The sequence below is a fragment of the Copadichromis virginalis genome, linkage group LG22 (genome assembly GCF_057382275.1).
Source record: "Copadichromis virginalis isolate Kocher_CV1m ecotype Utaka linkage group LG22, C_Virginalis_male_GT1.1, whole genome shotgun sequence".
Lineage (NCBI taxonomy): Eukaryota > Metazoa > Chordata > Actinopteri > Cichliformes > Cichlidae > Copadichromis > Copadichromis virginalis.
The window spans coordinates 32,283,853-32,354,391 of record NC_140638.1 but is presented as its reverse complement, the minus strand read 5'-3'; the positions used below and the strand labels follow the sequence as shown (position 1 = coordinate 32,354,391).

The window sequence follows — 70,539 nt, the reverse complement described above, 5'->3', positions numbered from 1 at the left end:
TTCAAAGCTGCACTGCACCAAACCTAAACGTTTCTGACTCTGTACTTTCCAAGGGTTAGCCTATTGTGTACTTCACTTATGTAAAATTGCTTTATTATTTCATAGCATTTAGAGTAGTTGACCAACCTGAATTGAAAATGAACTGTAGTTACTGTTTTCAAAGCTTGTGTTATCCAGGTTGACTGTTTTTAAGTGAAGTAAAAGTCTAAAAGTAAAAACTGTTCTGCTAGCTTTCTGTCCTCATGGCTTTGTGTTATTACAGTCTGACGATTGAAGGAGCAGTAGCATGCCGAGAGATCATCCAGCACTGCACTAAAGACAGCCAGTAAAGGTGATTTTAAAACGATTTGGCATCAAAATGTGGAATTGCAAGTTGTGTAGTTTTTCTACTGCCATAAAAGTCATGTTGTTGAAGCATTATCGGCTCAACCATGGTCAGTACTCCACAATTTCACCCTTACCCTGTCTCTACAACACATGCATGTGTACATTTAGTACATTTAATTCATTAAAGATACACATGTCAAGAATGCACACTCCCACACAAAGAAAAGACGGTTCTTATCTAGATTTGAATAAATATGGATTTTGTTGCCCTGTGTGTAATTTTAAGCAGCCATTTATTGAAAGCCAAATGTTTATCCATCTGAGGGGGCATTTAAAACGAAAAGAAACTGTTCCATGTCCTTTCAAGAACTGCAATTTTAAAACCAATGTATACTCAACCTTCAATGCCCACAAATGCAGAGACCACCAAAATTCAACAAGTTACAATGAAGGCATTGTGCAAAGTGTTATAAATGTAGAACAAAAAGATGACATGCAGCTTGATTCAATAGAGTCATCAGATGACAATCAAGTGGCATCCACCAGTGAAATCAGTGGAATTGAGGGTTTAGAAGAGCAGTTGCAATACAATCTGGCTGGATTTTTCTTGAAAATGCAGACCATTCTCCATGTGTCTCAGAGAGCAACACAGGAGATTATTGAGCATATTGATCAGTTGTTTTTGTTATCAGTACCTCTGGTTAGAAAATCAGTTGTAGATATACTGAAAAAGCACAACTGTACATATACGGACAAACTGGTGGATGAGATTTGTCAGGCAGTTTCTGATAGTAATGTTTTACATAAATGTGTCACATCTGAAGGACCACTATCTACAGCAAAGAGGAGGAAATCATATTACGAAGCAAATTTTCCATATGTCAAACCTGTGGAGTATTTAATTGAATCGTCAAAGCACACTTATATGTATGTGCCTATTCTCACATCTTTGCAATTGTTGTTGAAAAAAAATGATGTGCTTGAAGAAATTAAACAAGCACCCACACAGATTCCTGGACATTTCATGTCATTTTGTGATGGATCCTACTACCAGGAAAATGTTCTACTGTCACAAGAGGGACAGAAATTGTCAATAATACTTTACGTGGATGATTTTGAAATCGCAAACCCACTTGGTACCTCAAAGAAAATACATAAAGTTTTTGCAGTTTATTGGACACTGGCAAACTTTCCAGTTAAATCTCGTTCTGCTCTACACTGCACTCAGCTTGCTCTGCTGTGCAATTCCAATGATGTACGCCAGTTTGGGTATAAGGAAATGTTGTCACCACTCTTAAATGATCTGAAAACTCTTGAAGAAGTAGGTGTCTACATTGAGACTCTTGGTGAATGTCTTAAAGGCACTGTCTACTCTGTTGTGGCAGACAACCTTGCTGCCCATGGACTTGCTGGTTTCAATGAGTTTCAGGTCTACATATTTCTGTAGGTTTTGTCATGCCACCCAAACAGAAATGCAAACTGAAAATGCTGTTACAGGGAATTATGTAATGAGAACAAAAGATGCTCATGATAATCTTGTGCAAGAGCTTCAGAATGATGACATTGAGGAAAACTATGGTGTTAAAAACCCCTGTGTTCTTTCTGACCATCTCTCTTTCTTCCATCCTGTCACAGGCTTCCCACCTGACCTCCTACACGACCTGTTTGAAGGTGTCGTTCCAGTGGAGTTGGCACATTGTTTAAAAGGTTTGATTTCTAAGAGATATTTTACCTTAGAAGACTTAAACAGAGCAATTCTGCGCTTTCCCTACCAACATTCTGACAAAGTTGATCGCCCTCATCCAATACCCTCAAATTTTGCCAGGCGAGGGACCATTGGTGGGAACGGGCATGAAAATCATGCCCTTCTTAGACTGTTGCCTCTTCTCATTGGCTCCAAAGTTCCAGAAAGAGACACTTTTTGGGAAGTGCTAATGGATTTAAAGGACGTAGTTCAGCTTGCCATGTCTCATACTTTTAGTGACGAGACCATTCAGTACATGGCCTGTAAAATATTAGATCACAGACAACTCTTTCAGGAAGTGTTTCCTAATGTTCGATTCAGGCCAAAGCATCATTACATCGAGCATTACCCACACTTAATAAAGTGCTTTGGTCCCTTAGTTCATCTTTGGACAATGAGATTTGAGGGAAAGCATAAGGTTTTCAAAAAAATAGTTCATGACACTCACAACTACAAAAATGTACTAAAAACTTTGGCAGAGAGACATCAAAGCATGATGGCATTTTATTTGTCCTCATCAACGTTTTTCAAACCACCTGTGCAAACATCCAAAATGGAGTCTTTGTACATTTCATCATTACCTGCAGATACACAATTATTTATTTCAGGTATTGCTGACAGTGACACAATATATGCAACAAAAAAGGTTACAATTAATGGCACAAACTTTGCAATTGGCATGTTTGTATGCACAGGTGCTTATGCTGCATTGCCAGAGTTCAAAGAGATTCTTAATGTACTGCTCATCAGAAACAACATTTATTTTCTCTTGAAAGACTATGACACTTATTACGTTGAGCACTTGCGTTCATATGAAGTAGCAGAGAATCAACAGAGGGGTCTCCGTCACAGTGTAAAATCTCTGTGCCAACTGTCTGACCACATGCCGCATGTTGCTTACAAGATAGCAAATGAACTCATTCTAACAACAAACCATTTCATTCCAGTGTCTGACTAAAGAAACAGAACTGAGACATCAGCTGATTCCACCAATTTCTGAACCAATGCAAAGGTAATTCATCTATTCAGTTTTTTTGTATTCACATAAATGTTTTTATATTTTTGCACAATTAATATTTTGCAAATAACTGTAAACACAAACATGTATTAAAATGCCACTATAATATGTGAAACCTGTCTGTTACAGAAATAACAAATTCAGATGGAGGCAACAGGAATATTGAAGCTAAGGGTCATCCTTGATAAGGATAACGCTGAAAAACTTATTTTGCCATCTCGTCCAAACAGTGTGCAAGCCCTCATAGATGCGATCAAATCTAGGCTAAATTTTACTTTTGACTTTCGGCTTCAGTTTCATGACCCAGATTTTGATAATGCCTTGTGTAATTTGGTTAAAATAGAAGACCTGCCAGCTATAGCATCTGTTAAAGTTGTCAGGTTAGTTGAGCTTGACCGGATTTCAACGAGCACTGATGACACAATCCTTCAGACTGATAGCACTGATACCATAGATTCACCAGAGCGTATTAGTAGATGGCCAGAAGTTTTTATTGTTCCGCCATTTTCTTATGAAGTGGAACATGTATTAAGAGAGGGTAATGCAGCATTTGATAAAAATGGGAAAGTAATTACGCTGACACGAGATCAAAAACACAACATACTTGAGACAATGGGGGAAGAAATCTACAAACTAAAAGCATACCCTAGTACAACACAAATTGGCAAGGCTGCAGAAGCTTTAGTTAGAAAACATCCCTGTCTGAAAGAGAGGAATTCTGACACTGGGTGGGAAGGGTGGAAGAATAGCCTGAGATATAAAATGGGAAACCAAAGAAAGAAGTTGGCTAAAGCTGGCATCATGGATGTTGCTGTGAATGCTGGAAAGCGCAGCAGAACAAACCCAGATGGAGCTTCACCAAGGGCCAATATTAAAAGACCTAGGAGAGGTGAGGTCAACTTCCTTCCTTCTTATCCTTCTGGAGAAACAAGGGAGTCTCTGGAAACCAGAAGACTTGAGATGGTAGAGGAGTTCAAGAAGACCTCAGCAGAAAGAGACATCCCTCTCATTCATCAGCATATGATGCCCACTTTTGCCCTCCGGCGTGAAGAGATTGTCACCACTTCTCCTCCTGTATCAGAGCTCAAGGACAGATGGCCAGCACTCTTTCATGAGACACAGGTAAGTACAACTACATATATAACATTTGCTGTTCATATAGTATGCTGTGTTTTGCTTATAATATTTTTGGAATTCTCCTCAGCTCTACTTTGAATTTCATCGGATCACCAATCAGAATCTGCCACATGTGTTTTATGCTGCACTGGATGATTATGCTCCTCAGCTGATTGGACTTTACAAAAAGAGGAAAACTGGACGGGTCGGTGAAAGGATGGAGCAGCTTTTGTTGGCATATGGAAAACAGGTATTTAAAAATACTAATTATTATTCTGCTTGCTTGGCAGTTGCCATTGCTATGTTTATATATATATATATATATATATATTTTTTTTTTTTTTTTTTTAGGACAAAAACGACATCTATGCAACTAGAACAGCAGCTCTGGCCGGCCTACCAATGTACCTCAAGGAGGATTCTTCAGAGATTTTCAAAACATGCAAGGTACTTGGGTATTACAATAATTTGCACATTTGAATTTAAAAAAGGTTGAAAGGAGTTTATAAGTCATCTGGACTTGGGTTGAAAGTTGAAGACGTGAAGTTGAATGACTTATAAACTTCTTTCATCCTTGATTTGACTGGATGAATGAAAAATGAACCTTCACTGTCAATTTAAAACATGTTATGATATATAGAATTTGAAAAACTGAAGAAAAGTGCCTGACCATTTGTATTTATACTTTTAACAGAGGTATTACAGATGAATAATTGTGCACTGTGTATTATAGGAGGAAATTGAGTTCTATGAAGCCACAATTGCTCTGGTTGCTGATGTCGATGAAGAGGAGGTGCCTGGAGGAGTTCCTTTCTCACCACGCCAAGTGTTCATAGTACTTGAAGATCAGGTTGTTATGACTCATCACTCATGGACTGATGCCCTGGTGTGTTTGTTTGGGCTAATCTATGCTCTGCATCTGAGCTATCCTGAGAAGTGTACTGGCTTTTTTGAGTTCATTCAAGTAGTGTTGCTGAAGCTAGACGATGAGAGAAAGCAACTAAAACCAAAATTGCAGACACTAAAAAATGAGCTTGTGTAGATGATGTTTGTTTTTCACTGTCAGTATAGTCGTGCTTTTTCAGTTATCTGTGAATGGCTTCAATAGTTTTATTTGTTCAGGGTAATTAGCTTTCTAAAAAGCAATGTGGAGAAAGCTAAGAATAAGGAGACAATCCATATTTGACGTTTTGTTTGTGATTGAAAAAAAATCTTTACATAGTGTGTAATCTTAAGCTTATTTCTAAAAACACCTTTTAGTTACATGGAAATCTTTTGGAAGATAACTGATAATTAGTCAATATGTACAGTATACTTTCAAGCTTTATTTTTTAATTGTGTGATGAGTGCCAGTTCACTTGACTCGAGGTCTGGGCAAAACTGTTGAGAAGCCACAAATACCTTTGAGAATATTTTTTGTTAGTTCAGCTGTTTTCTATAGTTGCATTGCTGTAGTGCATCTGATTTCATTATTATACTAAATGTTACTTAAAATTGTGATTGTTATGGCTCTAATTGCCTCTAGACTATTGTTTTTTATATGATGTACACCTAAATGTGTGTTTTGTATATTTAATTGATTTTCAAAATGCTACAAAAAACATTCAAAATTCCCTAAAAGCGCAAGTTTTAAAATGCCTAATTATTTGTTTGTTTGATAATGGCTTTAGCAGTCATAGGTTATGACTCAAAGTATGGTTGTATTCATTCTGTATTTTCTCTGCAGTTAAAGTTAATAAAAACTGAATGGAAAGAACAATAGCTTGGTTTTGTGTTAATAGTACTTGAACCATTTGGTGCAATCGGTTTCCCCAAATGGATTAAGTTGTTTAAATACAACTATTTAAGTTAATTTAACTTAATTTGAATATGAGCATGTAACACTTTAAATAAGTTTGAATAAATACAGCATCTTAGTACAACAAATTTAATGGTTTAAGTTAAAACATACTAAAAACAATGAGTAAATAAACATAATGCATTTGAGTTACATTATCATATTTGCTTTGGGTTCTTGGGACTCTAATAAAGTACTTAAATAATCCAAAACTGTTTAAGTTATAAAACTTGAATCAATTGGTGCAATCGGTTTCCCCAAATCATTTGAGTTAACTTAACTGGTCAGGTTTTACAGTGTAGCATGCAAACAGTTAGAAAACTATACTAATCAGTTTTTGTTTATTAAGCCATGAAAGCCTTGTGTACTTACTAAGAGACAGTAAGAAAGTAAAAATTCCAATACAAACAACTTATGTCTATCATATTCTAGACACAGCATCAATTTAAATGGGTCTAATACTAAACTACAGAAAAAAGGCATCTTTATGAGTTTTAATTACCCAGATATTTGGTTAAAAGGGACCTATTAGTTCGGTGGCCCAAGCAGATCAAATGCACATGAGCAAAAAGAGAAAAATGCTGGAAAAATACACAAAACACAACAGAAGTTGAATAAAACAGAAGTGTTTTTGGAAATTCATCAACGTGATGGAACAACTGAAGTGACAGAGGCCAAAAGAATCAAAGGTTTGTACTGAGACATGCTTTCTGTCTCTGAAATCACTTTTGTTATGTTTTGTGAAGTTTTGGGATTTTTTTTTTTTTTTTTGAGTTGAGTTGAGCAGTGAGTACCCCACAGACCAGTTGTACCACATATTTTAACCCTGCCTCTAGCTGACAATATACTCTCTGCAGGTAAATGGGCACTCTGTAGCTACCAATGAACAGATGAGCTGCTAGGACAGCTGAACCATAATTTCCTCTTTAGCTGGATTTTGATAAATGTAACTGATAAGAGCAGTGGCGCACTCACCTGTGTGTGAAATAATTGAAACCTGGAGTATGGTGAACATTGATTTTTTGCTTTCCATGTCAACCAACCTTGGGCAGCTTTTGCCATACTACTGTGGCACATTTGTAGAAGACAATGCTAATGTGGCCAGCATTTTTATACAATTATTCTTATTCATTTTTCCCAATGGAGCTCTTGGCATCAAAGAGAAACAAAAACTCATGAAAGCTACTAACACGCTAATCTGTAAAATATTTACCTGGCAAACATTAGCATTAGAGGTGTTATTACCATGGGAATTAAACATGAAAAACCAGTGATTTAATATAATCTACTGTGACTTACATCCATTTCAATGACTACAGCACTACACAGCAGCCTCGGCTTATCAACACATTTTATGGCTAATTAAGGTTAGCTGACTAATGCTAGCAGCATTTGACTTTCAAGTCAAATGCTGTAGCCAAGAAAAGCTACATTCTGGTTGCTCCCTTGCCACAACCCTAATTAACCCTCAAACATAACACAAGAAACATAGCAAGTGTAGTTGGTGCACTGAATGCCACATATATCAGTCATATTTGTTACACTGCTTTTAGACAAGTTACCTGTTATAAAGTAAAATAAAATGACTGAAGATATTGACGTTAGCATTGTTAGCATTGTCACTGTGAACATGTTAGCATGTTTTACCTCAAACTGCGGCACTGCCAAGGAAACGCATAGAAAAGCTTTCCATTACCTCTAAAGGAGGTATCTTGGAGGTATCGAAAGATTTTTAAACAACATATTTTTAAAAATAGCTTAAAAATATGTTTAAATTCATAATAGAATGATATCATGGTATATGGTAAGATACACTAAGACAGGGTGAAGCCCCCCTCCCCCCCGCTGTCTTTACTTTGTGAATAATGATAGATGGCTCATGGGTCACATATCTTCGCAGATTAATTACACTTGAGATGCATGCACGTGCATGTACATACACTGTATCATTCTACCACACACACACAAAAACGCACACAAACAGTTGCAGAGTAATGTGAGTCCTCATTCATTTGCCCAAGTCGTTTAGGGTAATAGAGCTTAATGGAGTGTATTAACCCTGTCCAGCTTGCATTTCCCCTCCTCAGATGTGTGTGTGTGTGTGTTCACGCACATGCACAGGGAAAGGGGAAACCTGCCAACTGTTTATCTGCAAGAGACACACACACACACACTGGGGGAGTACAGATCTGGTTTCCCACTGTCACAGATGCTTACCCGCCTCTCCATTAGAGATGTGATTGGAGTGGACATAGAAAACCAGCAGCCTTGTTCCCATAGGGGCAATCTGAGGAAATTATTGCCCAGCTCCTCTCCGGGGAGTGTCAGCGCTCCAGAAAGAAGCACTTAATCGACTGCTATCACATGCGACTTTTCTGTTGGCTGCATTGCATAGCTTTTTGAGGCATTTGGTGTGGATTTATACTAGTGAAATGCGTTTGATGACACGTGATCAGTCATGGCACACAGTAAGGCTCTCACGGGAGCTGCTGAGCTCTCTAGATGTGGAATGCAGAGATCAGACAGTTAGCAGCATTTGCTGGGAAATAGATGATCAGTGGAAATGAAGATTGATGCCTTAGTTAATATCTTTTGTCTACCTTAATCCACATTTCTGTTTGATATATGGATAAAAACTTAAGATAGTGTCATTACTGAAGAAGACTATTTTTTTAATATTATCCTTACTGTATTTATTGTTTGGCCTCCTGCACTTTAGTAGCATGATATGCTAATTGGACAAAAATAATAATAATAAAAAAAATGGTGTGAGCTCAGCTGGGGTAGACGCTGCTGGTGGTCAAATTTCTTGGGAGGTCCATCCATGGATGTAACATGAAATCTGCAACCACACCCAAGTGAACAGCATGCAGACAAGTAGATCTACTGTGTCATCTTTAGTCACTCACACAGTTGTGGCTGACCTCCTCACCCTGGTCAATAACAACTGCAAACCGAGCCTGCTGCACCCTCAGGCTTACACCACCGCACACAAGCAAATACACACACACAGGCACCACCAGCATTGTCATAAGGGTGTAATTCTCTAGACTGCCAGAGGATGGCAGCTGAGGTCTAAGCTGTGGAACTGCAGAAGCCGAAACACCAGGGAAAATGTGAAATAGTGAATCTATTATCATGGTATTCCCCCTCATCCATGATTCTAAGGTGGACACATCAGTGCAGACTGATTACTCTGTGATGTTCTGTGATGTGATGATATAAATGCCACTTGTTTTGCACATATTCAACTCTGTATATTTTATATATTTTATTATTATTATTATTATTATTATTATTTTATTTTTTTACTATTTAATTTGTAAAAATGTATATACACACACACACACACACACACACACACACACAGACACACACACACACACACAGACGTAGGAAAATATTTAGTATACACATCCAGAAATGCATACACTATTATATATTGTACATATATTTATTAGTTTCAGGTTGGCCATTCTTGTATTTTGCTCGTTTGTGTTGTTGTGTTTGCACATCTCTGTTGCTTGTGGGGCTCGCACACAAGAATTTCACTCGCATGTGCTGTGCCAGTGTGCCTGCACATGTGATGTGACAATAAAAAGTGATTTGATTTGATTTGATTTCTGATTCATTCTGAAATTTAGCCTCGGTTATCTTGTTTACCATTGAAATAATAACCAATATCCCAGGTTCTGTGTAGCAGCTCAAAAATGCTTCTAATATTTTAATTATTCAAGGTTATCCCACTTTGGTTTGAACCAACCTAACACACAGCTGGATAAAAAATCACATGAAATGGCTTTCCTTCAAAAGAAAGAAAGAGAACCGAAATATTTAAACTGAAATATTTGATTTTTGCACAATTTTGATAAAGACTGTGAGATCTGTGGTAATACCAAATAATAATAATGAGAGAGTAAAGCCCGTCTTTAGAAAATACAAAGCTTATTTCAGATGATACTGTCGGTCACATATAGGTTGAGTAATTGTTTTGAGACCAGTAGGGAGATATAAATGAAGACAAACCAAAGCAGTCCACGAGAGATAATGGACAAATAAATACAGGATCAATGGGCGAGTTAAGGCAGGTTAAAGTGTTTGTTAAAGGCTCTATCGGTCCCTGTGGACTGAGGCTTGCGGAGTTGAATAATGTATGTCCGCTCCCGAAGTAATGAAGTGGAAGTGATAGGGAGGAATACGGCTGGCCTCCCAGGACTCAACGCAAACTGTACACACTCTTAAGAGCTTCCTGTAGCCTAAACCTGTCTCGCTCTCTGCCTGTGTCTGTCCGTGGCTACCTCTTAGACTCTCTCGCTCTCTCACAAACACACACACACACACACGCACGCACGCACACACACACACACACACACACACACACGCACATGCTGCACATTGGCTAAGAGGGTTAGCTTGTCTCTGTTCCTCTGTCTTACATCATTGATGAGGAAGGCCAGGGCATTTATAGTATCCCACTCAGAGTTCAGCAGCTCCAGATCTTCCACGAGCCTCTTATTAGACAGGAGCAGAGAAGCAGCACGCACAGATAGCATGGCTGCTACTCAGTGGTCAGACAGGTTACTTGGTGTTGGCAGCCTTGTTTGTGGATCAGATCGAGCCTGGCTTGCACTTGTACTTGGTTGGTGCCATCGTGCTTAACAAGAGGCAGCCTCTGTAGACCGTGTCTTGTGGTGGAAAAGAAAGGGCTATTTTCTTTCCTCATGATCCATTTATTGCTTATCCTCTTCTGTCCTCTTCTTCCTCCCTGAACATTCCTGCTTTTTTCTCAAAGAGCAGTAGCATGAATGTGAGGTGGAAACGTTACCTCATTTCACCCTGGTTTTCATTGGTCTTGCTGGTTTAACACTGCGAGACAAAGAAGTCTAACAGGAAAATTTATTTTATTTTTATTATGTTTTACTTAACCTTACAGTATCTCAAGTTTTCCTTTTTTAAAAGTGGTTCAGATAAAACATTCCATATGATACAAACAGTATGTAAAGCAGCAGTGGCCTTCTGTCAGGGCAAGCAAGGCAGCAGCATTTGCCCAGTAAAATCTAACACACACACACACACATGCACACACAATTGCACACACACATGCACACACACCTTTTTCTGAGCTCATTAAAAAATCACATGATGTATAATAAAACACTGCCCGTGTGAATTCTTTCATTGTGTTTTGTAGTTATTTTTACTCAATGATTTTTTTCCTTAGCACTTGCCATTGTTAGTTAATTGTGAATAAGCCAAGTAGTGCAGCAAGGTGAAGAAAAAAAAAAAAGACAGGCAGTTCAAAATCATTAAAAAGGTATGTTTAAGTCATTATCTCTTCTTGCCTTTCTGTAAAAGTCACTGATGTAAAGAAACATTCAATTTTTCTGTCAAACTTGTGAAAAAGGCGTTAAAATAAACAGCCTAACATTCAATGAGTTGTTTTTTTCCCTTAAATGTTAGCCTATTAACTAAAACAATTAAGCTGGTGAGCTTAGCCTAACAAAAACACTAGAATCTATAAAATGGGGAAACAGCTAACCTTGCTCTGTCCACAGCCCAGTGGTAAAAATGTACCTACAAGTACATTTCAAACTAGCTACTTAGCATGTTTACGTAGCAAATTGTTCATGTGGTCACTTACTCTCATTGTTTGGCCATGCAAGCATGACTGACATGTAGATGTACACTATAAAGACTCATATACAGCATTTTTATGTAACTTGGAGCTGATTAAAACAATTCGATTGGTTGCTAAAATTATTGTGCATTAACTGTTGATAACACAAAAAGGTAATTACACCAGGGCAATATTCTCTCTTCAGATTCTGCCAAATATGGCAAAACGGATTAAACAGCGCTTCACAGTCCAAACGGATACCGCGAAAGCAACCCGAGTGTTTCTGAAGGCAAGTCAGTCACCTGATACCAAACAGAGCAGCTTTTCAGTTATTAAATACAAAACGGAAGGCAGAGAGCTCCACAAACAACAAATACTCTGACAGAGCATCTCATGGGAGGAAACACAGTTTGTTGTGACGACCATGAGTTCTAGCGTTTAGGCATTCATTGGCTGCAAAGGATCCATGTATTAAAAATATGGAAACTCTAATCATTTTAAGTATAAATCTATTGAGTCTGCATTTCTGTCACATCTTTGATTTTTGGTAAAAATCCTTGATTATAAAAAGTGTGTGTGTACTTGCAGGATGTACTTAAAGGATATGATGAAATTATAGCTGCAGGTGGCAACTGGCACATTTTTGCATGCAATGTCTACACCATGTAACTTCGTTATTGTCATTTCATTGAAGTAAAAGAAACACAAAAACGGTTGGGATCAGTAATTTGTTTGTGATGCAGAAATTCACATAAACAAAGAGGAAAAAATATATATATTAAAAGAATATTTTGAGATAAACACAGAAAATTAATGATGAAAATTGGTGTGGCATTTACATGCATTTTCATGACCCTGCAAACTAATTATTTTAGTTTTCACTGTGGCGTAAAAAAAATGGATTAGAGGGATTCTGATTTCATTCTGGGACCTTCAGCACCAACCACTGAGAGCTAAAACCAAGTCGAAGGCTCAAAAGCATCTACATGTTAAACAGCGATTAAAATTGCATAGATTTCATACTTTAAGGTGGAAAATGTTCAAATGGGACGCGCTGTGATTGAAAGAAGTTGTGATTGTAGTTGTTTGGCCCTCCACTGCAAACACTTTGTGCTGTACTTAGCCCTCCTCCTCTCACATTAACATGCTTCTATCATTAACCCCCACGCCCCACCTACTGCATAATAGCTAGAGCTGCATGCAGGAGGGAGGAAATAAGAATGTTTCCTTTCTTTTTTTTTCCTGCGGAGCATCTTGAATGAATGATTGATGTGAGGGGAACGAGATCAGAAAGATATAATCACGGTCTAACGAACGCAGAGCCTTAAGAAATGTATACCACAGGAATGCCATGAATTTATAAACAGACCATATATTAATATATAAGTAGGTGTTTGAAATAACAGAATCTGTTGTGTCTATCTATCTATGTGCAGTTCATGCTTTATAATCATTATTTGTGGAATACTCTGGTACAGAGCTTTGAAAGTTTAATTCAGGCTCTGCAGAGTCTCTTCATTCAAATAAACGTACAAGTTATTTCCTCGTGTACCATCCCAAACAAACATTAAACACACCCGTGTTCATTGTCAGCGGATAAACAAATTGCCATTTTCCTTGAGTGACGTATGTTTTGTGTGAAGACGTGCAACGCCAGAGCAGGGAGATAACTTCATTTCCGAGCTTTGAGCATAGATGAGGGCGAGACAGTTAGTCCGTGTTCAGTATATGAGCACCTTTCATGGGACAAATGGAATGTCAATCAAGAGCCGGTACACAGATGCTTTCTCCCTTGTGGGGACTGAGATGCTTTCTGGTGATGCAGCTCTGTTGTTCCAGCCTTACTCTGGGTGCACTGGGAATATTTTGTCCTTTTACCCCTCCACATCCCCTCACTCCATTTCAGATCCCCTGACTATTAACGATTTCTTTAGCTCTCCAAGTTTGCCTCCTCTGGCTTTTCCTCTTCTCCACATCCATTTTTTCAAGTTGGATTTTTGCACGGAAAGTTTTTGTTTTTTTAAAACCTCTCCTTTCTCCCAGTGTTAGAGACTGTGGGAAAAGAAACAAAAAAGGTGAAAAACCTGAGATCGGCACTGAAGATCTTGACATTCAGAAAATATGTTCATATACAACCAATATGCACAACAAATATGTTTTAAAGGGAATCCAATTTCTTCTTCTTCTTAGATTTAGGCTGACATTTCTTGCAATCTGTATCTGAATCTGTGACCCTCATGATGCAACATTTTTCACCCTGATTTGCTAAGATATAATTTTCAGCATGCATAGAACAAATCTTCAAAGTAGCTCCAAGCAAACCATAAAGCTGCATGTGTACGTCCACAAGGAAGTAAAAATGAGACATAACTTTGTATGAAAAGCTACTTCTGTTATTGTTGCTATGAACTCTAGACCCAGTTTAAGCAAGGTGATATTCTGAATCATTTTTTTTTTAGAGAATGTCAATCTCCTAGCTTGAAAATGTCGCTATAAATTTTCAGTCTGGCTAAAAGCAATTAATGTGGGTAGAAGTAAAAATCTGTATTCAAAAAGTGGACATAAGTTCTGTGTCTGAAAACCAATGCAGTTGCTTTTACGTTGTACTCTTTCTGATGGCCAGAAGGGGGCGACACCTGTCACCACAAAATTCATCTATGTGAAAGCGACACCTAGCTATCTTGTTATGTAGCCTTCACAAACACTTTCCTGACCAGTTTGTGGACTCGTTCAATGCTAATTTGTACATTACAGTGAAAATCTTGAGCGTTCATGTGATGATAAATGGATTAGCACAGTTGTCTAACACAGCGGTCTCCAACCTTTTTTGCGCCACGGACCGGTTTATGCCCGACAATATTTTCACGGACCGGCCTTTAAGGTGTCGCGGATAAATACAACAAAATAAAACTAGTACCGGTACCGAAAAAAAGAAGATTTATTCATAACACACGTGAAAAGACCCAGGAAAACCGAGTTAACGATAAAAACGATAACAAAATAACACTGAAAACCCTGAAAACCATACATTTCACACCTGAGCCTCAACTCGCGCGGCCCGGTACCAAACGACTCACGGACCGGTACTGGTCCGAGGCCCGGGGGTTGGGGACCACTGGTCTAACACACCAGAGATCACTGGTTCAAGAATGGGAGGGGACACAAATCCCTGGAAAGGTTGTGTAAAGATTATCCTCTTATATAGGACTATGTGAGGAGGGTAGAGTGATATTTTTTCAGGCTGGTACTGATACTATTATTTGGTGATTTTAAAATTGAGTGTTCCGATATGTCAGCAAATATATTTATATTTTGTTGATGATGTTGCTGATGATCCTATATAAGCACCATTATATTTTTCTTTTCTTTCAGACACACAAAACATAAACCTAATAAACCCTAATATTTGTTATGTGTAGTTATCCATTTACTCACTCACCAGGTCAGATGGTTGTTGTGATTAAGGCGTTCCAAATACGTGTTGCTAACAGGGAAGATGAAGAGGTCATCTGGTGGCTGGAATATTCAACATCATCATTCCTAACACGGCTGAAGGGTGTTTCTTCCATCTCTTCTTTATGTTTTTAATTTTAATTTATCGGCTGACACAAATGCAGATACCAGTCGATTGGCAAATGTCCAATAATATCTGCTTGCCTATAAATTAGTCAGGTTCTGCAATTTTTAAAATAAAAATGTATTTATCAATTACATAAGAAGATATTATATGTGTGATGTCTGTAAAGTCCTAAAGTTGCAGAGATGGTTATACTGGTTGCATTTATTAAAGGTAGATTCAACATCAAATGTAAACCTGTCTCATATCACTGCATGATCATTTGCAACATTTTTTTTTAGAGAAACAAAAGAAGAAAACAGAAAACAAAGTCACCACTCTTTCTGCCCCTTCTCCTATCCTAATAATTTGCATACAGTCCCTAATATCTGTCCTCCTTTTCTTTCTTGTACATCAAAAACTTCTGTTCTGCCGGTGTGCCACAAATGTGTACCCAAATATTTTGGTACAATAAGCCTCTCTGTTATCCTCACAGCCCTTTCACACCTGCCCTTTTCCTCCTCCTCTATGATGAAAACCTTAAAGTGGGTTGAGAGAAAGAGAGAGGAAGGGGAAAAAACGTTTCCACTTCGTCGGGGCAGCTTAAGAGTTTGTTATTAAAAACATGACAACCCATTCAGCCACTAAAGGTGCTTACTCAAGGGAATGCATGGAATGTTTATTCTTTGATTAATTTGCTTGGAGGAGACCTGAAATTCCCCCACTCATGAATATATGGGTGACAGCGAGATTTCTCCGTGGTGACAAGTTATCTAAACAACAGGGCAAAACGATTATGCTAATATCAGGTTGTAGTCATCAATCATCGCGTGTCAATGTGGTGTCAACGCATCACGTTCCCGATCCCACCCCCTCTGGCCATGTGTGCCAGTGTAAATGCGTGCGTGGACGTGTGCAGCTGTGCGCCTGTGTTTATTGAGAGAGAGGAGAATTGATCACAACTCTCTTTACGCCTGGGGACTCTCGGGAGCATCGCTGCGCAGAGCTGTTCTCTTGGATAAGAGGCGAAAGGAAACTGGGAGGGAATTAATTAGGAGTGAGTTTCTTCATCTTGATATGAACACACACACACACACACACACACACACACACTCGCGCGGAGTCCAGGCTGACGTCAGACAGACGCGCCTTAAAAACCAAAGAGCGCATCACGGAGAGATGCGTGGTTTGATCACACACACAAACTGGCGTTGGATTGTAAGAGAGCAGGGACACTTTAAAGAGCAGGAGCAGTCTGGTGGATGAGGTGGAAACTGCGGGTGAAGCCGAGAAGTTACTTCGAAAGTCCGTCAGCGCTTGTGCGTAAAATGAAAGCGCTGCGTAAATGTCCGCGTGTCCACTTTTGGACGAGATGGTAGATGAAATTCTAATTAAAAACAAAAAAAGCTGCAAAGTTGACCGGAAAGTATCTCTGAACTAGTGTCAGGGCAAAATAATTTAAAATAATTTTTAAAAATCTGCGTTTGGTACGGATGCTGCTGGAAGTCGCTCCACATCTGCACTCCACTTATTTCCTCTTTGGTCACATTTGAACCATGGCTTACTCTCAGCTGGGATACTCCTACTCCACCACGCCACAGGTACGGGTAGTATATTGTTTTGTCTTTGATGTTATTGATGAGGGCCTGAGCTAAATAAGGAGGATAAATAGATTTTAACTGGTCAAAAAATAGTCCATCAACAAGTCCACAATGGAGAAAATGTGACAAAATCAGCACATCGGTGCTGTTTTATTCCAGCTTTTGTTTTGCTTTTGAGAAAATAACTGAGATTAAACATTTGCTCCTTTGTGAAAGTAAGGAGACATTTAAAGCGCCAGTGTACGTAAGAGAGTTTCTATACACACCAGATTCCCTTTCCTTTATGGATATCAGTGAGTTCGTTTCATACATTTTTCCTTAGTTTCTGATGACTTCAGGCTCCCTGGCCGGTTGCTTGGAGCCGGGAACCCCCCCGTCCCACCCGGTGCTGCGCTCACCGGGCCACCAGCTCACCCCAGGAGCAGGCATCGGAGTCTACAGCGGCCCTTATCCCAAGAGCCAGAGCTATTACAACACCTGCGCTACGGACGCCGCTCTCTATTCCAGAGTGAGTGTCACACTTCACTTCTAACTCTTTAATTCTCGGATTTCAAAGTGTTCACTTCCGGATTTTTTTTCTTATTCGTTTTGCCCTTACAGTAAAAACGTGTAAAGATTGTCTCTTGTGCAGGAACATTTCTGAAAACACATAAATAAATAAAAGTTTGTTTAACCTTGATTAGGCATTAATTTCTTCAATATTTTCAGGGGCCACTAGATCACAAAGAAGGAGCTGCATCTGTGCATGTGGGGACATCTCAGACTCCTGCCTATTATCCTTATGAATACACATTTGGACAATATCCTTATGACAGATATGGGTAAGTGAACAAGAATGTTTTCACTGCTCTTAAATTAAAACATATTTTTAACATGATAACTGTAAAATATCTGTGTCAGCATTATCATTTACTTCAGAATGATGGGAAAAACCTGTCTGTAGCAGGTTTATGGAGTCAGTGTTATACTATAATAAGATTTATTATATTTATAGTGTTTTATTGTAATTTACTCAAATTTAATTGTAATTTATAATACCACATTCTTACGAATATCTAGTTTTCTTTCCCTCTGTTTTTCACTTACTTTTGGTATGAGCTAACTGTTTATTTGATTCTCATCATCTGGCTCAGTTATTCCTGCTCAGACGGCGCTTCGCGTCGTAAAAACGCCACCCGAGAGACCACCAGCACCCTTAAGGCTTGGCTGCAGGAGCACCAGAAGAACCCCTACCCCACTAAGGGGGAGAAAATAATGCTTGCCATCATCACCAGAATGACGCTTACGCAAGTGGGTTCTTGTAAAATATTTGATGTTTATCGGGAAATTTTTGGGTTCTGTTGCATGATAATGTGTCTGATTTTCACCTTTTCCTAATTCCATACAAATAGTACATTTTCCCACATTTCGACTTTCCTTCTCCTCCTTTTCTAACTTTAAATTCGCTTCTGATTTCTCCTTCCTTCCCTCAGGTGTCTACGTGGTTTGCAAATGCACGCAGGAGATTGAAAAAGGAGAACAAGGTGACGTGGTCACCGCGGGCTTGTAAAAGCTCAGATGACCGAGGCTGTGAAGATGACAGTGATGAAGCTGAGAAGCCACTTAAAAGTGACAAGGAGCTTCCTGGTATGCAAGTCCTAAATCAGTCTGCCAGCAAAGTTTGCTTTGTTTCATGGTTTTCCGAGCTTTGACTGTTATGCACAGACTCTTTACTGTCGGTGTCGTTTGTTTTTTTCTCAGAGCAACAGTGCGCAGACCTGCAGAGTGATCTTGAGGACTTCGATCTGCTGGAGTCTGATGCTTCTGATTGTGATCCAAAGCCACAGTTTCTACCTGAGGACAATGAAGTGAACCCAAACACAGAGCTACCCCACGTGCATCTCGCACACAACCCAGATACACTGCACAGAAAAGAGAGACTGTCCCCTGACTGCCCCAAACTCACACCGGTCCAGCACCAAAGCAGCTCCTTCTATCTTAATGCAGACCTTCGAAGCACAGATGCCAAACCCAAAATCTGGTCCATCGCTCACACTGCTGTGTCTTTGGATGCCAGCTTGCAGTCTGAGTACCCGCCATGTATGCTGTCATCAACCGGTACTTCCTCGTCACCCGGGTATCCGACCAACATGGCACTCACCAAGACAGAAAGGCAACAGGAATCTCCAGTCGCCACACTCAGAGAATGGGTGGATGGCGTTTTCCACGGCCCTCCTTTCCAACAGCCCAAACCGGCTGAGGTATGGAAAGGCCTAAACGAAGCTACGATAGAGAGCAGAACACCTGGACAGTCCTTTGAAATTGGGCGGTCTGCTTCAGCTTTGTAGTTCATCAACAAGCCATCGTTGGGAGAGACTGACTTAAACTCGACTTAATGTGAAAGTCGATATTTTGACTGTGTGACTTGATCAGCTGACCGTTCACTAAGAGCCACTCCCTGTTTGCCTGTTGAAGTTTCCATTTTGTTTTAAGGCAGGACCGCCAGTTCTAGTTCAACAACTGTTTTTGTGGGCTTGAAGACAGTGGGTAAAAATGTCATGCTTAGAGTAAAATCTTAGTATCTTTACCAGCTCACAATCCAGACTGAGCCATGCTAACAAGCTTAAGTGAAAGCAGTGTCATCCCCCGTTGCACTGTTTTTCCTCGTTCAGAGAATGGTTTAAAAAAGACATTCCTTTTACTAAAGGCCCATGCACACTGCTTCAGGAAATCCAAAGCCCGGCAGACCCGCTCTGCATAGTCACAGTTGCTAAGCTATGATTGGAAAATAGTTTATTTTATTGAAGGAATTTAGTGAACGGTCAGTTATTGGTGTATGATCCTAATGTGGCAATTTGATATCCCCAATGCTCTCTTACAAGTTACAGACTGTTGCAAACTACATCAACGATCAACTGTCACGGCACACTTCTCTGCTCCAAGGCTGTATGATGCACACACATGAAAAAATACAGTGTTGTACACTTGCACGATAGCCTGCACATGCACTGAGTCACAGAAATAAAAGGCGTGTTACTTAGCATGGCAAAGTTCTCCGACTGTGCCCTTACATTAGCTGCCCACTGTCTGGAACCAATAGTAGAATCACGTTAGCTGATATAAATCCAGTTCAGGGGAAAGGGAATATACCTCGGCAGTTTTGGATGCGTGTGTGTGAGTGTGCCACAGACAGGGTATTTGTGTGTGTTTTGAAGGAAAGAAAGGGGGAATGTGAGTGGTATTCAGCCGTGACTAATGGAAACACACAGAGGAGGGTGCTGCTAAATTGTTAAATCGATGCCACTTCCACCTCGGCTCCAGATATAGCTGCAATCAGCGATGCGTCCCTTTTCATTAGACGGCTTTTGACTTTGTCAACCTGGGACTGCAAGAAAATCCACCACAAGCAAAATGCTTCATAAAAGCTCTTAAGTAATTTTAACTAAGTGTCACGTCTTTATCCCCTCTGGTGATTTCTTTTTCATGCAGGCAATAAATAGAAAAGATTGCTATAATAAACAGAAATCAGGCAGTTATCATTAGCCTAAATAACTTTTTTTTTTAAGAAAAAATGCGTTTTCATCAACTTTAATTATTAAAGGAACCTCCACAAATTTCACAAATAAAGCACAACAAGAAACAGTGAAGAGCTGTTGTCTTTTTCCTTCACCCCCCCAACAATATTTCTGCTCATCCTGTTTTCAATTTAGTAGCAGTGATAAAGTATTTATCAGAACAGAGGAGGGATCTGCCTGGGCTTTGTATGGAATTAACCATTTCAAATTAAATAATTCAGGATGAATTCAACCGAGAATTTCATTCTGTTTCTGCTTCATAAATAAGTAAGATCTAAGATGATAAATAATGACATCTGACGTTTTATTTCTGGAAAGTTTTCTTTCTCCTGCTTGCTGGCGACTGGGATCTTATTTTGGTAGGCTGCAGATATATCTTTCATATTTTCGCTCAAATTTTTACATTTTTCAGTCCAAATTTAATGAACCAGAACAGGTACAATTTTGTTTCTGGTTTAAAAACAATCTTGAGGCAGATTTGACTTCAAAAGAAGAAGTACTAGTGTTGTGAAGGACGCTGAATGACAGCCAGATAAGAGGTTGGCTTTGTGCTAAGTGGGGAAAGAGATATAAGGGTATACTTGCTCTCACCCTTAGCCGTTTGAGAAAAAACGTTTTTCCTCTGGTAGAGAGAACAGGGAGTACGGGGAGAGGAATATGCATTTTATCAAGTTGTGTCAATGTGACTTAGCTTTGGTTAGGAAAAGGTCCAGCTTCCCTTTATATGTTAATTGGCAATTGTTTTCAATACAGTGTTTGTGCCTGTGTTTTCATTATATAATTTCATGAATAATATGCAAACTTATTGTAAAATTCAGACAAGCAACAACACATTTATTGTCAACTAAGGGTCAGCAGCATGAAGCTGTGACCACAGTACTGACATGTACACTTAAAACTGACATGGCTAAAGGTTGCTTACTTACACATTCAATCACTGTGCAACATTAGCACTCAGTGGAAATTTACAGCCACCAGAAACTGAGCGCATTACTCATTTCCTATTGTGGTCTAAAATAACTGCTAAGAAAATGATTCATATTTTGCTGATAAACACTCCACTGTACTCGCTAGCTGGTTGCAAGTCTGCCTCACTAAAATTGGCTCATTTTTTTTCTTTGTTACTCAAAGTAGAACCAAAATAGTAGGTTAGAGCTATAATCTTAAAAACCAAAATCAAAGAGCTGGAAAACATTTCAAATAGTCCAGCTCTTGGAAAGTGAACAATCTATTGATTACATTAGCATAGCCTTAGTACAAAAAAAAAAAGACTTGAAGCCATCATACTTTGGTTTCTGGACTGCCTTTTTTAAGCCTTTGGTAATTTTGGTGTTACAATCCAGATTATTTCTTTTTCTAATTGTTTGGGGGGGGTCTTTTAATTTAAATACATTTTAACCCACATTTGGATGATAGAGTAGCTCTGGAGAGCTATTAGCTAACATTAGCTTGGTTAGCAAGGTACTACGGTAATTCAGTGCTAGCATATTGGATGGCAGTCTGATTTTGGCTAGCAGAAAACAGCTTTCAAACTGAATGAGGAACTGGAGAGACTGAACAACAAACATAGTGTGTCTTACGATGACTAAATGCTGAAGAAAAAACAACTGTCACTCAGATGCAGTTACAACTGATAAGATATAACTTTAAGCATAAAACAGGTTAGAGCAGGGGTGTCATACTCCAGTTCTCAAGGGCCAACATCCTGCTTGTTTTTGAGATATCCCTGCCCTACCAGCTGCTGAATCAGGTGTGCTGATCAGGTGTGCTTTGCCAATAAGAAGCTACAAGGGCAGTACAGTGGACCTCAAGGCCTGGAGTTCGACACCTGTGGGTTAGAGGACTGAACTGTGTAAATTCATCCCCCATACAATGGCCAGAAAGAACAAATTAGCTATTAGAAAAAGAATTAGCTATAGAGAACAAACTGTTTTTTGTACATGTAAGAAAAGTTTTAATGCGGTATATCTGAACATTTTAAAAAAGGAGTCTATGAGGACTGACTACAGACACCATAAAACACTGACGTATCTTCCAAGTTAGGAAAACGAAGCCAATGCAGAAGTACCTTAAACTGCATTCTCTCTTATAGCAATGGTCCTACAGAATCTATGGGGGAAAAAGCTTTCAGCCTTGACCTCGGTAAACACTTTCCTGCTGAGCTTATGGGCTCACTCTTTTTTGGTCAGATTTAATAATAGTAAAAATTAAAAATTAACATTCTGCAAATGGTAAATGGAATGGTACTTACCACCATATAGCACTCACCACTTATAGCACCTTTCTACTCAGTAGAACAGTCAGGCTTTCTAGGGAAACTCTCATTCACACAGTGACAAACATACTCATACTGTGCTTTTATATATTCCAAAGCACTTTCTAACATTTACTCCCGAAAAATGCATCAGGATCCAAACTAGAGGATTCGGGGATTCAGCCAACGACCTTCTGATTAGCAGACAAACAGCTCTGTTGATGTGTTCCAGATTGAGTTCCACGTGCCAAGTAAAAATTTTCATCTGGAACATTCAATGATATGGGATTTCCAGTTTGGAAAGGTGGAGCAGCCCCACCAACCTAAAGTTTACATTCCTAAACGGAGGCAGCGGATGCAAACAGTAGTAAAACTGTTGAACCTTTAATCTGTTGTGGATCTGTGACTTGTGCCACAGGCAGAGCATTGACTTGGCTCTATCCATGGATGTGCTGCAGCAGTCTTTTTAACCCCCACCCTCAAAAACATATTATTGTCTTTGCTAGTGATGCTTGAATTGGTCTACCTTGCTAAGAAGTAAAAAAGGTTTTTGTGCCTGCTCTGACACACTAACTCAGGAATGATGTCACTCCCGAGTCACCCGAGTAACAATCAGACAACATCTTACTCATACTATGTTTAAAAAAAATGGAGGATTATTTGTGATATGAAACTGAAACTTCTTTGGCTAACAACTTGTCAATGAGGGGGCTTCAGTCAGAAAAAGAGAAAAAAGAAAAAAACGCACTTTTTGAGGTTCCAAAAGGAAAGCAAGGTAGCTACATCAATCTTTTATGCTGTCTATTGGACTAATTTAATTTTTTAAGCCAGCCTCAAGTGGCTTTCCAAGGAACTGCAGTTATTTACACTTCCATGTTAGCTTCATTTAAATAAAAAAGAGGAAAAAAACTTCACTTATAGAATATGAACAAACAATACATGTCAATGAAATTTGGGCAAAACATTTGTATTGTTGTTAGCTAAAGCTAACTAAAGGTTATCAATGAATGCGAAGTTGACATTTTAAAAATCTCAGCTAGGTCAGCATGAACTTCAATAAGTTTGCTGTTAACCAGTGCTCATTTTGTTGACCAATATTTTTAAGTCACAGTTTTCATCAACAACCTTTTTTTCTGATAAAAGCAATTTTATAACTAACTAAAAACTAAGGTACAAGGCCAAAAAACTATGATTTAAAGATGTTGAAACTTGCAACAGCGATTAAAAATTAAATGAAGATATTCTGGAGAAATGAGATCCAATGAAGTTGTGTAGAAAAGTGGGACTAGTTTGTAAGTGATCCAGTCAGAAGGGGATGACGGGATCACTTTTTTGCAAAACGGTACAACCAGCTCCCTGTTTTGTAACCCACGTGGCACAACTCTCACCAGCAAAACCACATAAATCAGCTTTAGATTTAATCTTCTTTAATTTTATGGTAATGAAAAGAATTTAAACACCTAAATTATTACAAAAATGAAATGACATTTCAGTCAGAAGAATGACTGAAGATGAAGACTTCTTTTAATGGTTAAAGTATCAAATCAGACCAAAAGTTTTTTCAAATAAATGCTTTTGGGGAGGATATCGTGTGTAAACTTAACACTGAGTGAAATCCCAGTCAAAAATGTTAAAACTAGAAATGCAGCTAAAGTTTTGAGCATGAATCTTTTCCTCGTGACATTTCTCTTGTATCCCTTTTTTAACAGCCTGTTTTTTTCACGTTTCTCTTTTAACTACTCCAGCTATGTCGTGTCTCCTCTTACCTCCTTCCCCAACTTATTCCACCATTCTCCATATTCCCTCCTCCGTCTTCTCCCTCCCTCTGTCCCTCCACTTGTCTCACCTCTCCTATGTCTGCTGTCGACACAGTCGAACGACTCAACAGCCAGTCTGACACGCAGGCCTGCTCCCTGGGCCATATAATGTGATTAAGACTCAGTGTGTTGCTGCACAGGTCGGGGAATGTTAGACTCTCTGTTTACCTGTCTGTCTCACAGCACCGGGAGTTTTTTGGGCTCTTTGTGTCTCGAGGGATAGTTGACACAGAGACATGTGCGAAGGGCTTTTTTTGTGACCTTGGAAAGTAAGCTGCAAATGTTTTGCCCGAATTTCATCAACATGTATTGTTTGTTCGGATTCTGTTTCTTTTCTTCTTCCCTTCACAATCAGACCCTTTTTTCACAATCACTTTTATTTTTAAAATTTCAGGTGGAATGTCTGCACAGGAAGTATTGACAACTTTAAATTACTCCTCTCTGCACCTCTTGTCTGACACCTATTTCCTTTCAACACTATGTCTCTGGTGCGCACTCAAACACACACACGCAGCCATAGATATACACACACTTCTAAGTCGCTTGTGTCTTGTCACACACACTTTGGTTTTCCGGGGCTATCAAAGTGCTGAGTGCAAACTCTCTCCTCCAAAAACTGTCACATGTCGCCAGAGGTGTCTCGCTCCCTGCGGTAACCCTCTGAGCTCCTGGCACAAGAACAAGTCATTATTTCCATGGTAAAGGTCAGACGCTCTGTCACCTGACTCTAAAGTGGAGCTGAGTGGAGTCGCCCCGAGACAATGACCAAAGGTCAGTTTTCTGTTTTGACTCTCATACAGTAGGTGTAGATTTGAGGAGGACAGGCTGCTCCCAGATCTGCCTCTGAGCCCCTTTTGGTCACACTGGCTTCCAGACATGGAGGCTCAGATAATTGGCTGCAGGGAGCTCCTTAATGAGCCGCGGGGTCTGTAATGTGACACATCTTCAAGGAGAAATATTTTAATAGGGCAATTACAGCGATGAGGAGGATGTTTTGTGTGGAGTGAGTGATTGTTGTGGAAGGACGCCGTGCTAAGGAATTTTGTGGCATTTAACTCCATTATCTACTGTGAGGCTCGGTGGTGGGGACATTTTCACTGTGATTACAGTCTCATTTGAGCTTATCTTTGTCTGCATGGTCTGACCCGACACTGTAGGTCATAATATGCTTAAGGGTTTTATTTCCAATTACGATCTAATATTATGGAGAAGGAAAATAGGTAAGTGGATGTAGCGTTCAATCCCGCGCTGATTTGACAGTTGGAAACGGCACCCATGAATGAGCCAGTCTGCAAATTGGTTAAATCCACCTTTGCAATCTGGAGTTCCTTGATATATATATATATGTATGATGCTGAAGAATATTACATTATGCTGGAGCAGCACATTTAAAGGCGCTGAATAATGAAGCAGTGCAGTCAAACCCAGGACTAAAACACTGTGCGATTCACACGCTCAGTTTCATCTGAAGATTTTGCCCCCGGCAATGCCTCCAACCCATCCAAGCACCGCCTCTGAACCACTCAGACTTACCAACCGCAAGACCAACGAGTCAGCTCTCTGACACTGACCCGGCTCGCCTGCCTCATTTTAACAGTGCACCTCTCTCCCCTTCAATCATCCACTGTGGTCTTGACTACAGATGAGGTTAACTACAGCGTAAGCCTCACTTCCAGGAGTCACCAGGGCCAATTATATCAGCCTGACAACTCTTCCCAACCTGAGCTCCGTGGTGTGGAAAATGCAGTTCCACTGCCTGCATCACTGGGGACAGAACAGGGTAGTGCTGTCTGGAGCCCGAGCCAAGCGCAGGCCAATTTGGCATGCAGAGGTCTATGGAGAATAAGCCTGATGAAATATATATATGATCTTCTTCAAACATGTATTGTTCCACGCTGCTGTGTCCTATCAGACTGCCCCTCCACCCCCACCCAACAGTATCCTGGCAGAGCAAGACCTTCCAGCTTGGATCGTCGGGAGCCGACGGAGGAATGTTAAGGTCCTTTCAGCGCTCTTCATTGTAAACAACTGACAAAAGTCCTCTATCTATCATCTCTTTCATGTACTAAAGAAATAATCATAACTTTAAAGCAGATAACACTTTGGTGCACTACTTGTATTTTCATTGATTTTAATTACAAGTTTGCATCACCTTTCAATGCATTATATTAGAAAAAAATGAACTTTGCTGTGTCCAAAGAAGAAAATGTAAAACTTGTCTTATTTCCTGAAAGAAAGCCCTTCAGCCTGTCTCCAGCCTCAGAATAAACACATATGCAGGACTCTGCTGACCTCTGGCTGTCACAGGGTGGAACTGCACCCTATTAACCAAACGTACAGCAGCATCGGGGAATCTACAGTAAGAGCAGCAACTTATTCAGAGCTTCGCCTTCAAATCTACAAGAGCAATAATTAGAAACTGCCTGTACACATTTGACTGTCTACAAAACTTTGTGTAGTGCAGTCTTTGTCTTTATTCCAGGATGCTTAATTACAAAGAATGAACTCTCAGACAAGATATAATTTATTGAGCAATATGGCGATTTACACAGAGAAGCAAAGAGGAAATGTTTCAGTGATGATGCTTCTGCTTGAACTGCAGTCCACAGTAGCCGCACGTTCCCACTTTTGTGTCTTTATCCTGAAGACAAAAAACAAGAGCGTTTACAGTTTGGGAACATTACATCAAATAATCTTAGATTAAAACAACACTAAATAAAATTTTACAGATTATATGTGCAGAGTCAGGCTATAATCTCTCCTACTGTTCTACTCCAACCTACTGTTTGCCTAATGAAATCATAGAATTCGCTGAGTTTATCCATTTTAACAATGATGCCACACTGCTGGTAAAAGGTGGGGACATTATAAATCATTTGTATATTCTGCAAAGCAAAAAAAAAAAAAGGATCTTCATATTTTTCAAACCCTATTTAATATTTAACACACTACTGTACACATTCGGGAAGTGAAGAGAGCAGCTGTTCTAGTTTTGAAATCCTTGCTTGAAACAAGATTTCAGCTAAAGAGCCCTACTTTGTTTGTTTTTTTCGTTCAATCCATGCGGCATGTTAGTGGGGTTAGGTTAACTGGTGATTTTAAATTGGCCATAGGTGTGTGTGTGAGCACTAATGGTTGTCAGCCTCTTTGTGTGACCCCTGCAACAGACTGGTAACCTGTTCAGGGCGTACCCGCCGCTCTACTTGTAGCAGCTGGGATAGGATTCAGCCCCCCCCAACCAGGAAATGGGTAAGTGGAAGAAAGACTCAGAAAGCCATGCTGCTAGAATACATGTACACTTTGTCCTGCTTACAAGTCTGGATAGCATCAGTAGCTTATTTTTGTTTCCAGAGACGGAGCCATCTTTACTATTAGTTTATGGCCTCGTCCTGTGCCTACAGAAATGGCCAATCAGGTAAAAGCCATTGTGAGATAATGGTTTCTGGTTCTTACGCAACTTTCAAGTCTTTTGTTTGGCCTGTTTCAACTTTGTTCCAAAAAGAAAGAAAGAAAGAAAGAAAGAAAGAAAGAAAGAAAGAAAGAACATGAAAAATGAAATTGATCAATTTTATTTTCAGATAAAATCATATTTTTCCCAGGTTTGTATACCATCATGAATCAAATATTAAACCAAATATTAAACTGAATTTCATTTACATTTTATACAGCGTCCCAACATTTTGGGAAACGGGGTTTGACAGTCTTTTGGAGTCATCACTCAACCTCAGTGCTAAATAAACTTCATCGTTCCATCTGTCTATTTTCTTTTTCTTATCTAGTTCATGGTTTTGGTTGGCCTGGAGGCTGTCTTAGCTGTCCGAGGGTGAGAGGCGGCACAGAGGCATCAGGCAAACTCTACACAGAAAGGAGGATTCAGAGCTAGGAGCTTCTTGCTGTGAGGCGATGGTGCTAACCATCATGCTGCCAGCTTCATCAGTGCAACAGCACCTTTGTGTTTTCTGAGATCCCTCACTGCACAAAGCTGCTAGGTTTAGGAGATTCATGCCTATCCCAGCAATATGAATACCAAGCACTTGAAATAGTTTTATCTTAATGGTGTCTGCAGGGTCTTACCAAGTTGATGTAGACTTTGGGGTGTCCCAGCGCTCCTCCGCCCCCATCGCAAGATACCACTCTGACTTCGATGTCAGACACTGGCTCCTCTGCCACCAGGTTGATGGCAAAGTTCTTATTCACCTTTAAACAACAATACAAAGCAATTGTGTAAGTACTTTCCAAAACTCGGCGAGGAAGTCGCTAGGTGTGGTATGGGGACTCTGCACTGATGTGCATGTTTTCGTTGTTTTTTTTTAAAGTATTTTCCAAGTGCTACTTAAAACAGCTTTTCCAAACATCGTAGTTTTAGTTTGGATGCTTACATTAATTTACTTTGCACACAGAAACAATTATTTCGCAAAAAACAAAAACTGGCATTGACCTCTGTCTTCAGTGGGATTCAAATCAGGGCTTTGTGCAGGCCAGTCAATAACGTTCACTTTGGTATTTTGGGGGCAGTTCTTCACCAGGAGCAACATATGTTCTGACTCGTTGTCATGTTTGAAGACAAAGCGATGACCCACATCTGACCTAAGGACGTGCTTCCAGTAAGCATTAATCTTTCTCCAGGTTGTCTTTAGCATACTTCAGTCTGGTTTAAAGTTGTATCTTCTGAAAAACTGAAGTTTTTCTTGGTCTGCAACCTCACAGTCTATTCAGGATTCCAGTGCTTGTCTTCTTTGAGACTACAATTCTCAATTCTTGATTTGTTATTCACACAGTTTTGGCCTTGGATCTGAAAGACCTAGGCCCTAAACCCAGTTAGCAGGGGTTACACTAAGCTTAGCCAAATGAATAAATTGTTAAGTGCTTATTTCTTACCTCTTTCTGTTTGCCAACAAATCTGGCTTTCCTGTAATCATGCTCATCATACACCTAGGAGAAAAACACAAGTTACACGCAGCAGTTTACAGGCATCCTGTTATTTTGTTTATCTGTGATTTAACATTGTGGTCCTAATATGAGAACTGTTTTAAGAGCGGAACTAAATGAAACTTTTAGATTTATTGCATTATATTGCATATTGTGTATGCAATATAATCAGTGACCAGCATTCAAACATCAAACATCTTATAAGCAGAGTAATTTGGAGCTGCAGGCGTCAGTAACACTATGCTAAGGTTAGCTAACGTTGCTCCATGGGGTAAAATAACAGTAACAGAGAGGTAGTTTTCAGCTCACCTGTCCGGTGTGAGTGATGGGCTCGCCGGTAGTGGAAACATCTACACTATAACGGTGAGCAGGTACTGCAGAAAGCTTCAAAGGCGAAACGAGCAGCTTAACATTTTTACTGAAGGACAGAACTCTGCCCACTGTGGCCGCCATGTTTACAACAATCTGCTTTCCCAGACTGCCTCGCAAAGGACGCTAATACCGAGGTTAATTTCGCCCCGAGTCTGGCTTTTCAGGCTCAAACAAACTTTACCGGCGGCAAGCCTCAGCAAGGTGCCTTTCTTTATTTTGACATATATTATAAAATGTAAAATAGTTCAAATTTAAAAAAGACGGAATCCGAGACTGTTAGTATGGAGAAAGGGAAGTGTTCTCCCACAAAACTAGCGAGAGGAAACTGCCTGAAAGGCAAAAATAAGGGCCTCACTATCCTCCTTTACACCGGAAGCTGTTGTATGTACTTGAAGCAAGAAAGCAGTGTGGTTCTTGTTGTGGCGATTAACACGTACTTACAGGGGCATAAATGAATTCATGAATTCAACTTTCTAGTGATTTCTGAAAGGTTTGTTTGTGTTGTTTGACTTTGTAATGTTTTCTGCGCAAGCATTCACACAGTGTGAATGCTTATTCGGTCTAGTGCTAGCAGGTCAGCTCTGACATGCTCGTCTCCTTGGCCGTTACATAGTTCTGCTGTGTGGACACCGGGTGGTAATTTTTACATGTACAGAGTTTTTTTGTACAAGGAAGGTAGTAGCCTATAAATATATCATTTTTTAAAGGCCCATGGAAGATTTTATTAAATTGGTGTGTAGCTGGTTAATGTGTTACGTACTAGGCCTCATGAGTAGTGCTTATTCTGCAATATGTTGCTGACTGTATTTTAAAAAACATGTTAATATGATTACCTTTGTTAGCCCAGGCTAGTTTGTTCATCTCAAATAGTATTAGAACGTTATTTAAGGCGGTGTATTGTGCTTTTTGTTATTTCCTCTCATTTGTGTCATGTTGCAATGGGTGATGCTTGTGTTATAAAGGCCGAGGTTTCAAGTAAAGAAGTCGGCATATGTGCAAGAATTTACTCTGACCAAAAAACTCAAATTTGATACTTTTTTTTCTACTCTAAACATTGTATGATGTCAGTTAGGACAGGTATTCCAAATGTGGTCATGTCAGGCACGCAGCTCCACCTCATGTTAAAACTTTAGGTTTGTGAGGGGCAGCCAATTAGATGAGTGCGGGCTCAAAGGGAGGGGCGAGGGAGCCAAAACAGGATGTTTTAGACAGATGAGAAACTAAGGACCCCAGGATAGGTCCGTATGAATGAATGAATGTTTTGTGATTTTGTGTGACCGTTTGATTCCCAATGAAATGTCACCTTCCCAGACTAAGATGACCTCTCTGGATGCCCTGTTTCACCTGACCAAAAGATTTTGTTGCACTTATTTTAAACAGATGGTGAATCCACCCAATTAAGAACGTGGAGTTTCAGTAACTGTCACATTTTCAATAGTTTTTGCTTGAGGAATGGCTAATACTTGCCTAGTGAAAAAATTAAGTAATCTTTTCAGCTCTGCATCACAACGTGAGGAACTAAAAAATATCCTTTTTTGGAATTCTCTTTGCAGCTTTTCCGCCATGGCCCCCCTTCTGCTAAAGCATCTGGCTACCTCCTTAGCTAGGCAAGTGGCCCAGATGAGCCACTGGCGTCTGACCTTGTCCTCACCGGCAGCCTTTGTTCACAGATCTCTCTTTATGCTCACCGGCGGTTCTCGTGCATTTCTCCCATCATCGGCCAGCATCAGCTCCATCCAGCGCCCTTCTTCTGGCTTCCCGGCTCGTCGTGAAACCTCTCTGTTGGGACAGTGTTGGCATGTTCCCTGCGTTCAGCCCTCTGCAGGAATGAAAACCAAAACTGCCCTGAAGAGGCGCTGCAAGGACTGCTTCTTTGTTATAAGGAGGGGACGTTTGTTTGTGTTCTGCAAGACAAATCCAAGACACAAGCAGAGGCAGGGCTGAAGTGTTGTACGAGCGTGGGGGTGACTGCACCCAAGGCGTGGATATTTACGAAAACTGTGCTGAAGTAATAAATTGTTTGGGTGAAAAATACGTTGAAGTCTTCTCACCTCTCTACAGTTCCTCTCCTAACAACAAAAAAGACACATTTTTTACGCATACTGAGCAAAACTCATGAGCCGCCCTGTGTTTCTGCATGTTTTGATTCTAAAGCCAGGTGGGTTTTTTGGGGGGGTTGTTTTTTTTTGTTTGGGTTTTTTTTTGTCATTTACAAAGAAAATGTGATCTTGAGCGATCGTTATCAGACTTTCTGAAGGTCTTTCAAAAGTTTTTCTTTAGACAGTGGCCTTGTTTTTCACTTATTTTCAGTCCAGTTCTTGTACCTGACCATTTTCAGGTGAATTATTATTTTATTTTATTTGTTTAAACACTTAACACCGACCTATTCAACCATTAAAAATGCACAAGTGTTGCTTCTATAGCAGACAACTTAGCAAATAAACTGTAAACTGTGTCTTTAGGCACTTTGTTACTAGCAGCCTGTCTCAAAAGACATAATTACTTCTCACTTCTTTAGGGTAAGTGACTCAACTAAAGAAATGAGAAGTAATTATGTCTCAACTTGACTCAACTCATCTTGAGTCTATTAAAAAATGCCAACGATAACAAAGTTTTACAGGAGCAGAAAAGTATTTTTGCATCAACAAGGTCTGAAGCAGCGTGGGATCATCCTGATGGATGAACAGAACGAAACGTAGCCAACATCCAGAGCTTTAAACGTCCTTCAAGAACCCTGGAGAAATATTCCTAATGACTAAATAAAGGCATGACAAGAAAGCTGACCTAAAAGAGTTCAGGCTGTGTTGAAGAATAAACGTGGTCATGCCAAGTATTGATTTTAAAGCTTGTGAGAATTGAACAATGATATTGCCTTATATACTGTATTTACATTTATTTTTGAACCTATTTCCCATTTTTTTCCAAAGAAAATATAAATCAATGAGGGTTTGCTCAAGACATTTGCGCAGTACTATGGATAGATACATACATACTCAATGGCCACTTTATTAGGTAGAGTGATTCAGCTGTATGGTCAGAAAATCAGATAGCGGCAAGTAGTGATGTAGAGATTGTCAAGATGACCTGGTTCTTGGTCCCAGGCGGGTATTTCAGAAACTGCGGTCCACTAGCAATTTCCCTTACTAGGGTTCACAGAGAATGAAAAAAGACAAAATATCCAGTGAGCAGCAGGGTGAAAATGCTTTGCTGATGCCAGAGGTCAACAGAGAGGGTCAGACCTCTAATAGTAGGATAAAACACCCGTACAGGAGAGCATTTTTAAATACACAGTAAAGTCTGACCTTGAGCTAGATGGGCTACAGCAGCAGAAGCCCACATCAAGTGCCATTCCTCATCTAAGAACAGAAAACTGAGACTACAGTTCACATAGAATCATGAAAATGAGACAACAGAAGATTGTGTTGAAATGTTGCCAAGTCTGGTTAGTCTCCATTTCTTCTGCAACATTTGGATAGTGGGGTCAGAATTCAACATAAACAAAATAAAACTATGGCTCCACCCTGGTTCTGGCTGGCAGTGACGGTGTAAAGAGATGTTTTCTTGGACTCTTAAGTATAAATACCACAACCCACCTAGTGCAGTGCATTATGTAAAAATCATTAAAAATACAAACAAAAAGAAAAAAAAAACGGGAAGATCTGTGTACTAGGTTTTTCTATGCTCTTTAAAATCAGGACCCAAATGAACTGACCAAAACTTCCACCACCGTCTTCTTTTAAAAAATATCTAAAACAAAAACACAAAATGAACACTGCACAGCATACACTTACTGATAACATGGTTTATTTTTATGAATACAATTTAAAATCATCATTTATTTTTTAAATGCAATCGAATTAACCAGTTAACACCTACAGGGGCATTGAAAACCCATTTATGGTTACACTTACTGACATTTAGCACCCCCCAAAAGACAAATACAAATGTTTCAAAGGACTAAAATCCGTTACACACATCCCAGCCTTTACACATAAAATATAAAACAGTGCATCCGACAAACTGCAAGTGTTCAAAATCTCTGCCAAACAATGCTGGTTATTCAGCTGCGAGGGCTGTCCAGAGGTCGGAGCGCTGTGTGTGAGCAAGATGTAGATATTTCATGTATTTGTTTGGACAAATATGCAATATTTAAGGCACTTTTTTTTTTATGGCGGCCAATAACAGGAAGAAGATGGAGACTTTGATTTTCAATCAAAACTGTTTGTCTTGTTTTTAAATGGAAAAGTGTTTTTTTTTTTAAATCTGTCATTATGCAAATGTTCATGCCTTTTTTTCAAGCATTTTGATCAATCCTGTTAGATTATGACCAATCTACTGCAATGTCGCTCCTCTTATGACCTTTATGGTTGCTTCCAGCAGCATAACACACCATGTTACAAAGCTCAAATCATGTCAAACTGGTTTCTAGAACAGTGAGTTCAATGTACTCAAACAGCTTCGACAGTCACCAGATCTCAACCAACAGAGCACCTTTGGTGGAACTGAAGTTTCTAACAACATCAGGCTGAGTTCCATCATTCTTCCACAAGAGGGAGCCAAAGTGTGCATCATGGACGGTCGCTTTTCAAACTCCCTGTCACTTTTAAAACCAGTCATATTCAAAACTTTGGGCAAATTCTCAGCCACTGTATGTTTACTAAAGGTCAGAAAAAGGGCCATGAAACGCTCTGACTGACTGCAATACTCAGTCCCAAGTGCCGAAGAAACCAAACTGGTTGAAAGATGTTTGGCAACAAACACTGAGTGTACGCTGGCTTTGCTCGAATAAACTAAAGGTTAATATTTGCTGATGGAGGATCAGGGATTCGGAAAACGTGTGTACATGCACATATATTATTTGAACACTTCTAATTTCGCAAAAGCACGGCAGGAAGATTTGATCCAGTGTTTGGGACCGTCCAATTGCTTTCCACTGAAGCATTTGGTCAAAGAAACACAGATTAAATGTTTCCTTTGTTTCTGTGTGAGCTGTGGAAGGTTGTCAAATAGGTAAGTCTGAGTTCACCTGGCAGACTCAGCTAGTGATTTCTGTGGGTCAATAAACGAGTCTTAATGCAAAGCGTCAGCCACAGGATACAATGTAAATCAGCCATCTGTGGCTTTGAAGATCAACAGAGTCTGTTTACACGGGCATTTACTGGCATGTAGAAAATAAATGACAGCAGAAATGGATGGGTGGATCAAATAGAGACAGAGGAAACAGGACTTCAAACGCCTACTGGACTTCATTGAAGGCAAATCACCCGAAGCATCTCAGAGGCGCCTTCCACAGCTAGTGAGACCGTGCGGTGTGCGAGCATCAGCAAGTGACGGTTTCAAACGTCCCCACAGCAGGTTCAGGTTCTTAGAAAAGGATGATCTTGGATTTCTTTCGCTACTGTGATTATGATTATCAATTTGATTTTGATAACTGACCAAATAAATTAATATGCTACAATCACTTGCACATCACTTCATCTAGATCATACTACTCATTTCTTAGTTCTTTATTGAAGTAACAGCCGCTCGATTGCTGTAATCTGGCGAACATGTTGGTGGGCCTCAAAGAAGCAGTGGCTTTGATTCTTAATACTCCTCTAATCAAAATCATGTTGGTGTATTAGTTTTAGTAGAGGTAACGTGCAATATCTCTCGTTATATTGGTAAGGAGCCTTATGAAAGTGTTATATATGAAATAAAGAAATTACATGTTTTTGCAAGTATATTTATGACTCTTTGTGTTTGTTTCTACGATATAATCAATTCAGTCCTTTAAGTTAAATATCTTTATAGAACTATTTCGTCATATTTGTTGCAATTTATGCTGTCCTCTTAACGAGATCTCACGTTTTTTTTTAAATGTGAGACTGGTTTAAAGAAAAATACTGTTTTCATTCACGTGAGATATGCTTGGCAGATTATAGGCCTATTTACAACAGTTTAAATATTTATATATTATTTTTGCAATCACCGGAGGTTTTTTGGCCCAACTCAGAGTCTTCTGTTATAGATGACCGATTATAAGAAGGCAGATGTGTCAAATTTGATTGCCCTGCACTGTCGTTGCTTTCAAAGTAAAAGCTTCAACACGATGGTTTAAATAACAAGCTCGATGTGAGCTTCCAGCTTAAAAGACTAAAAAAAAAAGCAATGATTTTTTTCATGTGCGGTAAATAGCATGGTGTTCACCTCAGTTCGGTTTTATGAATTTTTTTTGTTCACTTTAGCGTCATTACAATGAGGAGGAATTGCGTTCGTTTTATTTTGAAACCCACAACGGGAACACAAACACAGTCGCTTCTTCCGGTTTCATCTAGCTGGCTTGATCTGAAGCATGAGGTGAGCGGCACACCTCTCCACCCAGTCAGCATCATCGGTGTCCGTGACAGACTGAGGGGGAAGACTTCTCCAGCAGAATAAAATCAGCGAAAGAGTAACAGGACACACTGAGGCACCATTTTTCTTTTATTATTTGCGGGTTAGGTCGTTCACCATGAAGCCTTCAAACAGTCGCCCTTCAGGAGGGGGTAAAAACCCCTTCGTGCACGAGCTCAAATTGACCATGACAGAAAAAATAAAGGTAAGACAGTAAAGATAATAACAAGTTATAAACTGTGTTTGTCTAAGATGATGTTAGATAGACATATTCCTCCGTCCTCCGACCACAATGTGCTGCTTGTTTAGTGACTTTCCTACTTTCCTAAACTTTACCGACGCTTTAATGACGCTGTTTTTTCATGACTCTTATTCGTTAATGTTGACTGGAATAAAAACGGACGAGGAAAACACAGAACACCGATAGGGTTTCAATAACCGACAGCAGTGTTATAATGCTGTGTGGCTGTCTAGGAAAAAAGTTGTTTCCTGGTTCAGGTCCGACACTCAGCTGAAATGACGACAAACAGGTTAAAAGGACAAAAACCGTGCGGTGACAAATCTAGTTTCTGTGCCCCTTTTTAAAAAGCAAAAGTTGTGTCATAGCGGATTTAAAAACATGCTGTGAATTCATTCAGTGTTGAGGAAAATCATGCAAGAGTAAGAGCTCCTTTTTTGTCTTTTTTAAAAAAAAACGTTTGAATGAACTCTATTTTCTCAGAGATAAACAGCAGCACCTGTTCAGTCTTACCCACACAGCAGCACCTGCCATGCAGACCCATTTCCTGCATTGTTGGTGTTATCTGAAGCTTTGTGGGTTCATTGTGGAGTCAGCCACTTTCCTCACATTTTCCTGGATGGGTGTGTAAAGCCAGTCTTGAATCTTAATTGACCGTCTTTTGCATATCAGACATTTGCATTGTTTGTTTATTTAATGTTTTGTTTAATGACAGGCCTATTGTGGATGGGAAGACCTTGCAAGACCGAAACCCTGTGCACTATCATATTGACCTGATTAGCTGGCACAGTGACACATGCTAATCAGCCCAACATACACTTCACTTCTGTTAGGCCACAGTTCTGCATTTCCAGCTGCTTCCTTTCACTGAGTGCACACACAGTTGGGCTGTGTTTACGCTTGAGTTTTAGCCGACGGCTAAACAAGCTGACAGCTAAACAAGTTTAATGTGTACTCAGATAGTCCTCATTAGGCTGCCGGAGTGGTGAAAGCCTGCACAGCAGTAAGAAAAGCAAAGATGGGAAAAGTACAGTTTAAATAAGGCATGTGCTCTAAAGCATGGAAATGTAGAAAAGACAGGACAGCTGTGGCTTCATTCCTGCATCAGTTGGCTCGCTGCTGGAGGAGAGCAGTATGGCTGAAATGATTCCTCATTAATCAAGCGGTTCAGCAGATTTTCTGACTTAAGTGATTTAGGGTCTGCTGACAGCATGCCATTGTCCTAAACACAAGTTACTGATCAACTGAAAATCATCTTATCTAGTTAAAGGTTTATGTGAAAACATGAAGAGAGCCCTGATCGACCCCCTCAGGTTACCTCTCCCATAGCTCCAGGGCCCAGAGGTGTCTGCTTTCATGCTCAACGAAACATACAACGGTCTGAAAATTGGTTCACTGCTGCCTAACCATTAACAAATCCACCGAGATAAGATGACTGAAAAAAAAAAGGCCCGTGTGTGTTTATTATCAACCACTTGACATTGGCTTGCTGAAAGCTTTTAACTCCACCGGCCCCTCTTATTAGTGCCTGAGTGTGTCAGTTTTTCAGTCGGCGTGTGCTTTAAGTTGGAAGCGTGTCTGTGCCATATGACCGCAGCAGGTCATCGAAGGTAAACTTGACCATGTGTGTGTCTGTGTCTGGTTCACACCTCCTGCTGCTCTGCTTCCAGAGGGACGCTTTTCCACTTGCAGAACCTGTGAAGGGTTTATACGCTCGTGTAAACAAATACACGTTTTGCCTGAAGGAAAACGAGGAAAGCGACAAAACGCAACTTCCTCAGTGCTTTTGTTTCTAGAGATATGGCTGCATGGTTGCTTAATGCTTATGAATCTGTTTGCTATAGGCAGTAGATTGGTGCTGCTCTTCCTGGAATGTCTTTTCTAACTTCCCAGCAAACATGATCACAGCACCGTAAACCAACCAGGTCAGCAAATGAAGCTCATTCCAGCTGAGTTACGCATTACTGAATGGCCAACAGCTGCCAGCTCTCAAGCTCACAAACAAAATGCCTGTGACATTAAACAGAGCTGCGATGTCCGGCGAATGGATGGGGATTAATACCAGACACGGCTTTAACAGTGCGTGTGTGTATAAAGTTGTGTTTCTTTTGGCTTTGATCTGCTACTGCCTGGCTTCAGTTCCTGCTGCACAGGCAGCCGAAATATGACAAATGGTAGGACAGGTTAAGTGCTTCCTGGGTACGCATTCACTGCCTCAATGAAAACAATTAGCCAAGAGCAATTACCTTCCTAACGGGTTAAAACTGTAGTGAGCCACAATACACAGGGGAGCAATGTATCTTGGGAAAATGGTTTGTCAGCGGAAGTGTTAAAATATTTTAGTGGATTTAGATCCGTTGTAATCGTCATCAAGTTTACCATTTATATGAGGATTATTTTTTCTGAAATAGGTGGTTTGTTGAACCTCTAAAAATTGAAACACCCATCATGATATCCCAGTATCAGTCACTCTTATGGCCTCAATCACACAGGCCCAGAGGCCGAGCCCTGAGACTGCATATTCCCCTCAAGTGGTGTCTTGGGGTTTCTGGCTATTGTGTGAAGTTGGTCACAAAGAGGGTGCTAGACCAAAAACTTGCTTGTGATTGATTTAGGGACTATCAGATTGCTGCAGATGCCACTAGTCTGCAGATACTTGCTAACAACCACTAGTAGTGAAACTTTTAAAAGTGTGACGCTGTGAGATGCAGACAAAATGTGCACATCTGCAGCTCTGCATGTCAATTCATGCAGCACAACCTGTAGAACATGGTCTCAAAATAATTTTTAATATTTCTTTGTACAAAGGGGAGCCAATAACTACAAATTCTGTGTTTTCACCTACAAATGACACGTTTTGCCACATGTCAAGCAGAAATAAATATTGTAGCTGTGCATCTATAGAGCCAGAGGTCGAGGGACTTTAGGTCAGAAATAATAAAACAGTTCAATCTTGATGGCAGTGGTCTCTACCGGGATGACATTTCCCCGATCTATAGGGCATAAGAGGTCACTGCAGGGCATAAGAGGTCACTGACTGGTTCAATGAATATGGAAATGACATGAATCATGTGCTATAGCCTTCACATTCACCAGATCTTAACCTAAGTGAACACCTATGGGAGAATACTGTTCCATCACATCGAGCTAACTTTCTGCTGCCTGGCCAGACCCCTGTGTGTTTTTTGTTTTTTTTTGTCACATTTAAGGTACGTGCCAGATGTTTTGCTTTGTCTTTATATGTGTAGAAAGTGAAAGTAGTGAGAAGTAAGAGACTGAGTCACTACATTCCTTAAATGTCTCCTGAAAGTGTTAACGCAACTATACATAGCGCCTTGAGGCGACTTTTGTTGTGATTTGGCGCTATATAAATAAAATTGAATTGAATTGAATGTACACGTATGCGTGTCAAGACTGTAGATTCCTAGAATCTCTTTAGCATTAGGTACAACAGAGCAACCTCATCAGTTACTATGACATGACAAAGAAATTCAGTGACTGCTTTAATCTGAGTTGTTTATACATTTTTTAGTGGGTGAAGGATTAAAACGTTCAATATTGAACAAATTGTGCGTCAATGTACAATAAGAAAAAAAATCTACATCTGTTGATCTGTAGTCACTTTTATTCTGTGTGCTGTAAGTGAGCTCAGTGCTCTTGAAGTGCATTTCTACTGCAAATTTCAAATCTTTAGTCAAGGATCAGCCGGCGTTCTCCTAAAACACTGGAAATTGCACCCCTCTGCCCCGCCCCTGCGTTTTCTTATGCCACCTCTTGAGAAAATGTCAGCAGATCCTCCCAGATGGACTTGTTAAGCTCTGATGGTGACGCACAAGCTCGGATGGGTGGAGAGAGGCGTTCGAGCATTATAAATCACCCCCATTGCTGTTTATTTATTAATGCAGCCCTGAAGAGTGCACCTGGGTTCCTGCAGATAGACAACTACACAGGGAAGAAGAGAAAGATGGAGCAGGAGGGGAGGGGGAGGTTACATATGACTCCCTTGAGGGGTGACAAAAAACACACCAGTGCAAAGTAGGAGGAAAACTATAAAAGGAAGAACAGCAAGATAAATGAAGGTACAGCTGAGCGACTTGGAATAGAGAGTGAGAGACTGATGGATGGATACGCGAGAAGCATGATTGTAGATCACTGTAAGGCAGGCTTGGAGCTCAATGAGAGGGGGAGCGCAATAAATGTGTAGAATGAAGGGATCAAATAGAGGTCATACGAGCAAAACGAAGGAGCTTTTAAATGTTACACAGTTTGAATTTGCCCTTGAGGCCGTGACTTTGCCAAATCTTTGTCATTACACAGTAAGAGAAGTCATGACAGGTCAGTCAACTCAATTTATATCCTTATCATCCTGTAGTTTTATCCTTTTTACCTTCGTATTTATGTAAAATTATTGCGAACTAAACCCAACACATGTGAACTTTTGTTGGCTAAACCCAATGAGAGTCATCCATTCACCACGAGTGACCTTTACTAAACAGAAACACTAACAGAATCCTTTATGGTCATAACATTAGGCAATAGAAGTAGCAACTGTCAGATCTGAGGCTTATTTAAGGTAATTCATGAGTAATCCCAGAGATTTGATGTGTAGTCATGAACTCTGGTGAACAAACAGAATTTTCACGGGTTTTGTCAGAAAAAGGATGTGCGGCACAACCTTTCCAGGAGTGGACATCCCACCGCATTCAAAGACCAGACTGTTGAGTGCTCAGGCTACAGGCCTCAGTTAGCATGTTAAAAAACAAACATGTCAGCACATCTCAGGTTTGTAAAGATGCAACTGGACAAACCACAAGACTTCTGGAACCTTGTCCTTGTACAGATGAGACCAACTGGTTTAGATCAAACACAGCATATCAGCACACCTAATACCTCACACCAGCTGAGAGGGGTGATTTAAAGCACACGATCTAGACACATTTGTCATCATTGAGTCGACCATGAAGTCTCCTGTATACCGAATGATTCTTCAGTCTTCACTGCAAGTAGAAGATGGCTTTAGTCAGCATGGTTCAATCGGTTGATTTGGGGACTGCTGTTCTTTAAAGCTTTGATATTAGCGATGTTGGAGTTGAGGTTTTTTGTAGGAACAAAGATGTAATAAGCAAACGCTGGATCTGACTGAGAACCTGAGGATGCCGTGTATACTCATTCAGTAGCAAATTGCGAGTCACGGGCTTGCCACACCCAAAAACACACAAATAATGGGATCTTTTACATAGAGTCTGGTTTCAAACGACACCAGCAGTAGAAAGGGCTGTGTGTGAATAAGAGTATATTTTAGGATGATTTGCTGTTAATATATTGACATAAACGTTGTTTAGATGCAAACACAATTAAGCCTATATCCTCCCTTTATTCTTGCTTTAGGTAATCGGCGTTGATAGTGCAAACCGCTGATGTGTGTTGGGCCTTTAAAGCGCGATTAGACAAGCACAGTTAGTGTTAATTATGTGGTTTTGTGTTCTGCTAAAGGCACAGATGGAGTGTTGACACTGTAAAATGTAATAGCATGTTTCTCAGCTGTATAGGAATGTATGCTATGCTAATTATTGTTTTTTTGACAGTTGGCTAAAACACAGCAGGGATGTTACAGTAAACAGCAGGTTGTTGAAGTGCAGCAGAAGTGTGACTGTTTGTGTCTGTGTGTTTTGTCCCTGCAGATAGGACTCATGTCAGTTACAGTTTTTCCGGTGCGGCTGCTGCTGGTCTCTTTCCTCATGCTGCTGGCGTGGCCCTTCGCCTTCACGGCTTCTCTGGGACGTTCGGAGTTTGCGATCGAGCCTCAGTCGTGGTGGAGGAGGTGGGTTTGTGTGAAAGCACCCATGTGCTACTAAGACTTATGGGATTAGACAGAAATGTGTGAAAATCTCAGCATCCTGTAAATTGTATTGCAATATATAATTATAAATTGAGATGCTGACTGTTGCCCACTGTCTGCTCAGTATAACATCAGCATGCTGGTATGCTTTTATACAAATGTTAGTTGTGTGAATAATTAGAGTGCAGCACTCTGTCATTTTTACAGGTTCTTCGTTACTGACAACCTCTAAAAAATAAAATATTGAGCCCATTGTTGTATTTAAAACACAGAAAACACAACATTAGTGAAAAAGACTGCGGATTAATAAAAATTGTTGCTAAAAACATGAACAGATTTAGCCACTCACTCACATTCTGAAGATAAATATGTCTATAGCAGGGGTCTGATGATGAGTGTCATATCAACCATTGCATTAGCAATAAATTTAATAACGCTCTATATCAACAGTTACACACTATACAGAACAACTTTATAGAATTATATTTGTTCGCAGGTGTTGGCAAATCAGCTATTTTGGAAAAAAAACCCCAAACAAACACTTTTTATCAATAACAAGAACACCAACAGCAAAGGAACTATACAACAGAAAACGCAATGCTATTTATGGTCTCCTCACAACACTGATAAGAAAAATAAACTGGGCCAACACGGCATGTTTGTTAATACAGAGACACACATGTTAATGTGATCTCTGGTCTCCCACTCAGAGACACAGGTCTCCGAGTGTCCAGCATTCAGAGGCTACCTGAGGACACTCGTGTGGAGCCAAATACTGTCAATAAGGCCTCTGCAGTGTTCTTAAGACAGTAAAACTTGTCAGGTAGTGACGTCCAGCAGGTGAGAATGAAAGCTCTGTGAACACGCACAGCTGTGGATTTCTGGTTTGATCAGAAAAGAAAACATTGGTCCAAACACCTGAAAGTCTTCGAATGTATCCATGTATTTCCGTGGTGTAGGGCTGTTCGATATAACGATATATATCAGATGAGGATATAAAAACATCTATCGTTTCGTTTTACGCTATCGTTTGTTTCGTGGTGTCGCAAAATAAACTGTTTACGGCAATATTTTTTTTTCATCGTTTTGATGGTCACTGTAGTGGCTATATTCATTTCTTAAAGTTCTCTCTTTCTCTTATATTTTTTAATATAACCACACTATGGACGGACAAGCGACTGTTTTTATGCGTTGTGGTTAGCAACAACGACGGTAACAGCATCGCGCGTCCGCTTGTTTATGTTCCACATAGACCTTTCACAATAAAACTCAAGATCATGTGAATCACGTGAAAGAGCAGATTATTTACGGATGAGAAGTAAAAAAAAGAGCTGCCAGGTGCTAAAACATAAACCTTAGAGTCAAACGTTAGAACAGGCTTTTCACGTCGTGTAATAAATGCTCACAAAGAAAACGGCGGCCGTTACAACTTATGTCTAAAAATGTATAGTTTCATGCATTGGGTGAAGTGTCGGGAAGTGTAAATTTCAACATCGCTTGAAAACTCTGCCAGCTAGCAACGTCCCTCTGCAGCTGTCTGTGTGTCCTTCGTCAGGTTTATAGACCTGTGTCTAAGAGCGATCATGCGAGCCATGTGGTTTTGCGGAGGTTTCCACTGGATCAAAGTGAAGGGACAACGGGTAGAACCCTCTGAAGCGCCCATCCTCACTGTGGCACCACATTCTTCTTACTTTGATGCCATCCCAGTCACTATGACCATGTGCTCCATAGTCACCAAACTGGAAAGCAGGAGCATCCCAGTCTGGGGCAGTAAGTGCACATTTACTGAAATTCCTATAATAATGTACAGCATATGCACAATGTAACAGAATGCATTCAGACAGGTAACTAAATAGATTTAGCTGAGCTATAGATGCCTCCAGATTTTCTTTCTTTCTTTCTTTCTGTGTGACAAAGACTGTGCATTCTGTTAAGTCAACTCTCCATCAGTTTTCTTTTATTCAGTGTTTTGAACATTAATTCACTTGTTGTGGCTTACTTCCAAAATCCACTTCTTCATCATCCTCTCCCAGCTTTGATCAGCTACATCAGGCCAGTGTTCGTGTTTCGGTCAGACCAAGACTCGAGACGAAAAACTGTCGAGGAAATCAGGCGGAGAGCGTGCTCTGGAGGGAAGTGGCCTCAGGTAAACTACATGCATATACGCATAAGGGCACAGAGATCTGATCTCAGCTGACACCCGGGAATTTAAAGGTGATAAATTAAAAGCGAGAGCAAATTCAAACAAGAAATGAAGAGCGATTTGTGTCTGTTGCAGATCATGATATTCCCGGAGGGGACCTGCACCAACAGGTCGGGTCTAATCTTATTCAAGGCTGGTATGTATTCAGTCCACTTCCTGCTTTGGCCTGACTGTAAAGATAGTCTTTTGTGTGTTTATTCTTACTGGTTCTCAATAAAACTGCTCTGAACTCGTCATGCATGCAAACTACCTTGATAAAATCTCATTCATTTCCATCTAGACCCACCATCAAGTCAGAAATTTTCACTCGATGGTAAAAGGCTCACTATTGCACTGTAAATGAACCACGGCAGACCCGTTCATGTTTGCTTGCATTTTAGCATCTATGTTTATTTCCACAGTTGTTGGTGCTGTAACACTGCAGTGTTAGGCTGCGGCTTTCCAGCCACCAGCCTAACACACACCAGTAACAACAACCAGACTTTTAAGCCAGTGAGGCGTGATTGCGGATGCCGCTCAGGTGTGTCCGCCTTCCCTGTAGCAGCACTGCAGACCACGCCCCGCTACATACCCGCATCGCCCAACTGAGGCCGGGGAGCCATCTGGTCGAATCAGCCCTGACTGTCGGCACCCCTGGTCCAGCTACCGGGAGGTGTCCATTCAGGTGACCACCCACATATCCAGTGGGGCTGGTGACGAGGTGGGTCTGGGGACCAGCAGCTTGGCGGGCGGCTGCTGCACAGGATCACACAATGCGCCAGCCTCTGGTGGAAGTGAGGCCGGTCCGGACAGCATGTGGACCTCTGGTTTGGCAGGAGCCTCGCGCGCCTCAATCTCCATCTCCAGCTTGGCAGGCGCCTCAACCTCCATCTCTGGCTGCGCCGATCTCTCACACACCTCGTCCTCCACCTATGGCTGGGCAGGTGCGTGGGCCCGGCGGTTGCTCAGAGGCCCTCCTCTGGGGAGCAGGAACGGGTGTAGGCCCCTGCCTGGCAGCAGCCACTCCCACCCATGGAGTGGGTATGGGCGCGGTGGCTGGCTGCATCCTGCCTGGCCTCACCCTGGTGGTCAGGATGGGTGCCAGAACAGTCTGGACCTCCTCCACTCCCTCGCTATCGGGGAATGCTGGTGGGGGTGGCAGCGGTGCTGGCCAGAACCCGATCAGAGCTGCCAGATTTTCAATCCTCTGCCTCCCACGTTCGATCCGGTCCGGGAGTTCTTCCTGCTGGCAGCGTGACACCGCCGGCTGCAGTTCCGCCATGCCGCCTGCTGGGTTTCGGCACTACTTTAAATGAATCATGGCGGGCACGGCACCACAGACCATACCCCGCCACATACACCATCTTCCCCTTTTGCACAACTTCCAAACAACAGACTAACCGACTAGTTGCAAGCAGCGTAGTCGAGTAAACTCATTTTACCTACAGCCGACTTTGAGCGTAAGTGGGACCGACCGGTGAGACTACATGATTTAATGTGTAAAATTTCAGAAAAGGTTCAGGTAGTTCACTGCGCAGACTATCGTGTAATCACAAAATAGAAAGTTGTCGTTAATTCACAGAAAAATATCTTTTCTTTCTTTTTTTTTTTTAAAAGTAAACATTAAAATGCAGCACGGTGGCACGGTGGTTAGCACTGTTGCCGCACAGCAAGAAGGTCCTGAGTTCAATTCCAACATCAGGCCGGGGTCTTTCTGTGTGGAGTTTGCATGTTCTCCCCGTGTTTGCGTGGGTTACCTCCGGGTACTCCGGCTTCCTCCCACCGTCCAAAGACATGCAGCTTGTGGGGATAGGTTAATTGGAAACTCTAAATTGCCACTAGGTGTGAATGTGCGAGTGAATGTGAGTGCGAATGGTTGTCTGTCCCTGTGTGTTGGCCCTGCGACAGACTGGCGACCTGTCCAGGGTGTACCCCGCCTCTCGCCCTATGACAGCTGGGATAGGCTCCAGCGCCCCCCGCGACCCTGAAAAGGCTAAGCGGAAGCGAATGGATGGATGGATGGACTTTAGTAGATAAAAAAAAAAACAAAAAAAAACACCCCAAATAGTTGCTAAAATCCAATGTTTGGTTGGTTTTTTTGGGGGTTTTTTTTAACATGTAATTGTTTATCTATTAGTTCATTGCTCATGTTGTAGTACGGATGGCACTGGGGGGTGGAGGTGATAATACAGCTAAGTTCAAAACCTATGTGCTCCTTCACATTTTCTAAAGCTGTCTAGTGGACTAGATTGGATTCTGGCCCCCGCACCTTATGTTTTACTTTTCTAAAAGGATCAAACAAATACATGAATAACTTCATTTATCCCATTAAAACATTTGTGACAATTAGGTTCATTGTTGCCTTTGTTGCCTGACGACTGTTTGGTTATAGTTCTCAGTAGTGGGTGTGTCTGTTAATGGAGACACTTGGTCTGTTTGCTTTGTTCAGTATACATTTCACGTAGTGTGCGTGGACTTGTAAACGATTATGTATGAATGAGGCTGACTCCATAGCTGCCAACTGGAGGTGTAGATGTCTGGTTAAATGAATTTCTGTTTTGACACAGTGAGTCTGGAGGTTCGGTGACTTGCTTCAGGACACAGAACTGTTGCACTCATCTCTTTATATTTCTGCTCACATCCCGTGTGTGTGTGTGTGTGTGTGTGTGTGTGTGTGTGTGTGTGTGACGTTGTCAGCCATTGTTCCCTGCCTGCTCTGTCTAATCCCCTTGCTTCCAGTCCATAATTCGGCCATTCGCAGTGAGCCTTGTGGGTCACACTCTGTCCTGCTTTCACTCACTGTGTGAGTGTCTGGTTAGATCATTGTGCGATGTGTTACCGGTCCTCTCTGGATGTGTCTCCTCTTGTTACATCTCATCACTGGCTCCCAGCTCAACAGATAAACTGTGTGTGTGTGTGTGTGTTAATGTGCTTAAGCCACCTGTGTGTGTGAATGCACACTGCAGTTATGTCCTTTTCTCGTTTCAGTCTTTTAATAGAGCGTTTCTTTCCTCATCTGTCTGCCTGTCCTCTTACTATAGTCTCGTCATTATCATTCAGATGCTGCAGATCTCTTTCACTCCTCTTCACGTTCTCACAGTCTCACGAGAAAACCGATTAATTATAACTTTATTCATTTTAAATGCAGGTCTCAGCCACTCATCAGTGTTTGTTGGCGGAGACTCTTTGTTGATTTACACTCTAGTTAATATGCCAGCTCTCCATCAGCCTTTCCATCACTGATATTAAACAACTATTAAAATCCTCCTCGCCCTGCCTCCAGGGCTTGTTATTCAAATACACACTGAGCTAGGTGATTCATGATGCATGCGTCTGGTTTTCTTTTACTTACTTACTGTAATTTTTTTCAGGTTGTTGTGTAGTTAGCTTTATGTGTTTCATTTACAGGGTACAAGGAACTTGTTATATATTAGATATCTCATTTCTATTTCTTTTTTTCTAGCAACATTTTCTTGAATCTTGGAAAAAGAAAACCCGGTTTTAAATCTACACCAGCTGATTATAGGACAGTTTTGATGATTTGGTGACTTTCAGCTTGAGCTACATGTTCACTGTTTTGCTGTGATATAAGCAGCTTCATTCACAGCAGCATCAGGCAGATGTTTTATCCATCAAAACTCTAAAAACCTATTGTATGGTCTGTGGCCAGCATTAAACAGCAGACACACAAAGTTGGTAAACTGAGCCTGATGCTCATGTGTAATATTTGTAACCCTTTGCAATCCATTCATAAGTTACTGAATAGCTTGAGTAGGTCTTTGTCCAGTGATAAATATTGTATGTAGCTTTTATCAGCCTGCCCATCATCAGCAAGATATAATAGAATTCAATGGAAACGCTCTGTCCCTGTTCCCGATGTTATTTTGAGGTTATGATCTTATCACTCACTAAACCAGTTGATGCAGTCCAACTCTATTCTTTTTCTGTACTCATAAAATCTATTTGGAAACCCCCTCCCCATCATTTTCCATCAAATACTGCTAATTTCTCAGTTACTTTGACTCTATAAAAACAAATAAATTTGACGTGTGACATGCCTGACACAAGATAAAGAAGTAGGATTCAAATAAAAGCTTTGAGCTGGGTTTGGGGACAATCGATCACGTTTAGCAAAAATACCAGATTGTTCTCATCACCTTCCTCCTCCTCTTGTCTTCCTCAGGTGCTTTCATCCCAGGACTCCCAGTGCAGCCAGTGATACTACGCTACCCAAACAAACTGGTATACACCATAAATCTTGTCCTCTTCCTTTTGATCCTATTCTGTGGCTCCTCCCATACCTGCAGCTTTAGACGTAGGTCACGTCTATAGTGACTCCACGTACACTGTACACACCCACACTGACACGCCTGTGATGCAGTGAGTTCTTTCCTTCACATTAGTGTGTTCCTCTTGTGTTGAATGAGCTCATGTTGTAGTGGGATGATATTTCATCCTTTGTTTGTCTCTCACGCACACACGCATCGTACATACGTGCGCATGTACACATGCACACAGAGGTGTCATGTCTCTCTCTCAGCACCTCTCCCCGCTCTTTCATTAAACATGCAGCTCCTGTTACCTCATTTTTCTTTTCATTCCCTCGAAAGCCTTTGTCACCGTTTCCCGTGGTGCTCGGTGTACTCACTGCGCTGACGTCTTTGACACCGTGGCACCGCAAGACGGTTAAGTGAGGCAGAGAAGGTGAAAATAAAGGACAGGGTGACTGCTTCTTAGTTTGTTTTTTCTCTGCGCACCACAAGATGTGCTTCCATTCAGTCTCTTTGCATTTGTTAATTTAGTGATGGCCGCCTTCTTTGATGCGAGGTCAAGTCAGGTCATGTTTGGCAGCTCTCACGTTATGAGACTGAGTGTGGAATAGCAGCACGCAGGAAGTGTTGTGGAATTAAGGGGGTTTTATGTTTTGTGGGGGGTTTTTTGGTTTTTTTTATTCTTCTCTCGGTTGGGGGTGAGGGGAGGGTCCACAGCTTTATTTCAGTCGTCCTTCCTTCAGGGGAGCGTCGCTATTGGTTAATGCAATTTTGAATCGCAGCCTACATTGTGTCTGACTTTTAAATGTGATGGCCATGACCCTTGCCTTGAACAATATATTAGACTATTTCCATCTTATAAAATAGAAAGTGAGGTGTTTTGCTTTCACAAAGCAAAGTTGAGGCTTCAAAAACAATATTCTGCAAACCAACAGGTGGTTTTTCTATACAGGCTAGGATCTCTGCTATGTTTCACTGTAATAAGTGTGCCTCACAGTGATTATGGATACATAAAGAGTTTGTGGATTTGTATAAAACTGCTTCATGGGGTGTTTGGTTCTCTCTCCACAGGATACCATTACATGGACGTGGAAAGGTCCCGGAGCGTGAGTGTTTCTTTCTCTCACACACCTTTACAGTCACTGTGGGAATACGCTGGGAATATGTCTGCGAGGCTGTGTGTCCAGGACACTTTTGTTCCATCAGGGAGCGTTAAAAAAAGCACAGCATGCAAAAAAACCACACCAAAAAAGGGACCAGGTGCTGTTTTTTTTTTTTTGTTTTTTTTAGCCGACCAGAGCAGAGAGGTGCATGTGTAACGGGCTGGTTAAAAGCAAACATCGTCGTCTGGTGTGATCGACTCCAGCGCATTCCCAGGGTTACATAGAATATACACAAAACAACAACACACACAGTCTCCCACTCTGTGTTATTAAAGTTACAAGCTGTTTGTTTCCATCAGGGTGTAGATGAAGCTGTTTGTTCTGTCTTCCAGGTTTCACATTTTGTGGCTCACTCTGTGTCAGCCTCATAACTCCATTGAGATTGAGGTGAGCGGTTTCGTATGACAGAAGTCAGCAAACTGACTTATTGCAATTCATTATTATGTTGCCGAGCAGTATGATCAGTGTCACAACAACAAGACTGAGTTGAACTCTCTCTTTAGTACTTGCCTGTTTACAGTCCATCGAACGAGGAGAAAGAAAACCCCGCACTGTTCGCCAGCAACGTCAGAAAGCTCATGGCCAAGTAAGTGTCCGATGATCAACGCACGCTTGCTTTGGATGTTCTTGACTCAAAACTTTTTCTCTGTCCTCGTAGGGCGTTGGACCTGCCGCTCAAAGACCTGTCCTTTGATGACATTGAGATCAGCCTATCGTGCGGCCCTCTGGGCATATATGATTATCGCAGCCTCCTAGAGTTCAACCAGCTAACATGTCGTTTAGGGTAAGTGGTGGGAGACTGGAACGACTAGTTAAACTGCTTGGTTGATGGGTGCTGAGTCAACACTTTGGGAAAAGTGTGTAAACACTGCCACCTATTGGTGGCTGAGCAGAAACACACCAAAACCAAAAGCCAAAATAAAAAACCCCAATGAACTTCAATTTACGAGTATAATTATAACCATGTTGGACCTCCTTTTTTGTTTTTTTGTTTTTTTTTTTTGTTTTTTTTTTCTTCCCCCCTGATTTGTTTTAAAAAAGGCTGAGGAAACTCCACACTTTGTACTGTCTTTTTTTTAGTGTTGTTTCCAGTATGACTTACTCTTATTTAATCTGGCTTCTTTGAGGTTTTTCCTTTTTTTGCTTCGTCCTAACAGACTGAGAGCAGCAACAACAGACAGGGTGCTTGAAGAGCAGGCCAGGAGAGCCAGGAAGCTCCAGGGAGACAAACTGGGTTTGGAGGACTTTGCCCAGTTCCTCAACCTCCCTGTTACAGACACACTTAAAGAAGTTCACAGCTTCTTTGATGAGGTAAACATGAAGGAAGCACAAGATATAGCAAAGGGAAATGTATAAACGTGGATTTAATGTTAAGAAAAGTTGATTAAAAAAATGTTTTTTTAAAAAGATCCAGCAATGCTCAAATAATCACACAAAGTTATAAAATGAGCTTTACAGAAAAATACATAAAAATCTGTTCTTTTGTTTCTTTCTGCAAAATATAAAAATGATAAAATTCTTAAAATTTGTTTCAAATTCACGAAAATCACAATAAAATAAAATAAAGTTCTCATAGCAGAGAATAAAAAAAGGTAAAGTCAATGAATTTTACTTCAGAGTTAATGTGTTTGCAGGGTGAAGGGAAGCGGTGAGGCATTTTGGGCAGGACTGACGGGCCACAGAGGAATGTTTAGGATATGAGGAGAATGTTTGGAAGTTTGGAGGCTTTTGGAAGAAATTGCAAAGTTTTCTTCTCCTGCATTTTTGATAGAAACTAGTTGTAGAGTTTTAGATTTTTGTCATTGAATCTGTTTTTAGTGTTGTGACCATTTAAAATGAGCATAGTTTAAAACCAGATCTGCTGCCTTTAATATTCCACTTTATCGGTAACACAACACAAGCTTTGTGTGGTTTAACTCTGCCTGTATGTATCCTAAAAAGGTAAAAGATACATTTCTAATAGTGAGCCACAGTTGGAACAGTGCTTTTCTTTGTGGCATCCTGATACATAAATCTAATAATAAACAGAGGGTTTTACAAGGTGCTCAAAGGAGCGACAATTTTTCAGAAACTCCTTAAAAAACAAACAAAAAAAAAAAAAAAAACAATTTCATGAGCTGAATCCTTAAATTAAGACTAGATGGTTTTCTCTGTACTGTGTGAACAATCACACAGTTACAGTCTGACGTTAATATGGAGGCATGAACATTAGGCATTGTGATGGTCCACAGGCATCAACAAATAGATGTTTTTCTTGCTAGTTGTGAGCTCAGCAGCTTCATCTGTTTGTAAGAAGCAGCCAACCATAAAGAAGCTAATTTAAAGGAAGGGGAAAGGCAACCGAAACAGTGTTATGTCACAGGCTCAGTATAAGCTAAATAAGGATTATTATGAGCTATGAGTCATCCAAAGCTTCTCTAGTAAAATTCTTCAGGAATAAAAATATGCAGCTGGAAAATTGTAATGAGTCCACTTTAAATTTAAAAATTGGGCGTCTTTGTATGTAGACTGAACTTTGTGTGGCTATCTAGTCCTAAATGCAGTCAAATACCATCATAGCCTCTTTAAAATAATAAAAATAATTTGATATTGATAAAATACTTTAATTGGTTGGGCTTGATAGTTAGCTGGGTAGATTCTGTCTATGTTGACCTCTCAACAAACGTCCATCCATCCATCCACCCATTTTCTTCTGCTTATCCGGGGCCGGGTCACGGGGGGCAGCAGCCCAAACAAAGAAGCCCAGACCCCTCTCTCCCCAGCCACCTCCTCCAGCTTGTCCGGGGGAATATCAAAGCGTTTCCAGGCCAGTTGCGAGATATAATCTCTCCAGCGTGTCCTGGGTCTGCCCCGGGGCCTCCTCGTGGTGGGACGTGCCCGGAACACCTCACCCAGGAGGCGCCCAGGAGGCATCCTTGTCAGATGTCTGAACCACCTCAACTGACTCCTGTCGATGTGGAGGAGCAGCGGCTGAATGGCTGAACTTCTCACCCTATCTCAAAGGGAGAGGCCAGCCACCCTTCGGAGGAAGCCCATTTCCGCCGCTTGTATTCGCGATCTAGTTCTTTCGGTCACTACCCGCAGCTCGTGACCATAGGTGAGGGTAGGGACGCAGATCGACTGGTAAATTGAGAGCTTCGCTTTTATACTCAGCTCTCTCATCACCACAACAGACCGGTGCAGCGTCCGCATCACTGCGGCCACCGCACCAATACGTCTGTCGATCTCCTGCTCCCTTCTCCCGTCACTCGTGAACAAGACCCCGAGATACTTAAACTCCTCCACTTGGGGCAGGAACTCATCCCCGACCCGGAGTGGGCACTTCACCCTTTTCCGGTTGAGGACCATGGCCTCACAACAAACATGTTATATTTAAATAAATTAAATAATTAAAGTGCTTGGGCTAAAAGTGGTCTATGTTTAGTTTGAAACCTTGTCTATATAGGAGCTATGACACTGCCACAAAGTTAAAATCAGGGTTAGTGCTTAGTAGGTGAATATACTAGAGACTTCATATGTACACCACAGTCCTCCATTTCAATCGATAACATGGTCAGATCAATGGATACTTGTGCTGTAAGTGTGGGGCTTATCCTGCTCCTTTTGTTCACCGAGGTGTTTTTGTTCCCAGCATGGAGATGGACAGATAGACGTCAGGCGCTACGTTATCGCTCTGTCGACCGTTCGTCGACCCACAAAGTCCATGGAAACCCTCAAACTGGCCTTTAAGGTAAGTTTTTATACTGCTTACTCCGGTTTAACATACACTGACCAACAGCTGAGCAAGTACACCTTGCTAGTATCAGCTTTCACCCTGAGAGATGCCTTATAGCATAGATTTAACAGGGTGCTGGAACCATTCCACAGACACTTTGGGCCATAGTGACATGATGATGCAGATTTGTGAGCTGAACATCCACAGTGTGACTCTCCTGTTCCACCACATTACAACATGTTTTCTATTGGATTGAGATCTGATGACTGTGGAGGCCATTTGAGTACAGAGAACTCATTGTCAAGTTCAAGAAACCAGTTTGAGATGGTTTGACTGGAAGCTAATCTGAAATTCTCAGATCAGCCTGACTGGACCAGCAGCCACCCTTCTTCCTCATTCTCATGCTGGTTTGATTCCAGCCGGTCCCCTTGACTGTGTCTACAGGCTTAAATGCATGGAGTTGTTGCGCTATGATTAACCTGTGCTCATTAACCAGTTTAACAGGTGTACCAGCGTAGGTTTCCTAGCATTGTGCTAACGCTTCGTGCCGGGTTCGCAGATGTACGAGAGCGAGGAGAGCGGGGAAATCCTGGAGGAGGAGCTAGCTGGCATCTTGGAAATCATGTTAGGAGTGAAGGAAGTGCGACTTTCAAGTGTGTGCTTAACGCTCGGACCCGACACAGGAAAGATCACTTATGGTAAGACCCTGTTTCTGTTTGTAACATGTTTTAAGCATTTTAACACATTGACAGAGATGTCAAATTATTTATAGGACCATTGTACTAATGAGCCCACGTTAGAGATGATTGACAGCATCTGTCAGTGTGTCCCCCACTTCGTCTGTGCTGTCACCGTCACATTTGATTTCTTCTCGGCTTTACTGAAGAAAATAAATACCATCTGTTAGACGAGATTTTACATCCACCATCTGCCTTTTCTAGAAACTGTCAAAGCCTCTGTGAGCATTCTTTTCTTGTCCAATAAAAGAACCTTTTTATTTTTACCATAAAACAACCCATCTGCACAAAATAGCCACTTTCAGTCCGATCTCTAATGATCTAGAATGATCAGAGTAATTATGCTAATGCTGCTAAACAAAAGAGCTAATTACATATGCTGTTTAGATGCCACATATTACATGTTATATTTAAGTTTAGTGTTTTGATTATTAAGAATGTAAAGTTAACATTTGTTTTAATCTCACACTCCATCTCTGCCAGATGATCTTCTTCATTACATCCAGCAGTTTCCACACTTTGCTCTGGACTGCCTCCACTTTAAAGACCATCCACGGGATTTCTGCACAGGCCGATCTCCGAGCTGCAACGGCCAGAGCCGCAGCAAAGACGACTAACTCACAGACTCAAGCCACTTTTTTACCTTCTCTATCAGACCCCATCAATGCTGTCACAACGGTGCCTTCAAGTGCAGGTAGAGAAAGGGCAAAACTTTTAGGAAGAGTATGAATTCCTGATCCAGATAATGTTTTTATTTTTTTATTTCTTTCTTTGCCTTCCTTTATTTTTAATGCCCACTATAATATTAAGATACATTTTGTGTGCTCCACAAATATTTATATATATATGTTTATAAAGAACAGATTGAAAAAGGAGGATTTTATGTATCCTTATGTATTGGAAGGTTAGCATTGTTGTTATCTCAGGCTAATGGACACTAGCACAATACCTGCTGTCGTGTTGACACTTTGCATCTCGGCCCATATTTATGTGTTTATATTCCCAGATTACTGCCATTAAAGTTTCACGCGTCACCATTTACCATTTACCAGCATATTGCAGTACATTTGCATAACCATTTGCATTACAATGTCCAGACTGTGTTGCTTACTGTACAAGTACCTTTGAGGGTGTTACTGCATCTCACCACACATTCAACAACAAGCTTGTTCATTTAGGTGTCTGCTTTATGCAAAGTCAGAGATAACAGCTGTGGTTTCTGAGCTGTAGCACCAGCATCGTTCTCCTCCTCCTCCTCCTCGTTGGGCCTCACCACTGGGGTTTTTGTGCTGTGTTTAGATTGCAGGGGCCTCTTCAGTGATTCTCTCCCCAGCAGAAATAACATGGAAACTTCCACAATGCATCGGCTCTTGCCTGCTCTCCTGACAGCAGGATTGGATGCGTTCTACTAGTAAATAGCAGGATTATCTGTTTTTCTTTTTTTCCTCCACAATAAAAAAGTTTTCAGGGTACTCTCGGGTTCAAAAACTGCTCTTAGAGATTAGAATCCAAAAGGTTCCTCATAAGAGAAAAACTATATACAAATTAGAGCATGATTGAAAATACTGACAATTCTCAGCTTTAAATGACATTTCAGATGATTTTTCATGTGGAGTTTTAGTTATTAGTGAAAATCTGGATGAAATGTCTGCATTTACCCAGACTGAAGTTAAAACACTCCCTCAGTGCTTTCACTCCTGATTTTCAAAAGCACGACTAAAGAGGTGCCAGCGTGACAGCTGTCTGATTTCCTGCTCCGAGAGTCTTAATGAATGTGGGCCCAGATGTTAGACTGCTGCCTGCAACTACCTTCATACTTTCGTTTGTGCATGAACCTACAGTTATATGATGAGCAAAACAATTTCTCCACCTCTGCGTTAAACAGTTCATAAAACACTGCAAAGGACGACTGCTCGGTATTTGGATGAACATATCTTTAAAAACTTGATAAATAACATGTCTTCGCTTTCACGCATCTATCTCTCTCTTTTTTTTTTTTCTTTTTTTTTTTTTGGTTTGTTTTTCTGCAGTTTGAAAGTTGATCTGTGATGGTCACATTTCATGCCTTATGCCTAGTTTCCATTATGTTTTAAAATTCAAAGCAGAAATCAAAGTTTTCTGCTTTTTATTTTACAAATACAACCTTCTGTTTTGTCATAGTCACTTACTGTGTGTACCCACTAGGGGGAGCTCTGCTTTTATAGTTGTATCTTAAGATGCTTTGAGTTCTCTAAAACTGCCTGACAGTGTTTGTATGAATCAATGCAGTGGGTCACACTTACCTTAAAGCTATCATCAGTGGATTTTTGTCCATCTTTATCTGTTGTCATGTTCTCTGTGTTTTTCTTTTGATCATTATTAGCGAGTTAATGAAAAGGCAGTTCTGTTCATGCTCATCCTATTGCTTTCGTAAGACCTCTTCTCATCTCGGTCCACGTGGTGGCACTAGCTCCGTATGCTATGTACACCAGAGAGCTCATGCACCACTGCCCACCTGATGGACAGCAAAAACATTACCTCATCCCTTGCTTTCATTCCTTGAGGTAAAAATAGACAGATTAAGTCTGGGCTTTGATGAGAGAAACCTACAGAGGAGGTGTGGAAGCAGGGAGAGAGGGATAGAAACGGAGGAGAGAAACTAAATGGATCGTTCTGCTCCAAATCCAATTCCTAATAGCTGCAGGGAGGGAGGGTGGGTGGGAGGAGAGAGAAGAAAAAACAGTCAAAGAAAGCAGAGAGGGAGAGTGGAGATATCACGTCTAACAATTAAGACTTGCCTTCGGGGTCTAAAGAAGAAGCTTTGTTGAGGACATATAAATTGCTCATTGAGCAGCGCCTCACTGCAGACTCCTTCAGATACTCCTGCCTCAAAGGAATATGCCATGAAAGACAACAGCAGCAGCAGCCGACCACATAGCAGGGCTGGAATCTGTTCACCGTATTTGGGGATCCATCACCAGCCCTCATCCTGGCCAAGCAAAAATCCCCCCTACAGTAAACACAACCCTGGATTTAATCCAGGTGACTAAGGAAACATCACCGCGCATCCACTGGAGATCCTTTGTAGTACCTCTGCTTTGCAGGGCCAAAGAAGCAGCTCACATAACGTTTACTTATTTTTGTCGTAGAGACAAAGTGGATGATCCTCGTGGTCCTCTGACTCAGGTTGTGGATGGCGCTACTGCCAGCTATAATGTTTAGAGTCAAAGGTTTATAAATAAAATAAAAGTCCACAGTTCATCTTGAAAGTATTGACAATTTGAAAAACATTTGCTTGAAATTGTTGCAAATGTATTTAAAAATTAAAAACAAAAATATATCATGTTTGTAGGTACAGTCTGAGTGCTCTGGAGCAGGATGTCTCTGTACATTCCTGCATTCATCTTTCCCTTGATCCCAGCTAGTGTCCCACTGCCAAAAACATCCCCCAGCACGATGCTGCCACCACCATGCTTCACTGTAGGGACAGTATTGGCCAGGTGATGAGCGGTACCTGGTTTCCTCCAGACGTGACACTTTGCATTCAGGCCAAGGAGCTCAATCATTGTTTAATCAGATTGGTGATTTTTTTTTTCCTCATGGTCTGAGAGTCCCTCAGGTGCCTTTTGACAAACTCCAGCTGGGCTGTCATGTGCCTTTTACTGAGGAGTGGCTTCAGTCTGGCCACTACCATGCAACCCTGATTGTTGGAGAGCTGCAGAAGTGCTTTTCCTTCTGGAAGGTTCTCCTCTCTCCCCAGAGCAACACTGTAGTTCTGTCAGACTGAAAACTGGGTGGTTGGTCACTTGCTTCAATAAGAAGGTAGACATTCCAAACTTCTTCCATTTACGGATGATGTGCTTCGATACAATCCTGTCTCGGAGGTCTACAGACCAGAGTTCTTTGGACTTCACGGTTTGGTGCTCTGACATACACTGTCAACTACAGCTGATGTAGGCAGGTGGCCTTTCCAAATCATGCCCAATAGACTGATTTACCACAGATGGGCTCCACTCAAGTTGTAGAAGCAGATGACGGGTGATCACTGGAAACAAGATATACCCGAGTTAAATTTTAGTGTCATGGAAAAGGCTGTGAATACTTTTGTACATGTTTTTGTTTTATTTTTAATAAAGTTGATGAATTTCAAGCAAAGTTTTTCCACTTTGTCATTGTGGGATATTGTGTTTAGAACTTTGAAGTGAAAAATGAATGCAGTTTTGGAAGGATGCTGTACCTTATTCTGGCGATACGTACAGCTAATGGAGCAGAGGTTAAAAATTCCTCCACACAAACCGTGGATGAACTGGGCTCCTGGATAAAGGAAGATATTTAGATTCAGATTCATTTCTGACATTTTCTTGAACTTGACTTTTTTATTTAATTTCATTTTTTTTAATTGCTTGATTTTGTGATGCAAAATGCCCAGTTTACTCCTATATCCCAGATATCTTTTGATTCTGGGATCTGTATCTGAATAAACAAGCATTTATCTGCTCCTCTATTCAAACCAAACCAATCACAGGCCACGATTTATCCACTTGCGTAAAGTGATGGATAAATGTGAGATAAATTAAGTTTCTCTTTACATTTTATCTGAAACATAAAGGCAACCTGAGCGAATACAAAATACAAATTTTAAATCGTATTTGCATTTAAAGAAGCTACGCGGTTATCCAATACGAGAATCATCAATCAAACCTGGCTGTGCTACCCACACCTCTGAAAACATCTGCAAACAGTGCCACGTCCAATATCTTGATGTGGTTCAGACGTCGCTGTGATGAAATTTTATCCAATTCTTCTTTCAGAAGTTCTTTACTGCAGCCTCATCAGAGGGTGAACTCCTCTTCTCAGGCACTTCCCCAGCATCTTAACAGGGTTCTGGTCCAGACTTTGAATATTTTATTTTTATTCTCTGCCAGTTTCCATTTTTATTTTTCATTCCGTTCACAGGTGGACTCACTCATATGCTTGAGAATGACTGTCATGCTGCAGTGGCACTTGAGCTTCAGTTGACATACTGATGCTTTCCTCTCCAGACCTCTCTGTTAGAGAGTGGGATTCCTTCAATTATTGCCTGAACCCTGGAGCGGGAAAGCATCCCCACAACATTGTGCTGCTGCTTTTTGTGGAATATAACAGGACCCCGATGCCTGATATATATGATTTGGATTTTTTCTTTACATTTAACAGATTTTTTTTTTTTTACCTTACATGTGTGTTCTGTGCCTCTCAGAGGACATAAAAATAGTAAAACTGTAACTTTTGCCCTTAATGGTTTGTTAGCCTCCAGTGTCTTTCACACAGTGGAGTTGTGACTGCAAATATTTGAAAAGAGGTTAGATTTTTGTGACTTCCTGCATTCATTCTTAAATCCAGTTATTTTATACGAGTCATAGAAATGGTTATCTCAAAATAGAGACAGAAACCCACTGTTCCAACAATCATCTGTGAGAATAAACTGTGTGGGTGGGGAGGAAAATCTCCCTTTTGGCAAACCAAGTGCAACGAGGGCAGCCCAGTGCCACCACTGGATGGGAGAATGGGAAAAGAGAAGAAGGAAAAAAAGTATACAGAGATAACAAATGGAGCAAAAGGCAAATTATAGAGAGGAAACACAAAGTTAATGACGTCCAATAGTGTATAAATACATGGTTAGGGAAAGAGGGGAAAGACAGTTGCTCATTGCACGATCAGAGGTCCCAGGCCAATGTGAAAGCTGGGAAATGCTTCAGGACATAGCCTGTACAGATGTAAAATTGCATGTTAATTTTTAAACATCAGTGTTAGCATTTTTTGTTTTGTTTGTTTGTTTGTTTTTCTTTTTTTTAAAGGCAGAAGTGATGATTGTCAGTAGTTCTAAGCCAGGGGTGTCAAACTCAAATACACAGTGGGCCAAAATTTAAAACTGGAACAAGGTCGCGGGCTAACGTTAATATTTATTGAAAAAAAGATCTTCCTCCAGATTTAAGAATGAATCTCTTCTTATGGACTCAAACAAGTTTTGCTGAAAAACTGAACATGGAACAAGCAAAGCTTAATACTAAACAATATATATATTAGCTGTATAATACCGGTAGGCCAGCTCTAATGATAATTTGGTATGGCTTCGCAGGCCAAATGTAATTAGGCTGCGGGCCAGAGTTTGACACCTATGTTCTAAGCTATGGTCTAATGCTAGCAAGCTTGGTTAGGGCTTTTACAGGGCCAATGTGCAGACATGGACACCTGCTAAATAAGAGTAATGAATTACTGCACTTTCAGCCAATAACACATAATATACATCATATTTCTTAGATACTAAAAGCCATCAACATTTCAAACACAGGTTTAGCAGATGTCAAGCTTAGGAAATGGCACACCTGGCATTGAATGCGATCATGACCCAATTTCTAAGCTTTAACAACATTCAAATGAGTGAGTTAATTAGGGAGAGGGAAAAAATCACCCGCTATACATTGCCTATGAAGGCGGAAACATATATTTTTTTGGTATCAAGCTAAAAACCTGCTTTGTACTGAGTTGGCCCTCTTAACATAGGGGTTCTTTTTTGGTCCAGGTTAAAGTGGCTGTTAGATGAGATGGAGTCTAATCACTCAGCATTTGTACACGAGAGGAAGGTATATAAAGATTTTAAATGTAATTCTGGATTTCAAAAGAAGACAGTGAAGAGAAGCTAATATGGGAGAAACTCCCTGTTAGTGCTCTCAAGAGCAGGCTTTCATGGAGTAATGAGTTTTTCAGCATCACCAGCTTTGCTAACATTACACAGATATAAAGGACAGCCGTGCTGTGCGATCAGCCTGGTTCTGCAGGAGTTTTTTTTTTTTCCTGTTAAAAAGGAGTTTGTCCTTCCCACTGTCGCCAAGTGATTTCTCTGATATTGTCAACGCGTTAGCACGTTTAGCTGGTTAATGTGCTAGCGCCGTGCAGCCCCACGCACAGGGCGATCCGTGCCAACTCGCTAACGGAGATTTGCCACGTTAATGCGGTTGTGGTGTTAACGTCATTTTAACGAGATTAACGCTGACAGCACTACTTACAATATAAAGCACCTCGAGGCAACGGTCGTTGTGATTTCGAGCTATATAAATGAAACTGAATTAATCGAAATGAAGGGAAAGGTTGGCTGAGGTTCAAAGTACTTCATAGATTTTCTGTCTTTCTCTGGATTTTTGGACAGTAGACCCTTGAAAATGTAGTTTGGAGGGAAAAAAAGAATCAGGAGGCACTTGAATACTTTTTCATTGCGCAAAAACAATTGGACAAATCCAGTTGAACTAAAGTCTCTTACTCGAAATGGCAGCTAAAAGGATTGAGTACATGCTAAATGTACTCGATAAATACTTGATGAGCTGTGGGGGTGCATCAAACAGAATTGTTTGGAACCACTGATGTGCCACATCTGAGGGCCATTGAAAAATAGTTATCTCTGTCTTAAGGTCCAAGTAGAAGTAGCATAATCTCTGTTGCTGTCAGTCAGTCTTTCCCACTCTCATAATCGAAGCTGCATTTGTAGCTACGTGTTGGCTTTGATTTCACTGTTGAGCTCCTCTTCAGTTGGCATTATTTAAATACCCTGCATTTCAGCTGGGTTTAGTTGTGACCTCATTCTGCTTAACTATTCACTGCTAAAGTGAAATGTGTTTTTTGGGGCAGTGACACATCTGAGCAAACATGTCAGCTGCTTCTGCCACTCAGCTTCGTGTGCTGGTTTCATCATGCTTATCTGCCCACGGAGTTCACTGACAAAAATAATAAATGAAATCATCACCAGTGAAATTTTCTTTCTGCCGAGGCGTCACCAGCTTACAGTTTGGCTCCTCTGCTCAAGAAAGAAGTCGTAAGTATACAAAGTAAACATAGAGTATGTCACAAGTAATTACACAATTGTTTGCCCATTTTCAATTGTTCGCACAGAGTTCAGTCCGTAGCCTTAGCTGGCAGCGACAGAAAGAAACACAATGGCCTGTCAGGGAAAAAAGCATTATAGTGTTGACTCATTTTTAAATATATCTAAGTTGTTAAAAACTGAGATGAAAGGATTATATTTTTTTTTAGCAAGACTAGTTCCTCTTAATTGTTTCTGAATGTCTGTCTCACCTCCTAACATCCCGGGAAGTTTTGGTTCATGTACAGTTGTCAGTACTGCCTCCCAGACCTGCTGTTTTGAGGTCTACTGCTGCCCACCCTCATAGTTTCTGTTTTAGGGAGTCTCCACGGGTTCTCATAGGTTTAAGGTCAGAGTATAGTGGCAGCCACACCATGACATTTTTTTTCTTTTTATTCCCATAGCAACCTATGAGTCAGTGGCTTTCTGTGTAACATGGGATGGTGCTTTGCCCGGAATGGAAATGATTTCCTTCCACATGGCTCATTTCTCAGGAAATGGTCAGTTAAGAACTCCACATACCTCGTAGAGGTCATTTTGAGACCCTTGAGGATCCTAAAGGGACTGACCATCTTGGTCCCCATTATTTCTGCACACATCCCCACTCTGCCTCTCCACCTGACCTTGGTAGAGCAAGGTACACTAAGTGGAAACCTCAAGGGCTGAAAATTGAAGCCAGTGCAAGAAGAGTCAATAACTGCAGTTCATCTAATGACCATTTGGGGCAGTATAAAAGATGGGCCTCGCCCACTGGTTTCTGAAGACCTACAACACAAATTTTTGGATGCACCTTCTCATTTAATGGTTTTTCTTTATTTTTACTACTATTTTTACTGAAGACATCAACTATCAAATGTTCATGGGCAATGACTCACGATTCCCACCCCCTCCGTAACACACTCGACAATCTGAAGAGCAGATTCAGCAACAGATTTCTTCAACCTCACTGTCTGATGGAATTAATCCACTTGGGTCAGATCCACACATGCAGAACAGGATTAAACACACCTCGCTGCACTCTGTTACTTTTATATGCCATGACATATAGTTGTCTCCTTTTATATTTATGTTTATATTTATACCTATATCTTTATATTAGCTATATATTTATCTTTATTTATCTATTAATATCTCTGTTCCTACACTTCATTTTATATGAGTGCTTGACGTCTATTGTATGAATAACTAACTTCATAAATAAATATAAATATGTGTTGCAAACCCTTGGCCTTCAAGATGTAGTCTGTATGTCAACTGTTCAGAGGAGACTGTGCAAATCAGGCCTTTATGGTCAAATAGCTGCTAAGAAACCACGACTAAGGAAAAGAAGCAGAAGAGTTTGTTTGAGTCAAGAAACACATTAGACCAGTGGAAATCTGTGTTTTGGTCTGATGAGTCCAACTTTGAGATCTTTGGTTCCAACTGCAGTGTCTTTGTGCGATGCAGAAAAGGTGAATGGATGGTCTCTACATGAAAGGTTCCCACCATGAAACATGGAGGAGGAGGTGTGATGGTGTGGGGGTGCTTTGCTGCTGACAGTGTTGTGGGATTTATTCAAAATTGAAGGCTCACTGAAGCAGCATGGCTACCACAGCATCCATGCCATCCCATCCAGTTTGCGCTGAGTTGGACCACCACTTATCTTTCAACAGGAGAATGATCCCAAACACACCTCCAGGCTGAGTAAGGTCTATTTAACCAAGAAGGAGAGTGATGGAGTGCTGCACCAGATGGCCTCCACAGTCACCTGACCTAAACCCAGTCGAGATGGTTTGGAATGAGATGGAGCACAGAGTGATGGCAAAGGGGCCAACAAGTGCTCAGCATCTCTGGGAAATCCTTCAAGAAAACCATTTCAGATGACTCCCTCATGAAGCTCATGGAGAGAACGTCAAGAGTGTGCAAAGCAGTAATCAAAGCGAAGGGGCTATTTTGAGGAATCTAAAATATTAAACATGTTTTGAGTTATTTCACACTTTGTTTACAAAATAATTCCATATGTGTTCATTCATAGTTTTGATGCCTTCAGTGAGCGTCTACAATGTAAATAGTCATGAAAATAAAGAAAAGCCATTAAATGAAAAGGTGTGTCCAGACTTTTGACTGGTAGAGTATTTTGAAGCCTTAACTGCAGAAAAAAAAGGCAACATATTGAGGCAATTACTGTGACAGTAGTTGCCTCAATGTGCTTTATGTTGTAAAGTAAAGATGCTACAATAATAAAAAGCAAACTGAGAAAACCCCAATAACAATAATGCAAGCCCCTATGACCAAACAATTTGGCGACAGTCGGAAGGAAAAACTCCCTTTAAACAGGAAGAAACCTCCAGCAGAACCAGGCTCAGTCCATCTGCCACGACCAGTTGGGAGGAGTGGGGAGGAAGACAGGACAAAAACATCCTGTGGAAGAGAGCCAGAGATTAATAATAATTATTAATTAATTAAATGCAGAGAGTGAAAAAGAGCGTGAAGAAGAGGAAATACTCAATCCATCATTGGAATCTCCCAGGATCCCTCACCTGCAGCGTAACTAAGGGAAGATTCAGGCTCACCTGATCACAAAGAAAAGTTTTGAGCCTAATCTTAAAAGTAGAGGTAGTGTCTGTCTCCTGAATCCAAACTGGAAGCTGGTTCTAAAAGAGGGACCTGAAACCTGAAGACTCTGCTTCTTGTTCTGCTTTTAAATTCCTTTGGAGCCATACGTCAGCCTGCAGTCTGAGAGCTGAATGCTGTATTGGGGCGATATGGTACTTTAAGGTCATTAAGATATGATGAGGCCTGATTATTCAAGACCTTGTGGTTTCATACCACAGATAATCTTCTATTCTGAAATATGGCATAACCAAGATTTACAAAACAGACTCAAGTTTTTTAATCACTATGACGTAAAATGAGCACAAAACCTCACCTGGAAGGTGTTTAAAGAGGTCAAAACGGAAGCCATCTTCCTTCTACTGGACTAATAGAAGTTAACTGTAACTATCGCCATCTGGTGACCTTCACATAGAATGCAGATTCCAGGTACTTCTGGATTGGCTTCATGTTTCCATCCCTGAGGTTGCATCCATGTTTTATTCTGTCTTTGTTCCAAAAACTAAAGTTTATTTGTTTAATGACACAGGTGACAGTAGCCTCACCATCTGCTCAGCTTTCCCACTGCTCAAGATTCTCAACACTAGGAATAAGTCGTTGGTATCTTTTAGAGCATCTCTGTGAATGTACCTGACAAATATTGTGACTTACAGCCCATGTTTGTGAAGTCTGTGCTCAAGTTTTGGTGATCACACCTGCTAATTAGCACAAATGAGCAAGTTTATGCCTGTAAATGAATGCTAGTGCATGACCAAACTTGTTAGCATTATTAGCTGATAGCACGTCACCCTCTTCTTCCAATTACAGCTTTAAAAAGCCAACATTGTGAGATTAGCATTAAGGCTTTAAAATTAGGAGTCAAAATAGCATGTATGAGGTTGGCTGCATACATATACAGTCTATGCTCACTTACCAAGTCAAAGTCCATTCACCTGGAACACCAAGCACAGCATCACAATACTGAAAACATCTTTGTAAGCTTTGGTTAGCAGTGGCTACCAGGCTTTAGAGGATTGTGCATGAAGAGGTTGTTGAGATTGAGACCAGCAGTCTCAAACAACAAGTTGCTGCTTTTCTTTTCTCTTCTTTTCTTAAAGCTGTCGATTAATTTGCTTGATGGAAACTTTCTTTAGTAGGTCAGAGACAGAGGCGTTCAACAGAAATCCAAGGTGGCTTTCATTTATTAAAAGTCATACATGGTTACAAATCTGTGAGCGAACCAGTCTCATGGTGCAACATTTGTGTAATGAGTGAACCTCGTGAAGCTGCATTATTCCTGCTTTATCTTGGCACCCGGGATGATAAATGAACTCACATCTGTGCACAGGACTATCATCTGTTGATTTTCCTTAATTAGCCTTTATCTCACCAAATTTATCTCGCAAATGTTTTCACGGCCCCGTTATCTTCTCTTCAGCTTTCATGCCTCTTGTGAGACACTGATCTTTTCCACGCTTTTCATCTTCTGAAGATCTTTCTCTCTCTATTGCACAAGAAGTGGGTGTGCTTAATAATATGGAGAAACCTCTTTGCATAGGTTTCCCTTAAGTAAAGCATACACTGCAAGCTAATTGGGAGTGTCTTCTGAGACAGACAGCAGCTGTTGAAATACATAGAAGATATCAAACAATTACTTGTACAATATAGAGCGCACAGTGTCTTCTGGGGACTATGAATGTAATAAAACTATCACTCGATAGTTACTGCTGATTGAAAATAGTGAATCAGCATCTCCAGTGTAAACACCTTATGCCTGCTGCAGAGCTGGGATGCCTCCGCTCCTTGTGTCATATTTCTCTTTATCTATTGTTTTGTCAATGGTGCACTGTGGATTTAATAAAAGTAGGCAGCATTGCAGCTTTATTTGATTGGCTGCCAGTTCGATCCACTCACGCCGGTTGGGTGTAAGGAGCGGCACGATATCTGTGGGCTGCCTGTGGAGGTTTAACACTCCTCTCCTCGTTTGGCCTGTTTGGCATCCACAGTTCGTACTCTCCTCTTCTGCCTCGTGAGGGCTTCATGCAGTGGCTGCTCCCAAAAAAACAAAGTGATGTAGGTGTTGAAGTAGTGATGCATGCAGCAAATTCTTCTGAGTCACTTTTCATGTTTTCATGGTCCAAATTTCTCACTTTTGAACATCCATCCTCTATGTTATATCCAAAGGTGTGTGAGAGTGTGTGTGTGTGTGTGTGTTTTTAACACGTCAAATGTCAGAAGCAAACTGCTAAAAAAAGAATAAAATGTATTTCTTAGAAAAAGGAACAGGCACCCTGCTGTTTGAGTCACAGTGATTCTGTTACATTCACATCATGCCAAGAAGCGAGCACCACAGGCAGTGCTGCTTTTTAAAGAACTTTGCGTTGCTTTTTCATTTTCGGTTTACATTACATTACAGTGATTAGATCTATTTTCAATTCCAGACCGCTAAGCTAGCTGTATTGACAAGCTTTTGCAATTTGGAGGGAAAAAAGCCTTTTATATATCTGCCATTTAAAGAAGTGTGGAAGTAAAAAGCTGTAGAAAATGGATAATGTGCCTGTGCTACTCTGAGTGCTACATATTGATGGCCGATGGGTTGCATCCATAGAATATTGCCACATCCTTTATGTTTCCCCCTCTTTGTTGCATATATAAGCCATGGAAACGTGCACTTGATCGAGGGACCCTCGCCATAAAAGACACCGCATGTCTGTATGGAGCCCATTAGGCATTTAGACAAGCGGGGACAAAACACAAGCATTACGAGATGGAGAGATGCAACGAGAGCGAGACTGTGGCTGAAAGGTTCAAGGCAAGTACCAAGAGAATAAATCAGGGCTCGCCTAGCGTGATTGTCAATGTGTAAACAGGATGTAGCACCTATCAGGTAGAACAGCCTGTCAGCAGCATCGGAGCACGGAGCCGGGGCTCTATGGAGGAGAAAGAGTAGGACAAGGACATTTACAGTGATGACAAATGTTACAAATGGAAGATGGGACATTGTGGAGCTTTGAGTGAGGCTGTTTGAGAAGCACGCCTTTTTCTCTATAGTGTTACCATCAATCATGAGTTCTTTCCATTACTGCTGACTGCACTGAAAAGTGTTTTCAGGTTTATTTCCTATAAGCTTTGATGACCCATCACATTTAATCTCCAATTGTTGATTTCATTATTAAAAATGTATCCAGTAAATAATCATTTTGCTTTAACTGGGATTTTATCTGCACAGCATAAACAGTTATAATAGAAAGGCAAATTTACTTTTAACCATGGCGTCAGGGAAAGACCCCCCCCATCTCTGCCTCTCCCACACAAAGACCAGGGGCATATGCATTTTGAATGGCCACAGCTGCAGTCATTAACAGATCTGAGCATCAGCAATATTCAACATCTGCTCTATCACGTCTGTGCGGTTAGGAGAAGAATGCTGGCTGTGTAAAATATACCCATATACTACATGTGTACTCCTTTACCTAAAGGAGGTTGCAGTATGTAATGTCTGTTAGAGCTGTTCATGCTCTTTTAACTCCTTTTTGTGCTGTTTGTTAGTTAAGTTTTAACAACTTTTTAATATATATATATATATATATAATATATATATATATATATATTATATATATATATATATATCTATATATATATATATATATATATATATATATATTATATATATATATATATATATCTATATATCTTTTGTTTTGGATTTCCTTTGCAGTGTTACAGCACAACACAGAAACCTTTCCTGTGGTTTTTATGACACTGGATGGATGTGCATCTATATTTGTAGAACAGCAAGATCTTTCTTTGTGAAAAGACCAGTGATTGATAGTTTTATGTTACAAAGTGAGTTATGGAGTTTTTGCTGAAAGTTTTTACAGCATAATGCTGTTGTGAGAACTAGAAAAAAAGCTCTTTCAGTCAGGCCCACTGTGGTCAAAAGAAGATGTAGTTTATATCTAGCAGCATGATTCCATGTGGGACTGCCTGCTCCTTCCATGTGCATGCAGGAAAGAAGCAGGGAGCCCACCATGAAAACACCCAAGACAGAGCAGAGCAAAGCAGGCATCAACAACAGTTGATCAGACTTTAAGTCAGCAGTTTGCAGATGTGCAGCAACTGCAAGCATGCTAAAGCAGCTTAAATGGCATACCCTATATGACATTTACCAATTGAATGTGTGAAAGGACATCAGCTGAGCCATGTGCATGAGCTGATGTGATCTGGTATAAAGATCAGCTGATCTGCAAGAATTGCTGCTGAGCTTGGCTTTCTAGCTTGCCTGCATTAATGCTATCCTGAATTAAATAAACCTTTAGTTAAGAATTAGGTTTTTACTGGAGTTCTTTTTTTTTAGAAGCTGGACAAATCATAAATCTGAACAGTGTGTTGATGATTGTTGGCAGTAGTATATAGCATAGGGGAAATATATAGCCTGTAAATTGCCTTTAAAAACGATAGTCACCACCCAAGTTAATTCCCATCTGAACTATCTAATTCTAAAGTGTTCCCAAACCAGTCAAATTCTAAAATGGAAAGCATGAAACTATATGTGGTGATGGTCTACCTGATATCCTTGTTTTGTTGTTGTTTTTGGATCAACATAGTAATATTTTTCCATGATCACCATTGCAGTCGACCAGGGTGTGATGGTGCTTCCATGTCACGAAACTATGACATCACTATATTGTGGTTGGTCACTTGCAGTGTTGAACCTGAACCAACATTCTTGGTGATCCAAGAACAACACCAACGCAATGATATCAATTTGTATTGTCTTGTTTGTATTGACAACATATAGATATAAGGGGATTCTAAATATCGCATTATTAAGGTCAAATAAGGTCAAATTTCATAAAATGTCTTTTACTTTAAAATTATGCTTACATTTATGTTGCCTTTGTTTATATCTGCAGCATTTAGGAAATGATTCTGGTATATGGGGATTCTAAATGCTGCATTATAGTTTGCAAATATCGTGTCACATTTGACCTCTGACCTCACTTTTCAAATCCGCCTTTCTTTCAAGTTGACCCCAAAACGTGTTTCATCTTTTAACAAAGTACTGTCAAGGGAAAGAGAATGAGCTGCTCAGTCAGTCAGAAATTTCCTCCAGTATGATATTAAATAATAAGCTCAAGTTATTCACGGCCATTTGTTTAGAAATCTACACATATTGTCCACGACGTACTTCTACATAATGTTTGTGTAATCAAAGTAAACGTCCGTCATGATGTGAAAGAAACCAACATGAATATATTCAAAATATAATGCTGTTCCCTTAAAAGTAAATGCTGCCCAGAGAGCTGCTCGGAGCAGGTTTGCGCTCTCTTGCTGTTATTATTTTTAACATTTTATTGTAGAGTATAATAGCTCCATGGAAACGATGATGTTTTTTGTGGAATGCTCCGTTCATTGTTTTACAAACCAGGTTTTCACCCATTACAACAAAGAATGCGCTTTTTTTGGCCCATTTCACCAAACCTATAGAGCACTTCACTCGCCGTTAGAAAGGTGTAATGTTCAATTTGGCGTTCCTGGACGCACTTTCAAACTGAACGAGTTCAGATGAAAGACAAATGCCTTTTCTCTTTTTTGTATTGCTTGTTTGTCTTTTATTGGCAGCTCTTTGCGTCACGCTGTCTCCTCTTATCCACGCTTTACTGACACGACATGTCTGCGAATGTCCTCTGTCTCGCTGGAATTGAATATTCGACCAGGTATGGAGGTTTTGGAAAGCTGATTAGAAAGCGGACGCACGTCTAATTTATCATACGTGGTTAACCGAGTCATATTGCCATCCCGGTGCCAAACGGGACGGGTCGTCATTTTG

At 40.7% G+C, this 70,539-nt stretch overlaps 5 protein-coding genes across 8 annotated transcripts in view; 4 read left to right on the top strand and 1 right to left on the bottom strand.

Annotated features, from left to right (window-relative positions):
- The window catches only part of LOC146683685 (uncharacterized), a 7,062-nt gene extending 1,663 nt beyond the window's left edge, over positions 1 to 5,399 (top strand). Inside the window, exons 2-8 of the mRNA XM_085446490.1 lie at positions 263 to 331; positions 1,963 to 2,034; positions 3,019 to 3,083; positions 3,219 to 4,211; positions 4,294 to 4,455; positions 4,557 to 4,652; positions 4,939 to 5,399. Coding sequence (XP_085302616.1) covers positions 3,234 to 4,211; positions 4,294 to 4,455; positions 4,557 to 4,652; positions 4,939 to 5,247 — 1,545 coding nt within the window. The 5' untranslated portion in view covers positions 263 to 331; positions 1,963 to 2,034; positions 3,019 to 3,083; positions 3,219 to 3,233 and the 3' untranslated portion in view covers positions 5,248 to 5,399. The remainder of the gene's footprint in view (positions 1 to 262; positions 332 to 1,962; positions 2,035 to 3,018; positions 3,084 to 3,218; positions 4,212 to 4,293; positions 4,456 to 4,556; positions 4,653 to 4,938) is intronic.
- An 11,372-nt stretch (positions 5,400 to 16,771) lies between these two features.
- Positions 16,772 to 19,143, top strand: irx4b (iroquois homeobox 4b). The gene is made up of 6 exons (XM_085446278.1): positions 16,772 to 16,816; positions 17,139 to 17,324; positions 17,525 to 17,637; positions 17,950 to 18,106; positions 18,289 to 18,442; positions 18,557 to 19,143. The coding sequence occupies exons 1-6, from the start codon at positions 16,772 to 16,774 to the stop codon at positions 19,141 to 19,143; spliced, it is 1,242 nt and encodes a 413-aa protein (XP_085302404.1).
- Positions 19,144 to 26,947: 7,804 nt separating this feature from the next.
- Positions 26,948 to 29,823, bottom strand: ndufs6 (NADH:ubiquinone oxidoreductase subunit S6). Its single transcript, XM_085446425.1, has 4 exons — positions 29,680 to 29,823; positions 29,320 to 29,373; positions 28,516 to 28,638; positions 26,948 to 27,082 (listed from the first exon to the last, which is right to left on the bottom strand). Exons 1-4 carry the CDS (start codon positions 29,821 to 29,823, stop codon positions 27,014 to 27,016), a joined length of 390 nt encoding a protein of 129 aa, XP_085302551.1. The 3' UTR covers positions 26,948 to 27,013.
- Positions 29,824 to 29,883: 60 nt separating this feature from the next.
- Positions 29,884 to 31,776, top strand: mrpl36 (mitochondrial ribosomal protein L36). Of its 3 annotated transcripts, none has more exons than XM_085446428.1 (2): positions 29,884 to 29,943; positions 31,296 to 31,776. In XM_085446428.1, the coding sequence occupies exon 2, from the start codon at positions 31,306 to 31,308 to the stop codon at positions 31,684 to 31,686; it is 381 nt and encodes a 126-aa protein (XP_085302554.1). In that variant the 5' UTR covers positions 29,884 to 29,943; positions 31,296 to 31,305; the 3' UTR covers positions 31,687 to 31,776. The 3 variants fall into 3 exon arrangements, with proteins under 3 accessions (XP_085302554.1, XP_085302552.1, XP_085302555.1); XM_085446426.1 differs by lacking the exon at positions 29,884 to 29,943 and adding an exon at positions 30,096 to 30,232; XM_085446429.1 differs by lacking the exon at positions 29,884 to 29,943 and adding an exon at positions 30,284 to 30,417.
- A 4,284-nt stretch (positions 31,777 to 36,060) lies between these two features.
- lpcat1 (lysophosphatidylcholine acyltransferase 1) lies at positions 36,061 to 56,581 on the top strand. Of its 2 annotated transcripts, XR_014917573.1 has the most exons (15): positions 36,061 to 36,322; positions 42,037 to 42,176; positions 43,750 to 43,964; positions 44,228 to 44,340; positions 44,473 to 44,533; positions 48,560 to 48,618; positions 49,719 to 49,753; positions 50,143 to 50,197; positions 50,314 to 50,396; positions 50,469 to 50,594; positions 50,968 to 51,121; positions 53,442 to 53,540; positions 54,085 to 54,223; positions 54,746 to 54,956; positions 55,562 to 56,581. XR_014917573.1 is itself a non-coding variant. In XM_085446353.1 (14 exons), the coding sequence occupies exons 1-14, from the start codon at positions 36,236 to 36,238 to the stop codon at positions 54,877 to 54,879; spliced, it is 1,500 nt and encodes a 499-aa protein (XP_085302479.1). In that variant the 5' UTR covers positions 36,061 to 36,235; the 3' UTR covers positions 54,880 to 56,581. The 2 variants fall into 2 exon arrangements, 1 of the variants encoding a protein (XP_085302479.1); XM_085446353.1 differs by having other exon boundaries at positions 54,746 to 56,581.
- Positions 56,582 to 70,539: the final 13,958 nt, after the last annotated feature.

Excerpts from the sequence above, each read along its gene's own strand:
- mrpl36 (XM_085446428.1), top strand. The coding sequence starts at position 31,306 with ATGGCCCCCCTTCTGCTAAAGCATCTGGCTACCTCCTTAGCTAGGCAA.
- lpcat1 (XM_085446353.1), top strand. The coding sequence starts at position 36,236 with ATGAAGCCTTCAAACAGTCGCCCTTCAGGAGGGGGTAAAAACCCCTTC. Across the intron at positions 43,965-44,227 it reads GAGCATCCCAGTCTGGGGCA|CTTTGATCAGCTACATCAGG; the intron begins GTAAGTGCACAT and ends ATCCTCTCCCAG. Across the intron at positions 50,595-50,967 it reads CAGCTAACATGTCGTTTAGG|ACTGAGAGCAGCAACAACAG; the intron begins GTAAGTGGTGGG and ends TCGTCCTAACAG.
- ndufs6 (XM_085446425.1), bottom strand. The coding sequence starts at position 29,823 with ATGGCGGCCACAGTGGGCAGAGTTCTGTCCTTCAGTAAAAATGTTAAG. Across the intron at positions 29,374-29,679 it reads CCATCACTCACACCGGACAG|GTGTATGATGAGCATGATTA; the intron begins GTGAGCTGAAAA and ends TTTTTCTCCTAG. Across the intron at positions 27,083-28,515 it reads CCAAAGTCTACATCAACTTG|GATAAAGACACAAAAGTGGG; the intron begins GTAAGACCCTGC and ends TTTTGTCTTCAG.
- irx4b (XM_085446278.1), top strand. The coding sequence starts at position 16,772 with ATGGCTTACTCTCAGCTGGGATACTCCTACTCCACCACGCCACAG. Across the intron at positions 17,638-17,949 it reads TATCCTTATGACAGATATGG|TTATTCCTGCTCAGACGGCG; the intron begins GTAAGTGAACAA and ends CATCTGGCTCAG. Across the intron at positions 18,443-18,556 it reads AAGTGACAAGGAGCTTCCTG|AGCAACAGTGCGCAGACCTG; the intron begins GTATGCAAGTCC and ends TTTTTTTCTCAG.